Here is a 71,365-nt window from a genome sequence, read left to right on the forward strand (position 1 = left end):
ACAAAAAAATAACTAAGTGCCCGTTTTTAATCAAATCCACAGGGCATCACGGGCCTCCTCAGCCCTTCTAGTGGGCTGATGTGGCCCTGCCTTTATGTCAATAAAAACCTTTGGGAAACACCATTTGCAAACGATCTCCCTCACACTCCCTATTATCATGAAACATCCCAAATTAAAGCTTTATTTAACTGAGGAACACCAATTGTTGTCAAATCAGTGATTGTACCCAGCGCTGATTGGTCCATTGCCCACAAGTCCCGCCCACTTGATGCCAGAGCCAGCACCGCCCCTCTGCGGCTCTCAAACTGCACGTGAGGAAACAAGAACTTCACCTTGACTGAAGGAAAAGCCGAACATGTCCTTTATAGTGTGTGGAATGAAACTTGTCTTTTGAACAGGTGTCCGACGAGGCTCAGTCACCTTGTTCCCCCTGCCGCATGCGGTTCACTCGCGCGCCTCTCCGTGTGATGAAAACACTGCCGCACGCGCCTCACGGTCACGTCGCATTCACTCGCTGTCCATGAGCGGCGGCGATCGTTAAATGTCCTGTTCGGTGGTCGAGGTACGTAAACTGCGACTTTACGGCTGCACACCTGTTTATACACAAAGAGTTGTTCTGGAATAGGCCTGAGAAAACCGGAACACTGTGTTATATTCCTATAATGTTCCTAAAAGGACAAGTGTCTCTACTGTAGTGCTCCAAAGAGAGTTGATCGTGACCTGGTCGTCGTCTTCTTGCTGTGGCGCCATTGTGATATATGTTCTATGACCACGTCGTTATAGGGGGCTAAGCTTTGATTGGGGGTTTTGATTCTAGTTAGTGAGCTTCTAGTGTGACCTTGTGCTTTTATGACAGTAACATAGTTTTATTTGAAGCAGACTTCCTCGTATATCCTCTTGTGTCAGCTGCAGTGATTTATCACACGAGGCCCAATTGTGTTATTGCAATGTGGTAATTCAAAGTATTGACATATTTACAGCAGTCCACCTGCAGCCTGGACCCTGCAGACCACATGGGGGGGGGGGGGGGGGGATTGTGTTACATCATACGAGTTCGATGCAGATCTGAACACTTCATAAGATACCCTGATATGAACGATATGTACAGGAAGTAAATGAAATGTAAGTGAAGTGGGGGTGCATAACTTAGTTTCGTATAGTTATTGTTACAGTACAGTTAAAGTGCATGTAGGCTGGTTCTGCTATGTCAAACTAGATTGCATTGATTGTGAAAAGGATACTTTTTACACCAATTTTTTTTTCCCCCCACCTTTTAGCTTTCATACTGAGCATTCAAATGCAAAGTTACTTCTTAAACTTTGAAACGGTTCGACAAAAGGAATTCAACTCAAGGACCACTTGCTCTCTTTTTTTCCCTCCAGAGCTTTCGTGGTTCCCCTGAGCAGGTAGAGTTTTCTCAGAAGTCATGGGGATGGCTCAGTTGTCATCACTTGCATATTGAGTCACATATGCAGTGTTCACTTTCTGTCTCCTCTGTGATATTTTCAAGAAGCACTTGTTACTTGCTGATTGTTAGAGGGACAGTGGTCATCTTTTGCTTTGCAGCATTTTAGCTCTAAAAGAAAAGTATATGTACATTTTTAAAAATAGAAAACCTGAACATGCAGGAGACCGGGAACAGACCTGCCCAAAGTAAACAGTTTGACAGCAACAATTTGCAAAATGTAGGAGTTTGACGAGAGAGTGGTCCAGTTGAGGTGAACAATGACGCGAGTATAGAGCTAGAGATAGGCGTCACGTAAACACGCAATAACCACGTGGGCGGCACCGCCTCTGGTTTGCCTCCATCCTGTTTCCTGTTAGCGGTGTGCTCATTTAGACGCAAATCCTCCACACACACTTTTATGACTGTCTTCTTGCAGAGGGCTGACATGGAACACTATAAACAGTAACGAGAGATAACGGGCGACTTGTTATGTTTGAATCGGGGGAGTTGGTCGACATGGTTTCTATCGAATGTGTACATGACTTTTTGCCTTTTGTGTGTCTTTCAACCAACTCCACTGAGTGCACTCCACTTTCACTCGTGTCCGCTATGCACACACATGTTGAGCCTTTCTCACTATATTATAGCCATTACTACTTTTTTATAAATCGATGATCTAAATTGGGAAATGTATACGGAGCTGAGTCTGCCTGAAATGCAGTGCAGGCCTTTGGGCTGTACTTATGTTGAGGAACTGGCCTCAGATCAGAGTACAATGGCAGATTACCACACTGCTGATGTATTTGATCATTTCGAACTCATCAGAAAGGGATGCGCTTGGTATCATTGGTGTAAATCTAAAAACAAGGCAGGGATGTTGATGGACAACTTCTGAGTTAACACACAGTGCTTTGGTTGGAATGAAACAACACAAGTCTTAAATGAGGTGAAAGAATATCTGGATTAATCTGTTTTAAGTGGCAGATAAAAATGTTGCCGAGTAATTTTTCAAGTTAAAATGCCAATTATTTGTCTTTTTTAGCTGCTTAAATGTGATCATTTAATGCTGTTCTTTGTTATATTATGGTTAACTGATTTTTAAAAAATTAAGTATATTTAAGATGCATATTTAACGGTCTTTTGGCGTTCATCACTATTGTCTTAACATTATTGACATTTCACAAAAACGTTTTTATAGAAAAAATAAGTATAAAAAAATAAAGAAAAAAACAGAAAACAATATAACCTGAACAACAAACGTATGTTTGCGGAAAAAAAGAATCCTGACCATGACGACTGACCAAATGGTTTTGCTAGTCGACGCTGCTATACTGCTCAACTCTGCCTAAACAGACATCGCATGTGCACTTCTTACTCATCGTGATGAAGAGTCATCTTCATCCCGTTAAAACATTTGTAATCGAGAAACAAACAAGTGAAGGAGAGAAATTGATACCATATGGTCACCGGAGTAGCAACCAGCTGAGTGGACCGAAAAAAAAAACACAGCTACATTATAGTTTTTTGCTTTGATGTGAAAGAACAGAAAACAACACCATTACGTTTGATTTTTGAGAGCTGGTGTGAAAACGGTGCCGGCCGACAGCACGACACACGAGTGCGAAAGAGAGGTCCCTGTGTATTTCGCTAAGAGTGTCACCATGACTTTTCACACAGTTCCTATTTATTAGCTCGGTTCATTGATGCTCTCGGATAGCAGTGTGTATTTTGGGGGGTTGTAATATTAATCTCAGCCTCTTCTTCTCCCCCCTCTCTCTCTTTCTCTCTCTACCTCTTTCTCTCTGCCGCAGAGGTGTGGAGCAGTCGCATTTAAAAGGTCGGAGCAGAACGCCACACAAGTTTGCATGCTGGGTAAGAACCCTAACTGACCTGAATGCCACTGTGCAAAAGGTTGTTAATGTGCTGCATGGAGCCAACTCCAAACTGGTGTTGCACAAAATGTTTGTATACATTTGGGAACGGTGCTTCAGGCCGCCGCTAACCTTTAGCCCTGTGTAATCTGTGTCAAACACTGAGGCATGTTTCTGATATCTCCCCACTGTATATGCTCTCGGCAGGCCAGTTAGATGGCTTTTGTTGGGTTAAAAAACCAACATGTGGGTCTCAATACAGTAAGTTTTCCTCCAGGCCTTGTTTTTAAAGTAGTGTCTGGATTGGAGACCGTAAAATGGAGCTGTTTATCATAACAGTCTCGGACCTTGAAATGTAGCTTGAGTTTTTTTCTTCTTCCCGTATTAGGCTCAAGATTGTTTAAAGCTCCACTGAGTGCAAGTGTGAGGCAAATGTAAACATGTCACGAAAAAAATTACAGTGAGGCAGTGTCGGGAAAAGAATCACATTCTCACATACTTGCGCACACGAAAACCAGCAGAAAGGTCCAAAACTCCTCAAAACTCCCTCTGACCTTGATACCGTTCCCTCGTTCTGTGCCATTATCACTGTGTTTCTTACTTTTGTCACAGGATTTCATTTCGCACATTTTCCACAGTCGAGAATCATCGCTCCATTTGTCCGATAACGGCTTTGTTCACATGTTCTGATTTACTGAAGTCGCATATTGTCTTTTTTTTGTCCGATGAAACATGAAGTGGCACTCTTTCATACTGGTAAAGGCTGTTTCACACTCTTAATGATTGCGGGGATGATTTTAGAATTTAACATTTTGAGTTGGACCGAGTCCATTATAGTCGGCCAGTTGGTGCTGTCCACCTTGGATAAAAATCACCGGTTTGATTTTTTTTACAAGAGGCACAGTCAACCTCACGTAGCAGGAATATTTCCCTTTTCCACACAACAAGCCACCCAAACTCAGTGATGTCATCACAGCTAAACAATACCACGTTGAGTGCATAACAGTGGTGCATTTTCCCCGAATGGCCGCGCTGTACATCGTGTCCCGCTGCTTCTCACGGCCTGTGTCTTTTTATCTTCACGCTCTTTGTCTCGTGATTTCTCGCTATCGACTTCTTGCGTCTGAAATGGGATGTTCAAGGCTGTGTTGCTGTCTGCGCCTGTGTCTGTCATTACTTTGGTCTGCATGTGGCCGTTTCTCAAGGGAACATTTTCGTGGAAAAATAATAATTAAGGGCCATAGCGCCGCGTCCTTCATGATTGTGTGCATGCAAAGGCAGACGGTCTTATTTACTTGCATTTAACTAATTGGATTCATTTTAATTTATGTTTCTTCAGCCACAGGAATGCCTTTGGGGGGGTGTGACTTTTAGGGACAAGAGAGAGAGAGTTTTTAGTCCTAAATAAATGATCAGTTCGTCTAAGTTTAAACCGGTTCAAGGGAGACTGTGCAGAGCACAAACAGTGACGGATAAGTACGACTTTAAGGCGTCACTTGGACATCCTGTTTGGATGCGTTCTGTATATAGTTGGTGATCATACGGGGGGATGCTGGCTTTATTTGTCATGAACTTTCTTTTCTGTTTGCGTCTGACATTTTTTTCCAAAAACTTCCCAACAGCGAGTTCTTCGGACTCCATCAGAAAACCCAGTTGTGTTTAAGCCCAAATCTGATAGTCACCCAGACAGCAGAACAAATAAATCCAAACAAACCCGCTGAAGTTTTTATATGCCGGTTAAGCTTTTATGAAGGGTGGCTCACTGTATGTTTTTTTTCTTTCTTCTTTTCTTTTATTCCCTTTATTTGGTTTACCTGGCAACAAGATCTCACGGGAACACAATTATTATCTATGGAATCCTTTAAAATTCTAAAAAGTGCGTCACGTCCCTCAAAAGTGAGAATTTCTTGCTTTTTTCTGTTATCTTCACCGTTGAACTTTGAGCCCCTTTCAGGTTTTTAGATAAAACTGTCTGGAACATCTTAAATGGCGTCTTTTGCTACTTTTCATTATCGTCTGACATTTTATAGATCAAACAATTATTTAATAAAGTATTAAACATTTAGCTCTGCATACAATTTTGATGCGCCGCTCATCTTTTTCAATGCAAACTCTTTCCAGAGAGCTCGGTGTGGCGACGGTTTGACTAACTGTCCGCCACTGACCTGGTCATGAGATCGCGTCCGTGAACTCAAACCCCCGCAGTCGTTCACACACATTCTATTGGTCTGCCCTCGGTGAGGCGGCACATGTAGCGGAGCGAGCGAGCTCTGAGCGGGAGGAGGAGGGGCTTTAAGACTCCACAACAACACCGGCGCGAGTGAGACAGAAGAGCGGAGAGAGAATGCGGCAGAAGGAGGGCGCAGACCGTCAGTGGCCGGCTCTGGGAGAAAGGAGCTAGAGACGGACTCCCACTTCTTCTTCTTCTTCTTTTCTGGCTTTTCCCCTGCTTCCTTCTCTTGCACTTGCTTTGTCTTTTTTTAACACTCATTTGCTCTCAGTCTGTCTGTCCCGTCCTGTTCTTCGCATGCTGCCGATTCTGACTCTCTCCGGCTCCAGCTTTGACTCTTCTGTCCTACATTCGGACTTCTCGCTGCTCTCTTCTCTTTCTGTGCGTCCTCACCTCTACCGGACGACAGCGGGCTTCTCGCTACACCTCCGCTTCTTCCGATCTTTCATTTCTGGGGCACCTCCTCCTATCTGCTGTCTCTTGGCGTGAGGATGCCGGTCCTAGAGGGGCTCTGGGGTCCAGATCTCAGGATGCGGGACGCCGGTCTGGACGTCGCGGTCGAAGCCGGCGTCTGTCCGGATGAGGCTCCCCACTCGCCGGTCTGGGGTCCGCTCAGGACGCCTCCGGTTACCTGTGGAGGCTTGTCGCTGGCCCTGGAGCTTCCGGCGCTCATACGGCAGCTCAGGGCGGCGTGGAGGGCTCGCAAGGGAGGCCCCCGGGGGCCCGAGAGAAGTCAGGCGAGCACTTGGGTGGAATCGGACAAGGAAGAGGTAGAGGAGGCGAAGCATGACTTAGAGGACCGGAGCGCTCATCTGGAAGGTAACTTGCACATATTCAGGTTGCATGTTCAGTAAAACTCATGGGAGTCCGATTTCCTTCATCTGTCCATTAACTGTGTATGCACATGCAATGCACATGCAATGCACATGCACATGCACATGCAATGCACATGCAATGCACATGCAATGCAGAACACGGACAGTGTGTGAGACTTAATATTAGATATGTTGAGGAGGAGAGGGGAGGGGGCATCTTCCTTTACAATGTGTAATGACTTGTGTATAATTCATTAGTTTATAAGTGTTTTCAAAATAGTGGTCATGTTTTTTTTGCAGGTCACTTTAATGAATACGGGATTTTTGCTTTTTCCTATTTTTGCATTTGAATGTTCGACTTTTGATTCCATGCCTGGGTGCAAGGGTTAGGGTTAGTGGGGCAGGTTATGTTTGACTGGCGGGCGTCTGGCACTTTGTTTACTCTCGTGTATTTTTTTGTAAGTTCAGAGCAGTTCAGGCTCCCAGGCGGAGTAGACGGGGACATGGGGGATACGTGTCTGCGGAGTCGTACCGATGATGACACTGACGTGATGTAATCAATCAGGCCCGGTCCGTCTGTCTGGAGGGCAGCAGCGGGGACGCAAAATAATATCGTTTACAACAAGGAGAATTAATACTTTTAGCAGTTATCAGTTCACAACGACACATATTAATGTGCTTTTCATTTTGTTGATGAAGTGATGACTCATACTGGGGGGAATTACCCGACTCATAAGGTGGAAACCTGACGAATGCTCACTGTTGGCCGCCCGTGACTTTCCCTTCGCATCGCGACGACCTCGCTCACTCGATGACTCCTTCCAGAGGTGAGAGGCCATCGGCGCGGTGTTTGGGTTCGCCACATTCAACATGTGTGGGGACACTGTGCGATAACTTGTCAGCGGTGATAGTGAGTCAGTCTGCCATTTCCAAGGATGTAGAGGGCTGAAAAAGTCCAGTGTTTATAGGTGCGTTTAGGTAGAAAAAGTACAGAGTTCAACATTGCCTTCAGGAAACATTGAAGTCGAGGAGCTTGATTTGACATTTGATGAGGATAATTCACTTCCAGGCGATTCACTCTTAATTCTCTCAAGTTCTGGATTAACATTTTTTTCTGCCTCTTGTATTTAGATTGATAACAGTTTGAAATTCTGAAGCTATCAATATGGGATTAATCCGCAACTATTTAGCTGTCGTTAATCATACATTTGTTTAAAGTATGTTGCAAAATTTCACTCAAAATGATCATTTTAAGAAGGACATCTTTGGAGTTTCTCCTGCGGTTTTGTCAACAAGGGCTGTACAAATGTTGTTTTTTGTTGATATAGAAAGGTGTGTGATGAGCAAAAATAAATCCGTTAACAAGGCACGCATTGAAAACCTCGATTTATCTTTTGGGTGATATCATTGTACACATCTGGGTATTGTCACTGTCTGCTCCTAAGTTCAGTGTATCTGGAGATTCCAGCCAGCTGTGTGGATGTAACTATGCTCTCCAGATAAAGGAGCAGCAGCTGCAGGCAGCAGGAAGCATCACCTGCAACTGTGTGTTTTTAAAAGCGCTCGTGTTCCAATGCCTTTCGGCAGCGGCGCGTCCGTCTTTCTCTTTCTGTGAAGGGAAACAGCCCCAGAGCACCATTTGTGCCGTAAACACCCACAGATTGAGCGAAGCCAAGTAAACATATTCGTAACGGTGTCCCATATGTGAGCGTGTGGGCCGTGTGTGCAATCTTGTTTTTTCGCATTTGAAAGTGTGTGTGTGTGTGTCGAGTGTTTATGCACGGCGAGACACGTGCACTGCAAGAATGGGAAGGGGGGGGGGAGGAGGAAGGAGGAAGAGGAGGAGTGAGATCAAAGGATGGCTGCAGAGTGGGGATGTTGTTGTTCAACAAAAAGGAATGAAGGACGATGGGAAGGTTGATGGGGTTGTAGCTGAGAGAGAGAAAGGTGTGGAAACAGGAGCCAGGGGTAGAGGAGGACGGAAGGAAGGAAGGAAGGAGTGACACATAAAATGGAAGTATGGAGAAGGAGCTCGAGTGAAAGAGTGAGAGCCAGAGGGTGATTTGTTTGTGTGTGTGTGTGTCTTTGAGTCTTGAGTTTGTCTGTGTTGGAGAAGGGGGGGGGGGATTTCCCAGATGATGCATTTCCCCCCCCACTGACTCCTTGCCCACCAGCAGGCAGGATTGGAAGAAGAAGAAGAAAAAAAGAAAAGAGGCTTCCCCCTTTTCTTGCTCAAACCAGGCCAGCAGGACTCTCTTTCACAGGCTGACTCACTCTCCTTAAGCCGTTTCATTTTTGTTTGCAGAAATAGGGAATGATGCCACTTCTGCACCCTATATTTTATGCATCGCTGCCTAGCCTACAGTGCACACAGACACACACACACACACACACACACACACACACAGCACAGTAAAACCACACAACAACACCTTGCCTGCAAACTACCGGGACTGCAGCCCCAACGACAGCTAGTTCAGCTGCTCTCGTAAGTCTCGGAGGTGACGTGAAGCGACAGCCTCTGGGGGGACAGAATGCGCTCCAGTTCCTCACATCTGATCTGTAAATTATTCAGTCATTTGCATAGTTCTGGGTTTATTCAAGCTAAGTGTGCGCTGGGGCTTGGGACCTGTTTTTGGGACGGGCCTCAGGGTGTTTTGAACTGTGCTTTCAAAATGGAGGCAGCACATTCAAGTATTCACGGGACCCAAAGTGCTGCAACGATTAAAACCCCAAAGGTCACGCCTGTGACTGAAGACATTTCCCGTGGAAAAAAACCCATCTGACAATAAAACGCTCCATATCTGATCAGGATGACATGTGCTGAGGGCAGATCGGAAACACATGGGCACTTAAAACATCCGAGTTTCACACATTTCATCTTTTCTGATCGCGTGTCGCAATAAAACCCTTTGAATAAATAACCTTTTGTTTCTTCCCAGAAATAAGGACCGGTCCTTCTGTTTCGTCCTTTTGTTTTCTAATTCACAAAGGTTATGCGCGTGTAATCCACGTCGGCGTTAAACTCCAATAGAATCCAGAATAACTCGTGTGAACAGAATGTACTGAGTCAATGCGCCGCGTGACATCCCTTCTCCGTGGTCAAACCCGGACCAGATGCACGATGTCCTGATGATGCGCTGATGTCAAAGATCACTTTGTTTCAGAGAGGCTGGTTTTAAGAGCGAAATAAATCTGCTTTCATGAGGCTGCACATAAAAATCCACATCGGGGAACTCTTTGCTCCGTTGGCTTCTCGTCGCCTCTCTGGCCGTCGGACTTATCATTCGGCCATCGACCTTTTCGCTCGATTTCCTCCTCTACGCCCTCAGCGCTGGCCTCCGCACTCGACCTCCCTGCTCTCTTAAGTTTGATTCGTGGATTGCGTCCGCACACATGGCCAGCGCAGATCATCAGTGACGACACCAGATGTGTACGTACCTACATCCATCTTTCTCCTCTCCCATCCTCTGTCCTCAGCCGACGGCAGGCTGAACACCGGTCATGCTGGCGTGTTGCTGGTCGAGAGACGAGGCTCCTACCCGCTGATCGACCTGCGAATCCTCAGAAGTAAGTTTAAAATCCCCCATTGCGTTTATCGGCAATGGGGGATTGTCGATAAACACAACATCTATTTGTTTCCTTAGACGGACAATGTGCCAGTGTTGTGATTGTGTCTGCATTCAATGTATCGTCATTTACACGTGCGTCTGCTTACCTGATGGAGCACGTAGCTGCACTTAATTGCCGAGGACTCACGATCGTAATCCTGGGAAAGAGCCGCTCATAATTCAAGAAATCCTAAAATAGTTTTTCGGATGCCTATTGGTTCCTGTTTTTTTTATTTTCAATTATTTATCATTTCAGCCAGTGCCCAGCAGGGAGAGGTAGAGCCCGGCAGGAGGAAGGTGAAGCGCCAGCTGAGCTTTCAGAGGTACTGCCACGCCTCCAGGCTGCTCAGGGGATCGGTGCCCCGCACCCCCAGGTCACTACATCTACTGGACGACGATTACCTGGGACAAGCTGCAGTAAGAACACACACACACACACACACACACACAGATGCACAACCCAACAAATCGGACCCTCTTTCTCCCGCTCTCTGTGTTGTGCATTTATATCAGTTGTGAATTACTTTCTGAAAACCTCTGTTTTTCTCCGCAGCACATGCTATCAAAAGTAGGCACATGGAACTTTGACATGTTCCTCTTCGACCGTCTGACAAATGGTGAGATGCCTTTTAATTATTTATTTTTTTAAAGTTTGACAAATTTTAACGTTGTTTCTCTGTTTTTCTCTGTCACAATACAGCTATTCAACACATTGTGTACTGTGTACCGAGTAATTGCACTAAAAAAACTATTTTTTTCTTCATTTGTGTGCTGCAGGTCACAGCCTGGTGACTCTGATGTGCCATCTCTTCAATGTCTCCGGTCTTGTTCACCACTTCCAGCTGGACATGGTCAAACTGCACAGGTTTCTCGGTAAGCCTCCCAGATGACCCTCGTAAACGTGCATCCTAATATTTTGTCTATTCCTTAAATTTGTTCGACTAACAAATGATATTCACAACTACGGTACTGTATAGCTTGAGCCTGTAAGTGCAGCCCGCGGCCCTTTTCGCGGGGCAACATGCTTGGAAAGCTGAGACGGGTTTCATTTTTCAGGAAATTCCAGACTGACGTCAACTTCTTCTTTTGTCTGCCAGTCCGTCGATACAAAAGAGTCGCAGGGTTTGTATGAAGTGGCTTTGTTGTGAGGGAATATTACGCCAGTATCCATAGCACGCTCCATGCTGCCATCAGATACAGCAGAGCAGCAGTGAGCTGTTTGTTGTTATGGGAACAAAGTCTTCAATCAGTATTTCTTTCAGCATTTTCTTTTGTGTTTTTTTTCCACACACAAAATGCAATATAAGAAGACAACCCAAAGTATCTCCACTCGCCATTAGACAACGGAAAATGCCTTTTTCCTTTATGTTGGTCAAAAATGTTTACAGGTTTTAACTTGACATTTTGATTCACAGGGGCATGGAAACAAATGTTTACTTCTTTCACACCGTCTCTCCTCTGACAAATCAAATTTACGGAATTTTACGTGACGGTTTTCAAGAGTGTCTCCTAAATGGCTTTAAAATGTGATTTTTAAAATGTGAAAGAGGAGATAATGCAATGAGGTTTTAACCTTGTTCTGTCTTGCCAGGCATGGTGCAGGAGGACTACCACTCCCAGAATCCCTATCACAATGCTGTCCATGCTGCTGATGTCACTCAAGCCATGTACTGCTACCTGAAGGAGCCCAAGGTAATGAATAATACTGTATTCAGACACACACACACACACACACACACACGACCAGGCCCGAGCTTCTCCTTGACATATTCTATTTGCTTCTCCTTCTGCCGGATAATTCCTCCTCACTTAGGCTCGACAGCACATCCATCCTCAGCCTGGAGAAATCCCTGAAGCTCTCTGATCAGATTAAGAGTCTCTGCATCTTCCCCTTCGTACAGTAATTGCTTTAGTGTCCTTTGTTGCTCTGCAAAGCACTTTGTAATGCACCTATTTTGTTAAAAGCACTTAGAATAATAAATTGAATTCAGCGCCGCTCACACGACAGCGTGTTCGAGATAACAAGCGCACACACTCACAATGTGAGATGTCAGGCCTCCTCCGATCAATCGACCCCATTGTCTTTCACTGGCCATGAAGCATTTATCATCACACACTTATGTCCGTCATAAATCTATACGGTTCCAACTGTTTCACCTTTTGAGGTCAAATGTACTTATTGTATCTATTTATTTATTTTGTGTTTGTGTGTATGAAATAATTATACGACATAATATACGCTTTGCTTAAATACAAAAAAAAATACAGTTGTGCCAGTCATGTGGAAGAGTTTGGTTTCAGGAGAAGTATTTTATTTAGCTCAGCACAGCAGACCAAGATTTGAGGTCCTCATCTGGATACGTCGTTGCTCTTTTCTATCGAGTTTATCCTCACCGCTCACCAATATGGATGTGCCACAACAATATAAAGAACCCCTGTTCTAATATCTCTGGGCATCAACTCTATTTGAATCGATCATCATGGACAAACTGTTACAGTGACATTATTTCGGGAACCAGCTACTGCTGGGGGTAAACTTTATAAATGTAGCTCTCCGGTGGTGTCTTTGATAGACAGCTCAGCATTCAGGTTTCATTTTAAATCAAGTGTCCCTCCTACGTGAGGAACCCTAATTTCCCTGTCGGCCATTTGTGTTTTCTAGCTGGCAGAGCAGCTGAGTCCCCTGGACGTGTTTCTGGGTCTGATGGCCGCAGCCGCCCACGACGTGGACCATCCTGGAGTCAACCAGCCATTCCTCATTAAGACCAGACACCACCTGGCGTCGCTCTACCAGGTACCGTCGGTGTGTGTGGGTGGACATGTGCAGACGGTTGAGTGTCCGGCCTGTAACGGAGTCTGTATGAAACCCGCCGACAGAACACGTCTGTGCTGGAGAGTCACCACTGGAGATCCACCGTGGGCATGCTGCGAGAGTCGGGACTGCTGTCCCACCTGTCCGCCGACGTCTCGTAAGACCTTTTACAATATGAACCGATATTTTATAAGGACTCCGTATGTCGGCGCTCAATCTTTAACACATCTGCATGGCCGTGGAGGGCAGTTGTTGTTTTGAAGTCGTATTCCATCGCGTTAAAACAGTCCAGTTAGGGAAATCAGAGGTGTCCTGAATACAAGTGGGCTGGAAGTCTAACGACAGTTCCCACAGTGTGCAAAAAGACCGCGGCAATAATATCTAGTCTGATAGAATATATCGCTGCAAAGGGATCTGATCTTGGAATACAGAATCTGGAATTGGAGTATATGAGAAAAGGGCTTCAGGGTTCAGTTGGTTTCAATCTGCAACCTCACCGCCTAGATATGCCAAATGCAATAGACCAGACCCTTAAAACAGAAGGACATCAACACATGTCATCTGTACAAAAGGATCACGGTAAAACTGAAACCATTGCTGGCCCCCTTTATTTAACCAGGCCCGTCTCAGTGTTACAATTACAAATCAAGGTGCTTATAGTTGTCTACTAACTGTCCCTCGATGATCGCACTCTCGCCAACCACACACATCCACATGGGATGATCCTGGTGAAATAACCAGGATGCATTTGGCATTATAATCTCCTTTTGTCCATCGGCCTCCACTGCAAGCTCAGAGAGCAGGCGGAGGTCTAGAGCACCACCACAGGAGCTCTCCACCAATCACATGGCTGTAAAAAGAAGTAGAACGGTTACACCATACAGACGACAGCGAATGATGACTTACTAATTAATATGCAGTATGATCCACAACATATAGCTGTTGCTGCAGGTGCACTATTAGCACAGGCATTCGTGGCGTTGTGGTTTTGGCTCAGTAGTGCCCCCCCCTCTATTCTGCAGGCAGGACATGGAACAGCAGCTGGGCTCCCTCATCCTCGCTACGGACATCAGCAGGCAGAACGAGTTCCTGTCGACCTTCAGAGAACATCTGGATAACCAGAACCTGGACCTTCAGCTGGCCTCCCACAGGCACTTTATACTGCAGGTATACCGCTGCACACCCACCTGACCCCAGCACAGCCATGTTTCACACAAATAAATCTGTAAAAGCAGTGAAGCTGGAGCAGCTGCTCAGTGTTTGCGTGTCTCCGTCTCTCTTTGCCTTCAGATCGCTCTGAAGTGTGCCGACGTCTGTAATCCGTGTCGGGTTTGGGAGCTGAGCAGACAGTGGAGTGAGAGAGTGTGTGAGGAGTTCTACAGGCAGGGTGAGTAAAGTGGGATTTAATTCTGAAAACATACCGTGTGTCTTGTGAAAGGGTCGGCTGCACGTACTGCACTTTAATGCAGAACATCGTCAATGGTGATTCAAAGTCCTTGTTTCAGGTCAGCTTTATTATTTAAGAGCAAATGCCACTTCAAAGACTACATTTCCCACAAACCCTCTGGCTTCACATAGATACTTGAATGAGAGAAACTAACCGGACACAAGATTGTCTGATAGCAGAGTTTGTAACATGTACTGTCACTATCACAGTGCTATATCCTGCAATACAGCAATACACATTTCAATAATAAATGTACAATGACTTAAATCCCATCCTCAGATTTATTGAGGTTCACTCTGGTTTTCGTCCTCATGTTTCTCTCTTTTTTCATGTGTCCGTCTTCTCTCCACATCAACACTCACATGGTTCATGAGTGGGTGGGGGTCAGAGGAAATTATAACCATGAATAGACAACTAGAGGTTAGGATTATTGAGAAAATAATTAAATAAACATGTTATAAAAGTTAAATATATATGTAAAAAAAATGTAGCTTCCCAGTTGAGATTCAGACGTGATGCAGAGATTTAAATACACAGTAATTGTGTTAGTGCCTGAAGATTAGAGATGTACCGATCGATTAGAGATGCACCGATCGATTAGAGATGTTCCGATCGATTAGAGATGCACCGATCGATTAGAGATGCACCGATCGTCCGTCTCCGTCTCACACACTTTGTTGCCGGTCACATTTACGCACTCTGTGCCACGCGATGGTTTCATGTCTTGTACTCGGTGACCGTAACGTTACAGCCGCTCATGCTTCCTCCCTCTTCATCAAGGTGTTAAGATACTTCCCTACTGATTTGGTCTTCATCAACATCCTATCTTGTTTTATCTCCTTTTTCAATTAATTTTTGTTGGGCTGTTGCCCTGACAGGTGACCTGGAGAGAAAGTTTGACATGGAGATTAGTCCTCTGTGTAACCAGCAGGCTGATTCCGTCCCAGCTATTCAGATCGGTGAGTACACCCGAGACCTGTAAACTGCGTCGTCGTCATCATCATCAGCTCGTTGGGAGATGATCCGACCTTTTCGTTGCCCGTATCTCCTCAGGGTTCATCTCCTTCATCGTGGAGCCTCTGTTCGAGGAGTGGCAGCGCTTCACCGAGCCCAGCCCGCTGAGTCAGACCATGATGGCTCACCTGCACAAGAACAAGGCCCGCTGGAGCCGCCTGAGACACGCACACACAGCCTCAGACACGCACACACACCCACGCACCGAGGAGCCCGAGCCTGGAGGAGGAGGAGGAGGAGGAGGAGGAGAGGGGGGAGACATCCCTTAATCCGCCAATGGTTTCTTGATGCGTTTGATCTTCCTTTTGTCCTCCAGCGTATTTTCTCCCACTGCTGGTTGTTCATAGGCTCTGAATGTGGGAGCGCCGGATGGGAGTCTGGCTTCACTTCGTGAGAGACGGCGCCCCCTGCTGGAGTGGAGGACTGTAGCACCGCAGACGGGCGAGAGACGGATGTTTGGGCAGTGGATGGATAATCTTAGTAAACGCCAATTTGACAAAGTCACGCCTTGCTCCAGTGATATCTGCTTCAAAGTATCCGACAAAGGCAGGAATTGATAGTTTATACCCGATGAGGGATCAACGAAGAAGTGTTTGCACAGTGCCGCTTGAAAAATAAAGAAAGTACAAAAAGCCAAAATGATAAACAAGTCAGCTGGACTGGGCTGGAAGAGATGACAGAACAATATATGAAATAAAAAGAGGAATATATGAATATATCTACTATACTATGCTTTTTAAACGCTTCGACATTACACTCTATTATTAAGCCCTTTTCACGTTTCCTCTTTCGTACAGCTTATTGGACGTTCTTTGACTGACTAGTCGGACCGATACAATACGGGTCCCTGAGTTGCTTGATGTCGACCGTGGGCCGGATGCTTTTGGACAAACCGGAGCCCTTTTTCCCCCCAAAGTGTTGGTGTTGTCGGTGTCATGTTATTTACAGTGTCGTCTGTACACACTGTGATGTACAACCTCGGCACTTCTCACGCCAACATCTCAGCAATGTATTCCCCTTTTTACAGGGCATGGATTTTGGGGGAATGTAACTCTTACTCATGGTGTTTACCTTTTTCAATGGGTGCATTTATTTATCTGACAAACTCACTTTACAAGCTCATTTAGAACGAAGCCTTAACAGCACCGCGGTCTGTCTGTGAAGCACGTCGCGTCTTCTGGACACTTTTCTTACACTTGGAGTTGTTTTCCTTCCGCCACCAGCATACTGACATACTCTCTACTGTCGCCACTTGCTTCCTGTTTGATCCTTCTTCCAGTTTTAGGGTCCCATTGGGCATCACCCCAGGAGCCATTGTCCTGTCCTGACTCATCAACTCGCTGCTCGGTTTAGCGCTCTATGGCTTTTATATTCGCTTGTTCTTTTGTTCTTTTTTACATTTGCTGCAGGAAGTGTGTACTCTGCATCTTATGTCACGTACAGACTTGTGTCAAATAGTGAATGCAATCTATAATTAGAGTATTTCATTCAAAAGTATGAAGACAATGAAGAAAACCATATACCTTCATTCATTGGATGTATTTTCATATACAATTCATTCTTAAATGGTACTTATAATGGTACATATATTATCTCAATGGTGAGACTGAACTGAAACAAAGCAGATGCATCATTTGTAATTAGTAGGTCCAATTTTAAGATGCACTAAACAGCTTCAGAAAAAAGCATTACCACTGAAGTCTAAAGATGTATATTTAAGATATATTGTACACCCCGCTAAAAGAAGCCCCACATCTACCCCTAACTATAGAGGAGATAACTTGAAACAGCCCAGTCAACACACTGTATATTCTACGTACATTATAATAAAACTATATTATTATATTCAAAGTTATGGTCATAAAAAGTGTAAAAACATTGAATTTCTTTGTCATTTTTAAAGCCTTTTCTATGAGGGGCAGTGCAATAATGTTGGTTATTGCGAGTTGTAAGAAGGTGGTCATATCCGTAACGATCTATAGCTCTGCTAATAGATACTTTAAATAGATATAAGTCGTAATGTCTTCACTGGCTTTGCTGAATCTGCCTCTATATGTAGGACACTGCGGTGTGTACTGTGTCACGGCTCTTCACATCTGCGGTGGGCCTCGAGTACCAGCGGTTACTACCAATGACCTTGGTACTATCTCTGTGTACTATAAGTACTTCAGTATTCCTCGGTCACACTTTGCTGCCGCAGTGCAGACGGGACTCTTGTGTTTTAATATACCTCTCAGAAACTGATACAGGCTCACTGAGCCGTACAGGCTTCACAAAGATTATATAATATCCCAAATAATAATCAATTTACGGGACTAGATTGAACAACAAATTGTCAAAATTCAATAAATACCAGTATGTTTGCAAACTATAGATGATGTATTCATGTGTATTGAAGTGGGGGTATGTTTCCCTCTTTTACCCCCTTAAAGGGTCAAGTCTTCAAAACCACTCGGTTCAATCAACTAATTCTGCCCTGCAGTTCCTCCCCAGACTCCATAATCTAGATATGTACTCAGTCGCCTGATGGTCTAAACATTTTGTTTGTCCTTGTGCCCAATGCTCAGAAGAAAGTAGACAATCCTTTTCTTTTTCTGCCACAGTGGGGTTGAGTCAGTCGTGTTCTGAGAGACGTTTAAATGCAGTTTTTCTTCTGTATTCTCTTCACTTGTTTTACTAATTTATTCGCTGTTTTTGGAGCTTTCAATCCCATCACATGCTCTTCATCAGCAGCTGGGATTGTGTCCACTCGTCTTTGAATTGAACGCTCGTTACTTTAAGGACATCAGAGCTCTTATACTAATCTTCTCTTAAATAATTATCATAGCTGTTTTGAATGAAATCCCTTTTAATGGTGATTTCAAAAATGAATACTATAGCCTACTGGTGAGTTCTTAGAGATGTTTGCCATCTGACGTTTTGACAACATTTCTGTTCTAAATACCAAACTGAGCACTGTGAGCAATAAAATAAATGTTTTTCAATCAACATCCACCGCATTAGGTATCGTGTGTGTGTGTGTGTGTGTGTGTGTGTGTGGACTGCATTGAGACCGATGCAGGAGGCCAACAGCTTGATTTCCAAGTACAATGTTTCGCCACTAGGTGGCAGTAAGATCATTTCAGTGCACGAGAGAAGAGCTCATTGTGGTGAGGGGTGCTTTGTGGGGGCCTCTCCCTGCTGCTCTGTTTACAGTATACACACAATAGTCAACCTGTGAATAAACAGGAGCATTTGTGACATGGAGGAGTAGCTGGGGGCCAGGAGCTCCTGTGTAAACAGAGAACTAGCAGGAAAGAAGAAAGACTGGCTGAAAACAAACAGCGTAAGAGTTTCGCGTCGGTGAAGTTTGCAGCACAAACACAGAACTTCAAGTTGGAGGAGTCAAAGATGTGCTAACGAGAACACTGCTTTCTGGGATATCGCAGAGAGGTTTGTACGCAACCTGCTCGAAAGAAAACGGGATGTGAAGCGGGAAGTGTCAAAGTATAAGAAAAAAGAAAGTAAGATACAGGAAAACAAATGTCCTCGGGATTAATGGGGATTTAGTATAGAGAATAGAGACACGAGAAGCTAATGTAAATACACGGCTGAACAAAAGGGAAAGCACACAGAGCAAGACATACTGATAGTGTAGTGAGCACTGTGTGTGTGTGTATGTGTGGGCGTGTGTGTGCCTCCCCCTTCCCTAATTTCCATATGACTGATTTGCAATGCAAACGAGGCTCGTAGACTGTGACCTGTGACAGAGTCCGCTTGTGATTGGCCGACTATTAAATCACTTTACACTGTAGGCCTACTGGTGGATGTTTCCAAACGTTATTGTTGAGGACGCTACAACTCTTTTTACACTCTGGGAGTGTGTGAGCTCTACTTTCGGGAGACGAGAGTACACACACACACACACACGCACACACTGCAGAAGAAGTTATGTTAGGGTAGACTTCAATCTGCTCATCAGAGCATGACATCTGACATCCATTCATGCTGACAATTCTGTATTTTCATCTTACTGTCTCTAGCTCGCAACCCCCCCCCCCCCCTCCCACACACACACACACACACACACACACACACAATTCCCCTCAGTCAGTCAGGATTCATCCAGCATGTGTCCCTGTAAATATTGACAGTGCAAACAGAGCCCCCTCTTGTGCCCCTTAAATGACAGCCAGCCAGCCACTCCCTCTGTAATAACACGCACCCCGTCGGCCCGATAACGTCTACCTCCAAAAGCAAAACTGGAAAAGGCACTCTTTTTTTGGGGGGGGGGGGCTTTTTTTTCTTTCTTCCAGCATTGGCTGCATTGTGTGGAATACACCTTGTATTCTATTTGTTTTAAACCTAAAAGAAAGAGGAGGTAATCACATCCTAGTATACGGGTGTGACGGTATACACACTGTGTGTGTAGAAAGTGAAAAATGAAACCTGTGGTGTACATGGGCTATGTCTGTCTCACCTTTCCTGTCTGGCTACTGTGCTCTGCCCTGAAAGGGTTAACCTCTTGTCTGGTATAGTCAGTATCCCTGCTCTATTTACATGGTCTTTAAAAAAAAAATTTTTTTAAATAAGCACATCCTTATTTTTTTCTGTCTTTGAAGAATTTAAGTCAGTTGAATGCAATTAATTGCCAGTGGCACTGCAATGACTTCCCGCTTTTCTGGAGCGTGTGTTTCTGTTATTCTGTCCACCCCCAAGTATGTGAGACGCATGTCACCCTTTCCCTCGCTTAACACCATTGTCACTTACATGCTGTACATACTGCTTTGCTGCTCCTGTCCCTTTGAGAGTGTGCGCCTCCTTCTCCCTCAAAAGTGTCACAGATCTGTCCCCATGTTACATGCACAAGCAACACCTAAATAAAACGTTTTTAATATGATATCCCACTCAAAATCCCAATTAATATTAAAGATGCTCCCACCGCACTGCGTTAGTCTTTCTCACTAATTGCACATGTTGTACGGATAGTCGACTTGGCGCGAGGCAATAACTCACGTCAAGATATTATCTTCAAAGCTCGACTTTTACAGCGTTCCAATTACAGTACACACACTTCCATTCAGGTGAGATGCAGCTCCAACTCCCTCCAGCTTATTGTGCGTTTGTTCGATGATTAATGTTTCATGTTTTCAGGTCATTCTTGAAAATAATGAGATTACACGATCAAATGGAGTTAGTGATTACAATTAAATGGTGCTGGAACAGCCATAACATGTACAACATGTATAACAAGTGGAACAAGTACAAACATATGATGTACATTTAACCACACTCTGAAGCTGTCTAGGGGAAATTCAAGGCGAATATAAAGAAACCACAAACAATCAATATTTTTTACATTTCACATGGCACATTTTTAAATGTATAAATATATATAACATCTATATTTTCATCTGTACGGACTAAAATTCATTGCAAACGGGACGTCGGCAGGTTCACGCTGCCCTCCATCCCGCGCAGCAGGTGGTTTCCGAGCAGCTCAGTGTGGTGGAGTGACTAAACACTTGGGGGAAGTAAAGGGTTAATTTGTCATGCAGCATTGAGGTCGCTGACATGCAAACCACGCCCACACGGTCACAAACCCTCTGCTGATAATTATGTGCACCGTGATCAATATCCAGCAGCAAAAACCTGTTTGCGCCTCTGACTGCGCATAGAGATCATATCTTCCTTCCATAAGCTCTATATCTCCGTGAGACGCAACGCTCAGGTACTTCAGAAGCACACCTGCTACATTTCACCTGCTCCAATTCTCTGTGTCTCTGTGTGTGTACGTGTGTGTGTGTGTGTGTGGGTGTGTGTGTGTGTGTGTGTTTACATTTCAGCACAGTCATTCATGTTCATATTTGCCCTGAGTGGTGGTGGTGGGGGGGGGGGGGGTAATGTGTGCGCATGGGCGAGCAGGTTTGTTGGCTTCTTTTGATAATTGACATCGTGCCGCTATGCATCACAATGATGAGCGAGCTTTTAGCATACGAGGAGCTCACCGTGTGCACGGGATGTATTTTGGGCTCAACCACAGATTTCACAAGGGCCCGGTTAGGGGTCCAAAGAACCGGTGCAGCAACGCGCAGGGACTTGCTCATTTGGCCATCAGATAATTTACTGTTCTTTTCCCTATATATATATATATATATATATATATTGGGAAAAGATATATCCCAAATATATACTGTATATATATATATATATATACAGTATATATTTGGGAGTTCTTTTCCCCATATTTGTGTTATACATATGTTCAGATTGAGGCAAATGTGTAACACAAAACAAATTGAATTGAATTGATTCCCCTGGTAGTGACCTTTGACCTTTACGGTACAACCACACACATCTACATGGGGGGGCTTAAGAACATTTCTTGAACGGATGAACTGTACACGTACTTGAAAGGACTACTTCAGTGATTTATTATCCAATAAAATCAAAGCAGTTATTCTGACATTTAGGTTCCTGGTATCAAGCTCCAAAGACTTGTCGGATCCCACAGTTCCCATGACACAACAGAATAGTGAATTCCATTATGAGGCCATCTTAAAGGTTATTATTTAGGGGTTTGTCTTTGGATTGCTTCCTCTAAGATATTATTCATCTGTATTGACACGCTGAGTAGTACTACGCTTGTTATTGCATGTACAACCCGACCTGTTTGGCCTGTTCCTTTGGCCCGGCATCATTAGTCAAATCACTTTGCTATTATAGACACAATGGCTCAGTGATATTGTTGCTGCTGTAAACAAGCCATCAAGCGTTGGAATAAACCATCCGGGCCAGTGTTTGTTTTAGTCCATATTTTGTGTGATCTGTTTTGCGCGGCTACATTTTAGGAGTCAGGGTTGCGATGGTATTCTTAAACAGAGAAACTTTCCTTCTGGAGAAACTTGAGACTTGTGTTCCTTCGTTCTGCAGAAGGTTGTGTTCACCTGAGCCTCATAGATAAGAATATTCACGTCCGGGATGTGGCCTCCACAACAGCAGCAGGAGCAAAGTCTAATGTCTTTAGTGCTTTTATCATCTTGGAACTGAAAGCAGACGCAGACAGAGCCTGTATAGGAAGATCCTCTTGGATTATTACCCCAAAACGAGTCAAATTAGCTTCAGTGGCATTCTACGCTTGGTTCAAAGAGGCGTTAACTTCGGTTTGGGTTCAACTCGGCTCCGCAGATTTCATTACCTTCGCATTGAAAATGCCGGAAGGTTATGTTTTGATCGCCGTGTATTTATTTATTTATTACCTTCGCATTGAAAATGCCGGAAGGTTATGTTTTGATCGCCGTGTATTTATTTATTTATTTGTATGCGTGTTATTCGCAAATCTCAAAAAGTATTGAACCGAATCGCATGAAATTTGGTGGGATGATTGTTTATTATCCGGGGACCAGTTGATTAGATTTTGGGATCGATCGGGTCAAAGGTCAAAGGTCATGATCAGGTCAAAATCTTTCGCAGAACTCAAAAAGTATTGAACCGAATCGCATGAAATTTGGTGGGATGATTGTTTATTATCCGGGGACCAGTTGATTAGATTTTGGGATCGATCGGGTCAAAGGTCAAAGGTCATGAACAGGTCAAAATCTTTCGCAGAACTCAAAAGTATTGAACCGAATCGCATGAAATTTGGTGGGATGATTGTTTATTATCCGGGGACCAGTTGACTAGATTTTGGGATCGATCGGGTCAAAGGTCAAGGTCAAAGGTCATGAACAGGTCAAAATGTTCTTGAATCGCATGAAATTTGGTGGGATGATTGGTTATTATCCGGGACCATTTGATTAGATTTTGGGATCAATCGGGTCAAAGGTCAAGGTCAAGGTCATGGAAAGGTCAAACTCTTTTTTTACCATAGCACGATACATTTTTGTCCAATTGGCATGCAACTAATGCCAAAATGTTCATAATTCAATGCCCAATCTTGTGATATGCGAAGGTATGCGCTCTACCGAGTGCCCATTCTAGTTTATTTATTTATTTATTTGTATGCGTGTTATTCGCAAAACTCAAAAAGTATTGAACCGAATCGCATGAAATTTGGTGGGATGATTGTTTATTATCCGGGGACCAGTTGATTAGATTTTGGGATCGATCGGGTCAAAGGTCAAAGGTCATGAACAGGTCAAAATCTTTCGCAGAACTCAAAAAGTATTGAACCGAATCGCATGAAATTTGGTGGGATGATTGTTTATTATCCGGGGACCAGTTGATTAGATTTTGGGATCGATCGGGTCAAAGGTCAAAGGTCATGAACAGGTCAAAATCTTCCGCTGCACTCAAAAAGTATTGAACCGAATCGCATGAAATTTGGTGGGATGATTGTTTATTATCCGGGACCAGTTGATTAGATTTTGGGATCGATCGGGTCAAAGGTCAAAGGTCATGAACAGGTCAAAATCTTTCGCAGAACTGAAAAGTATTGAACCGAATCGCATGAAATTTGGTGGGATGATTGTTTATTATCCGGGGACCAATTGACTAGATTTTGGGATCGATCGGGTCAAAGGTCAAGGTCAAAGGTCATGAACAGGTCAAAATGTTCTTGAATCGCATGAAATTTGGTGGGATGATTGTTTATTATCCGGGGACCATTTGATTAGATTTTGGGATCAATCGGGTCAAAGGTCAAGGTCAAGGTCATGGAAAGGTCAAACTCTTTTTTTACCATAGCACGATACATTTTTGTCCAATTGGCATGCAACTAATGCCAAAATGTTCATAATTCAATGCCCAATCTTGTGATATGCGAAGGTATGCGCTCTACCGAGTGCCCATTCTAGTTTAATATGTCTTCCTGTAAATCCTCTTTTTTAAATCAAAAGTGACTGTATTCTTACATATATTTGATGGTAGGCATTGTTTCACCTCTGTGTGTGTGTGTGGGTGGGTGCCATTGTGGCAAATACAATATCATAAAAATGAAAGAAATATTTAATCATTAATCATTCATAATAACGGTTTATTTCAGGTAATCTACAAATAGTGTAAATCAAAAGCTAAAAAACTGGCCAAATAGTTTTTCTTAGACTACGGATTATACTGATTGCACTGATTATAGTTCCTGATAAACAATTACCAATGGTTAGTTAAAAGGAATATTAATACATTAATATTAATTTAACAAAACAAATAAGAGACCGTTAGCTCGAAGCAATAAATAATGAGTTTAAATAGGCTTCTAAAAATAGACACAAAATATTTTGCATTTATATGGTAACTTGATCAAAACAACATAAATCAACAGTTTGAATCAAACACCAACAATAAGCACTTTACATAGTTAAATAACATCTGCGTTAAAAAAAGGAAAAAAAACATAATGATGGTGAGGGATACTTGAGAAATGCTGGAATATAATTAATTAAACCTCTGGTATATATTGTAATTCAATACACCTCTTGGTCCGCTTATGAGCACCAGCACCTTGCAACATGGAGACCTTGAAACAGAGAACTGCTCACGCCCCGACCTTAAAACGTGGATTTTGACCTTGTTTCTGGAATCAAACCTTGACCCTCGATCATTAATTAGCAGAAAGCAAAGAAAACATGTATGTCCCCATCCCACAATGCATCTGCACGCAAAACAAATGCCTTCTGGAATCTGCCCCAAGGCAGATTTGGATGATATACATCAAAATAAATTTCAATACAGCTCTTTTGCATGACGTGTGCATGAGAAGCGTGAGGTTTGTGTGTCTTTTGCAACGCGTCCATTTAACCACTCCCAGAAAATCCATTTTCCCCACTGTTGTCCGCCAATTTCAAACTGTCCGAGAGATCCTTTAATCCCACCTGACCTTTCTTCTTGGAAGCGATCTGGGAGTCTCCCAGAAGAGGGGAATTCTGACTGAGTTCTCCAAAGTCACACCCCTACATCTCATTTGACTGGCAAATACCCCCATGCAAATCTGCTGTGCCAGTGAGTTAAAGAGAGTACCTGCATACTTCATCTTCTTGCATGCTCCATCTTGTCCCCCCCCCAGGCCCCTCGCTGACCCGAGGGCTAACAAGAGTGTTTTTTTCTTTTCTTTGGTCAAATATACCCAAGCGATAAATGATATACTTTGCATACAAGATTGGATAAGAGACGGGGATAACGTGAGCCTCTGTGTGTGTGAGTGTGTGTGTTCATTGAGTGGTCCGTGTTGCGTCACAAGACAATGAGTGACACATGCACCTTCCTCTTTCTAGTTGCAAAACAACTCTCTTCTCGTTCTCTCTCCTCTCCTGCATCTGTGGCTGTGGTTGTGTGTGTGTGTGTGTGTGTGTGTGCATCTTTCTTCATTCATCTGCAGCCTCTGGTAGTAACTTGGTAGTGAAAACGGAGAGGAAGTTGTCACAAAGAGGGGAAGTGTGTAGTAAAAAAGATGTCCGGATATGTCAAGTATTGTTCACCTCATTGAAACAGAATTTCCCCTTTTCTCCTCGGTGCATGTTCTCTCTCTGTGTGTGTGTGTGTTTATTGCAGACAGATGGATACACCCAGTGCTCCACTTCTGATGTGATAGACATATTTTCATAACTGGATATTTTATTTTGGTTCCTCCTGCATCAAACTTCCTCCAATGAAGTTCTCCACGAGGTGATCGTACCATGAAATGTGTTGTTTCCACCACACTGAATCTTCCTCAAACCTAAATTAATATTATAACGTTTTACTTCCCAACCACACACACCCTCGACATCTTAATCTGACCTTTGCTGACCTATACAAGTAGATCTTGTGGTTCACAAGAAAGCAAGAACACAGGCTGTGGTATGAGAAAATGTTTAAAATGTGAAAATTCTATTCAATTCAGTTTATTTTGTAGAGCCCTAAATCACAAATTACACATTTGCCTGATAGGGCTTTACAATCGGTACACATACGACATCTCTGACCCAGGAGGCCGGCCCACCAGAGCAAGACGCATCGCGAAAGAGGCCGGTCCAATGAGGAGGCAGGAGGCACAAAAAAGGAGGCAGGGCTCAGGCCAGGGGCTGGACACAGGGAGCAGGGGCAAGAGGTCAGGACCAAGGACCCAGGACCAGCTTCAGACACAGCCAGGTCCAATGGACCCGATGAGGCGAGAAGGCACACCGACTCCGGGGAAGAAGTGGAGTTAGTAATGTGCAATGAAGAGACGTAAATGTGTCCATAAGGAGAGAGTGAAGAGGAGACAGGAGTGTGTGTGAAGTGACTGTGTCGGCCCCCCGGACAAAGTGGAAGTTGGTTCCATAGAAGAGGAGCTTGATCACTGACAGCTGGTACATCAATCGCCTCCTCACATGTGGGAGTGAGATGTGTAAATGTGTAATGTCAACCGGTTTGTCGCTTGCATCACCATGAGTGCTACTCTTTAAATGCCTATGTATGTGTGTGTGTGTGTGTGTGTGTGTATGTGTATGTGTGTCTGAGGAAGCTTCTCTCTCATACTCTTCCCACAGCTGATATCACTCACTTCCTGCTGCCTTCTCCTGTCCACTCGCTCTGCGTCCGTCCACTCGGACTCAATTCGGTTACCTGGTTCTCAGGACATCAGCCCTCCGTCAGGACATCAAGCCTCCGTCAGGACATCAAGCCTCCGTCAGGACATCAGCCCTCCGTCAGGACATCAGCCTCCTTTTCTACGCTTCATTCTTCCTGCACCTCCTCATCTTCTCATCTTGCAGGTCCAGGAGTTTGGACCCGCGGCGTCTCGCTCCTCTGTGGTTGGTTCTCCTGCGTGTGGTTTGCCTGTAAATGGGTTTAATTGGGTTCAACACTGACTCTTTATATGAGTCGAGTTTAAATCGCCTGGAGTTTTTTCTCACAGCTTGTGGGGTCGACTCAGAGATCTGAGCTTCAAAAAGGAAGTTCACACCAGAGTTCTTCCTTGTTTTCAAGCTAATCCTGTTTCCCTATCTCTTACTGGGAAATGGTGCGAGGAGAAGAGGAATGAGGAAGTTAAGAGGAGAGACTGTGTCTCCTTTTTTAAAATGTGCATTTCTTTTTTTTTGGATGATCCATATCCATGTCATAGATATTTAGATGCTTTCAAATACTGAAATGAAGTTTGCATTTGAACAATGTTGCCTCTATGACAGCAGGCCTTATGCCCCCACCTTCAAACGTGGCATATAGTGCACATTGTTTTTGCTTTAACTTATCATTATAAAGTCACGATAATATAATATAAAAATGACCTTGAAAGATATGGTTAATTAGATTGTTATTCAATTTCTCTTCAATTTCAGCCATTTCTCCATTATTCTGAATTAGTCTGAAAATATGTTCTATATGCTATGATATTATATGCTATATATATAATTAAAAAACTTTGACTTTGTGGATGTCTGGTTTCCCTCCTTGAAGACGCTTTGGTTTCCTGAAAGTCATGTGACTTCATCAGAAGTCCTCGACTTGTTTGATGAGTTTGACAAGTGAGGTCAGGCAACGTTATTCTATCGCTGCTTTAAGAATGTCAAAGGTCATTGTAAGATGCCCCTCTATCGATCAAAGAAAGGTGTTATCGTAAACACACTGCACTCTGATAGCATTACACGGTACTTTATTATGAAGGAAAATAGATCGTTAGAATGCTTCAATTCAAATGTGTGGCTTGCACGGAAATAAAATAATAGTTAAATGGGAATCAAACTCTCCCGTGAGAGGGAATGAATGAAAATCGATAAATTATGGAAAGATGATGAGAACCACAGTGATGCAAGAAAAAAGAGCCGAAACGAAAGGTGAGGTTGAAGTAGTGCAAAGGTGCTGTGTACAACCAAAACCCCATAATCCGGCTGAGCGAGAACAGACGAGAGTTTCCCAACACCTCTGCGAGTCCTGACACGACGCCTGATTGTGACACTGAGCCCGGGATGGGATCGCCCAACAGGGAGTGAGACCAGACCCGGAAAAACTAGATTCCTCCCTCACTCCCTGCTCACGGGGTAGCATACCTCTCCCAAGAGTTTCCCACGAGAAAAACCTCCGGCGTTTTTTGGTCCAGGGAGAACGAAACAAGAGGGGAAAACAAGGACGGGAGAGACAGGGCGATATATTGATAGATACTACATGGAGCACCATGAGAAGACTAGGGGCATGTTTCTGTGTACGGGGTGGGGGTGAGAGGTTGGAGGGGGTTCTGACAGTAGACAGACACTCCGAGTAATTAAGTGTGAGCTGCATGAGAAAATACACCAGATAGGCATCAGCTGGCCATCTCTGGTCCACGAGGTTTCCACAAGTGTCTCGTAAGTCGCGTTCAGCTCAGAGACGTAATGCCCGGCGGCGTATTCAAGGTGTCGGGGTGAGACGACACTGAGTCAACGTGGTTAAATACACCCCCGTAGCTGTTTACCATGTGTACAAACGCACACAGACACATTTGTTTGTTCAAGATGCCCGGGTGTGGTTCAATCTCCTGGCAATGGCATCTCACGTGACACATTAAATTACCTGGAATTGCCGGTGATGTGACTATTTTTCTTTTTTAATTCCTGCCCTTCTTCTTCCCAACGCCTCCATCCATCCTTTGCTGTCTTTGTTGGGAGGATGAAGTCATATCTGCCAAACCTGTTCTTTGTCTTCCTTTAGCAGCTGGATCTGGAGAGATCTCTCTTTCTTTTGACACCTCTTCCTGCTCTTCTAAGGAATATGAAAGCAGAGTATTAATGGTGAGAACCATAAGTAGTTCATTAGGCCTAACGTCCCTGTATTTACTGTGTCGTCAAAGCTGTTAAAGTATACCTGCTCAGCCCAAAAGCCCTCAAACCAGGTTACTAACTGTGCTTGACCTCGACCTTTTACCTCCCTGTGGGAGCAACTGAAACGAGATCAACCGAAAGAGGATTTGCTCTTATGTATTTAACTTGTTTAGCTGCAGGTGTCAAAGTTTGCAATTCCATTTCCCTGGATGGGTTTTATTAAAACAAATCATGAAAGGAACATTGTTGCCGTGATAGAACAAAGTACTCAGATCCTTTGCTCCAGCAAAAGTGTAATTCCGATAATCTAAAAGTGATCCATTAAAAATCAAATGTGAGTAAAAGTACAGAAGTATAATGAGCAAACTCCACTTAAAGTATTACAAGTAAGTGATGGAAGGAGTGTTGCAATCTTTTACGAAAGTATTACTAATACTACACAATTAAAAGAAGTCAGAAACAAGTAAAGGTCTCAAATCAAGGTTTTTCGAGTATAAGTATATAATTATTAGGAGCACAATGTGTAAGAAAAAGTACTTGAGTAATGAATATGTATATTATATTGATCATATTTATTTTGATTTAAATAGTATTAATGATTAATTTTTGTAAATGCAGCATTTTAAAATAGTCAAAATAGAGTGTTTTAACTAATTAATTTACCTGCCAGTACTTTTTATCTGGAACAATGCATCATTATTTAGAAGCTGCTCATATATTTGGGATGAAACTAGTAACTAAAGCAGTCAAATAAATGTAAAAAGTACCATATAACTCCTCTTAAATGTAGTGGAACAGAGTACCACTTACTTGTATGCCACTGTAGGTTCACTCGGTAAATGTACTTAATGACTGTCACCACTGGATTGTTGTATAATCCTGAATAGTCCTGATACATTTTCCATCATAGCGCTAACTCACTCTTTGCATCTGATTTGCATAGTTTTGCATCCTACTGTGTTGCTTGCCAAGTTACCCATCCAGCTGTATAGTTTTAAAATATCTTGCATTTTTTTCTCCTGCCTGTGCCTGAAGGTCCACACGGTGATACCAAGTCAATCTCAAACTGAGATGAGTATGTGGGACCCTCTCCTCTCTCAGACCGAGTCCCCCCACGCCGCGGGCTCACTGCGGACCGGAGGCTCAGCGGACCGGATCCGGGACTTTGTCTTTTTTTTTTTTTGCTCCTTCATGTCTTGTGCAAGCAAGAGAAGCTTTTAGGCGTTTGCACAGCTACATCCTGTTCCAGAGAACCCCCCTCCTCCTCCTCCTCCTCCTCATCCTAACCCCCCCCCTCCCACACACATACACACACACACATCTACCCTTACCACAGCATGTAACTCCACATGATGGTGAAGACAGAACCTCTGCACGGTGTTTTCTGATTGGCTATCGAGGGCCAGATCTTCACTTTACCCTTCGAGTAACTACAAAACAAGCTTCGTGCTGTAGTTAATTAATAGTTTTTTTAAATACATTCTCTTTATATTTGAAGCAGCCTGCGCTCTGTGTGGCTGTAGGAGGAACACAAATATCGCGAGCAGTCTGTTGGTCAATGTCAATTTTTTGCAAAAACTCCCTCATGGTTCCCCCGTCTACTGTTTCACGTCTCCCTGAGATTCTCAGAAGCTCAGGATGTATCGTCATATAAAAACAATCTGCTTCATGAAAATGCTCCAAACACTGCCGTCTCATTCCTCACATGTAACTCTTTGGAGTGTGTACACTGTACAGTAATACTCATCTAGCTGACGGCTCTCTCCATAACTGTATATAACTGTAATACTTATTTACATACAGTATGAAACAGACGAAGAATCACGCCTGCTGGATGGAAGGAAGCAGAATTATCTTCCAAATGGTGAATCTAATGAGAAAATAAATGTTGTGTATTCACTGTGAGAAGTGTTGGCGAGCACATTTGTAATTGTGATGATCATCATTTAGTTTTTTTAAATGCTGCAAATTAGAAATAATCAAGATTAATATATTTCAAAAAAGCACAACGATGTCTGACTTATCCTCTTGATTACATAATGTTGTAGTGCTCTTCTTCTGCATTGGTTTAGTCGCAACCGACCGGAGAATTAGCCCCACCAGCTGTTTATATTAATGTACCAAACCCCCTCATATTTGCATAATAGTGGGTGTAAATACACATTACAGTAGTTTGACATTTTTTCGCCAGAACGTTTTTCAGGAAACTTGGTTGAAACCTGCACTAAATTTAAATGGAAAATATATGTAGTGATATTACTGCTTTTGAACTCACCACTGTCTGTATTTGTCGGAATTATCTCACAGATATATGAAGCCAACAAAGTAACTTTGTTAAATTGATAAAAGCAATAAATAAAAAGAAGAACGCAGCATTGTATTTTCAAAGTAAAAGCTCAAAGCGCTTAATGCAGTTTGAAGACGACAAAGGTGCGAAACACTTACTTCGAAAGTATTTTAAAGGAAACAAGCGGACAAGGAAATATAGTGAGCGGTAACCATATTGCGAGCACCGTTTAAGGATGAAGGCTATCTTGTCACAATTATATCTACAACAATAATTCCCTCGTGACACAACCCTATCATGTTTCTGATGAGGCGCTGCACTCCGCTAAGTGCCGGTTCAACATGTGTGTGTTGTGTGTGTTTTTGTCATCACAGGGCCTGTTCAAACTTGTCCAGCACTCACAGCAGATACAACAAGGTTGAATGTGTTTGTGTGTATCACAGAGAAACAGATATAGAGTGTACTTACTCATCCATCTTAATGAGCACCTACTAGTGTTAACTGTTTCTTTAGTTTGATTCATTGTGTTTTGCCTTTATGTTTTTGTGTTATGTCCACCGAGGCCTCCCCACTTTGGTACCTGTTAGGCCTGCAGAGCCACTGATGGCCAACAAGCTAACAGTCCCATCAATCACGCAGTGTGATTATTTTGACAAATACTGTAAGCCCTATACCCGTGTTCAGCTTTACAATTTACACACACAAACACACACACACACACATCCTGTACTTAGTGAGGTGTGTAGAGAAGAGCATCACATGGGGCCCTTTTGCTGTGAAACATGCACACACTCTTTTTTTACAAAACACATCTCCAAGTGCCCGACGCAACATGCCCACACACTTTTTGTGCCCTGTGTCTGTGTGTGTGTGTGTGTGTGTGTGTGTGTTTGTGTTTGTGTGAGTTATCAAGGCCTGTGTTTCCTGTTTTGCAATCCTCCCATAAAAAAAGTCTGACTCGGGCTGAATCAGGAACAGCCGGTTTTCTCTGCCCACCTCAGAGAGGGCATTCAAACCCATGTGCAGCCGCTTCGAGCTGCTCCGCAATAATATATTTATTTCAGTTTTGGCGTTTTCTTCTTTATCAAAAAGTTTTCATTGAATGGTTTGTTGGGAGTGTGCCTAACTTCTGGCGAGAAACAGTGATTAAGATCCAGATCTTGTGATCGTAGAAGTGGATTTTAAACTTCTATGAATATCGACGTAGAAGAGGCTTATAGGACGAGGACTAGACATCTATCTAGATTAAAGTAAGAGCGAGACAGCTGACGATTGTTCCAACAGCCCATTATTACAAAACCTCCAAAATGTCCCATCTGACGAGAGAACATTTGTCCGACGAGCCGTTATCCCGAAAACAACCGAAAGCCCATTCAAATACAATAAAGTAAAGAATATGGCTAATTATCATGCAAAATGATGTCACGTTTTGTTTTCTACTGGCAAAGGCATGACCCACACACTTTGGGTAAAAATATAAAGATAAGCCAACGAGAGACCGAATGGTGTTCTTCGGCATGGAACGTAAAACATATGACCAGGAAAGTGTGCTTGCCCGAAAATGTTTCTCATGTTTAGCTATATTAAGTTATATTTTGCCATATTTTGCCATTTTTACCAAGTTCTTCCGTAGAAGAGTTTGTAGTTTTGGAGCAATGGACCTTAGGAACAATGGGAGTTTGGTCAAGTTTGTGCGATTCATGAGAGATATTAGTTTTCTTTGTGCATGTATTTAGTATTATTCCTTTATCTATTTGTATGTTGTAAAAAAATTGCAAAAACATTTCAAGAGTGTGTGTGATTTGTTATACTGCGGGTGAGAGATCCCCCTTAAAATAAATTGTGACGTCATCCTGGGTGATACATCCGTGCATGTTTGTGTGAATTTGTATTTGTGTGAGTGAGTGTGTGTGTGTGTGTGTGTGTGTGTGTGTGTGTGTGTTTGTTTCTCACTGAAAGCTCCTCCTCTCCAGGCAACTGTCTGTCCACAGGGCTGTGCACCTGCCCGAAGTCAAGTGCAAACACTACTGAGTCAGGCCAAATACCTCTACGTGCTGCTACTGTTATATATGAATCACTTCCATTTTGTGTATTTTAATGAAGAACAGATGTATCTCAGGCCATACCCAATGGGGTGGTTTCCCCTGTGGCAGGTGTTTGCATGTTTGCATATGTGTGAGCGTGTGAGAGTGACTTTGCTACCGGGATTTCCCCAAAGATATGTAATTCACAACTTTCGCTGAGCAGTACCGCACATCGACAGATGACTATGTGATTATGTAAGATGCTTCTTTGTCATGCAGACTGGATTTTGGATTCCAGTGTAAAAAAACAACAATAAAGTATATTTTAAGTGGGTCAGGCAATAAAGGTGTCTAAAGAGTGAAGCCTAAGCACAAGTGCCTTAAACTTGCATTATTTCTAATGGCCAGCAGGGGCGAATCTACAAAAATAAGTCAGATTGTATAGAAGTCTATGAGAAAATTACTCTACTTCTCACTTGATTTATTACCACAGCAAACATGGTAACATGAGTTTATGGTCTCAATCTCTAATTTCAAGTCTTCTTCAAAATGGCATGATGTTTATTTAGTCAATTATGGTCCTATTGAGAGAGAAAGGAACGCTGAACTTCAGAGTACCAGGAAGACAAGAAGAGAACATTTGTTCTGCCAGCAGCTCAGCCTTTGTCAAAAGAGATGAAACACACCCTTTAATCATGTGGTGCCGACTGTCTTTAAAGATACACACATGCACAGTAATGTTGACAGAAGGTATTCCCTGCATGACTATTAAACCCACAAATAATTTTGTATTGATGTTATGTAACATAAAGCAGAGGTATGGAGCTGTTAACAAATCATAGGCCGATGCCTGATGGCACTCATAGACCACGTACAACCTTAAAGTATGGGATACTTTAACTGTTGGTGTCCAGTTCCCATTTGAAAAGCACAAACAACCCAACCAGCTGTAGAGACATGACGTCATTGTGGTGAGCCCCACTTCCCCGCAGCCTGGTGTGTGTTCAGCCAACATCGGGTCATCCGTGGGCTAGCCCCGAAGACTGTCTTGAGTTTAAGGCTTTTTAAACTCACAATTTAGTTGTCACATCGCCAACAATTATGTTCTGTTTCTGCTGTCAGACAACTGATTGAACATAATCTAGTGATTTTATTGAGGCTCATAAAAACTACACTTTAACTAGACAAACAGCTGGGGGACAAAAAGTTTTATCCCATTATTCTTCCAGTTAACTGAATCGGCCTTCAATCGTGGAAAAAAAAACCCGATGCGATACGACAGTTTTCGAGTTGGGTGAAAAACAGATGTTACAGTTTTTAATCTGGTAGATTATTATTACACTAAACAAGCTGCACGCTAGTATAACAACATCTCAATTTCAAACACAGTACGTGAGTGTTTCTATTGGCCGACCACAGTCGAATAAAGAACTCCGGAGTTGGCTGGAGATCGCATCAATACAGGAAATATGTATTTGAGTTGAATGGGAGAAATATTCACCTTAAGTGCCGATGCACTCTCGGCTTTTCTTCGGACGACTCCCATCTTCAGCTCGGCCCTCTGTGACCTCCAAACGGCCACGTTCCATGTGAGGGTCACCGGGGTCAAAACTGCTCATTTTAAAATACAAAAAAGGTGGAGGTGTCCCCTTCATGTTTACGGCCCATCAGGTGTGTCCATTCGTCTCTCTGTGAGCGTGGCGGCAGCCGTGTTGGTGTGTGTTGTTGTGGTCCAGAGGTGATCCCTCATGTCTCTCACTGAGCAGCTGTCACTCCCTGCACCTCTGCTGTTGTTGTTGTCTTGATGAGGTGCTTTCCCTCTCTCACACTTCCTCCCACAGGACCCCATGTTTATGGCAGAATGTGTGTGCATGTGTGTGTGTGTGTGTTTGTGTTTGTGTGTGTGTCTAAGACATATGGCACACGCATCTCATGTGGCCCCGCGGGTTCTCGGATCACGATTTAAACCGAATGTGCCATCACGACTGGCGCCACGGACACAGAAACGGGCGCCATGACACATTCACACCGTTTTTTTTTCCTCTCGCACAAACGCACGACTGTGGAAATCTTCCCAACCGACAGATATCAAGTCAAACTATTCATCAGGCAGCGTCGCTTCTCTTCTTTTTTTCAATTGTACTTCATCCACTTCGTGACCTCCCAGCGATTGAGTGACGAAGTCGCGTCGTGTGATTGTTTTTGCATAACTCCTGCTTCTCTTTTCCTCACACACACACACACACACACACACTCGTCTCGCTTGCCTCAGCTCCCGCTGCCCTAATGTCCACTGTGCAAGCGCGTGGATGTTCGTCAGTGGTAAATTCAAGCTTTTTCTGAGGAAGACACAAAATAGCAGGTGCTGTGTGTGTGTGTGTGTGTGTGTGTGTGTGTGTGTGTTCAGAGGTGTGATCAACCCGGGAGAGGACGAATAGAAAGCTGGTTTCAACAACACAGCGATAATTTGCTTACCTCAGCTAATCCGTGCGTGTGGTGAGAACACGCTCCGAGAGAAATGTGTGTGTGAACGCACTGTCACAGTTTTGTGTGTGTTTTTGCTGCATTGTTCCTCGCCATCACTGCATAACGGAGATGAAAAGCAGGCGCGAGACACACGGCGTGGCCGGTAGCCGCGGCGCTCGCCTCGTGAGCTTCCGCGCGTATTTGTAGCAACAACAGCGACCGCGCATGTGCCGACCGGACACTAATCCTCGCTGCTCATTTCGGGTACCAGTGTGTCGCGGTCAGGCTCCCTGCAGCGACGTCTCACAATGTCTCTTCTTGTAGGAATATTATCCAAGGACGACTGTTCACCTTGAAACCTGCTTTGACACGGACTTCTCATCCACACACGGCGGGAAGAAATAAGACGGCGGGAGGAATCGGGAATCCCCCCGCTTAACGGCTTCTTTGATAAAAGAGAAAGTGTGAGAGCTGCAGCCGGCAGATGGTACGTGGTTCCTGGATAAGGGCTGAGCGTGACAGATGTACATTTATTAACTTACGCCGTGCGGAATAAAGGATGTTTGTTCGAGTATCGGGAATTCTCGGTAAAACTGCTTGAACATCGTGTATGATGATGCCGTGTCAATCTGTTTGGTTACAGGCGTGCACTCGATGTGACTGGGCAATAAACATGTTGAATGGGAAGGAATGAGTTGGTTATTATTCAGAAGAAAATGTGACCTCTAATACTGCCGTGAAGTTGTGGTACACACACACACAAACACACACACACACTCAAACCCACACATAAAGAGTCTCTGTTCTCTCAGCTTTTTTTTCTCCTTCTCGACTGCAATCCCACAACTTCTTATCTTTCTGCACGGCTGTGCTCCGACCACCCTGATCCCCCCCCCCTTTTCTCACACTCTCCACATCCTCACACACACACACACACACACACCTCAACCCCTCTCTTATTTGACTGATGAGCTAAGGCGCCTTTGCTTGGTCACATAACCCTAATGTTGCATCCAGATAACACACATACATTGTGAAGCCTGCGGTTTAGTGTGTGTGTGTGTGTGTGTGTGTGTATAGGTGAACCCATTTTCACTGTGTCTCTAGATTTTAATTCGAAAACTTTGCTCGTATTTTTTTTATGCTTTGTCTTTAATTCTTGAAAAATGCATCATGTTTTCATGCTTATTGTACAAGTATATACTCATACAGTTTTTCCATATACGTAAGCAAAATAAAACTTCACAATGGGGTAAATGTTTTTAATTTGTATATTTAAATTAGTAGATTATTTGTGAAGCTCATTTCTATGGAGCTATTCAAAACGCGAAAGCTGGACCTCATTTAAAATCTTCTCTAATCCTACTTATTAAAAAATGTCTCCTCAATGTTACACAAAAGGAAAATGCATCAATGGAAATTTCGTCTATTGTTAGTTATTAGTTAGTTATATGACGATAACGTAGTATTAGAGATTAGTTGCCAATGTTAACTAAACCATGGATATAGAAACATTGTTTTTTCATCAGAGGAGAAAAACAGATGACATCCCAAATAAAAGTTTTATGCTTCTCTTTCCATCTACTGGTTCATCAGTTTTAATGCTGACAATGAATAAGATATATGGAGGGATGATGGATGGATAGATGGATGATAGATATATAGATATACAGATAGACATATAGATAGATAGATATACAATTAGATACATAGATCGATAGATAGATACATAGATAGATAGATACACACACACACACACACACACACATATATATATATATATTTGTGTGTGTGTGTGTGTGTGTATAGTCCCATTTTTTATGATGTTATGCTGTGTGTGTGTACATCTGTGTGTGTCAGCACGATGTTGCCATGCCATCAGACTTTGAAGATACATCAGCTATGATAAGAACTTTTGAAACACACCTTGCAGCTCTTTGGTATCTCCCGCTCTTATCTTTAGGGAGACAGGTGTCTCAAAACCTGCCGTCATCATCCCCCAGTACATGTATCACACCCACGCTCACACACAGAGCTGTTTGCTCACGTTTCCCATCATTGATAACATCATATCTCTGCAGCCACCTGACAACTTTTGATAATCCACTTGCCATACAACAATTTCAGGCAATGTTTTAAAATGAAAATATCATGTATTTGTATATTAAAGTGGCCTATGTGACAATAGAGTTGTTCTCTTACCATCCAAGGCGTCCCAGCTTTTTTGAGAAGTCCCTCTCATCCTTTTTATTCGTTTGTTTGCATGTGTGCCTCTTCTATCAGTGACTGTTGAGCCCACAGGGCTTTTACAACTCTTGCTACAACTAAATGCCAAAGAAGAGTATTGATGGCACGTAATATTTGTACACTGACGCGTACTCACACACAAGCACACACACAGTTTGTGTCTACTTTGATCTTCTTTCTGTCAACTTCCACACAAATGAGGGGAAAGAGAGTGAATTTCAACAAGCTAAGCGCACTGCAACAAAGTTGTCAATATAAAAAAAAGAAATATCGGGAGTTGTAGGGATGGACGATTTTGAAAATAAAAATCTAATAAAAAACATCTCAACTCAAGGTCCACCTGCTAGAAATAGAAATGTAAAAACAGGTGACGGAATATAAAGAGCGATAACATTTGTGTAGGGGGATGGTCAGAATAGTGTGTGAATGTGTGTGTTGTATATATATGTATATGTTTCCTGAATGTGTATATACTGTCATACTGTATATTATAATGTGTATATACTGTATATCATATGTTCAATTAATCATCTGTCATGTAACTAAAGCAATGCCTCTTCCATCATCATTTTAAGTCAAACCAATATTACTAATTTCTGCCAGTCAGCATAATTGGATCTGCAGTTTGATACATGACATAATATAGCCTCCTGCAGAGTGTGTATTGTGATTGTTGTGTGTTTCTGTGTTGCAATGCGTGTTTCACAAAGTGTAGGTCCACAGCAGCTTGCCCCTCATCATGACCTGTTCCCTGAACACTGCAATACTGTCCCGTGAAGCTGCATTCACTGCCAGCTGTTGTGGTGTTTTTGTCTCCCTCATCATGCACTTATCCTCCCATATGTCCTCTCCAACAATCTCTCTCTCACACACTCACACACACACACACACACACACACACACACTCACACAGAAAATGTACAGCCGTCTGACTTAGAACTAATGATGTCAGTTTATTTCACAACAGGTGTCATGCATACAAAGAGAAAGTGTGCGCCTCTCCATTTGTGTGTGTGTGTGTGTGTGTGTGTGTGTGTGTGTGTGTGTGTGTGCGTATGTGTTTGTGGGCCTTTGCCTTTTCAGCCTGGGTGTTTTGGACTGCAGACCACAAACAAGCTTGAGGTCTGAGTATTGTTATCTCATTGGTGCAATTATGCCCACTCCTGCTTGCTGACATGCACAAACACAGTTAACACACACACACACACACACACACACACACACACACACAACTTTCACCCCATTGCCTCCAACCACACCCACCCTCCAAAATGAGTTCAAGGCCAGTAGGGGGTGTATCTGAAGGGTGTGTGTGAGAGTGTGTTTTGAAGAGGGTGGGGTTGAGAGCAGATTCATCGACAGCTGGGGGGACCCCGGTGACGAGTGTCCTAAATCGGAGTGGTCAGGCGTGGTCGTGCCATATGAATCGACTTGTCACGATCACTTAGAGATAACAATGGAGTGGACAGACAGAGGAGAGGAGAGGAGGAGAAAGGAGAAGAGAAAGGAGAGGAGAGGAGAGGAGAAACAGATGTATGTGTATGTGTTAGTGGATGTACAAATGAGGAAGAATTGAAACAGGAGTGTTTGTGTGCAGTTGAAGTGATAGCGGTGCAGGGTGGGGTTATGAGTGTGTGTGTGTGTGTGTGCACATGTGTGTGTGTGTGTGTCTGTTTGTCTGTCTGAGTGTGTGTGAGAGTGTGTGTGTGTTTGTGTGTGTGTGTGTGTGGTGGGCTCCATTGAAAGGCCCTTCCTTCTGCTCTATTTACCCAGGTGAATAGGGAAGCTGGACCAAGCCTGAGCGGGAAAACATGTCATTCTCTGTTGTGTAAATGTGAGTGTGTGTGTGTGCGTGTATGTGTGTGGGTGTGTGTGTGTCTGTGTGAGGAGGGGAGGGGGGTCATGTGGCTAACTTTTTTGTCTTGAAAACTTTGTGCTTACATACAGTCCCCCGCCCCACCACCCCCCACCCCCCTCACACACACACACACACACAACCACTGAGACCCATATGAGCCCATACACACACATTAGACACACATAAATCCCCAGGCTTGTTTTGGGTTCACTGTTGAACTACTTTTAGTTATGCTTTGGGAAGAAAACGCTTTACCAGTGTTTTTGTTGTCGTGCGACTGAGCCAATCTGAAAGTAGACAACGTGAGGATGTTTCTGGTCTGGAGTGTGTGTGTGTGTGTGTGTGTGTGTGTGTGCGTTAAGAAGTGTTGATGGGAAAAGGCCTTGGCCTCACCTAGTCAGGAAACTGGGTGACAAATGTGACCACACATTCTGCACCAGAAGGCTGCGGTGATGTCTCCGTGTGGTTACTTGTCAAACCTGCTTCAACGAGGCTTCTGCAATGTCGAGACATCTTTTATTTATTTATTATTCCTGGGTGTCTTCAATTTACAATTCGGGAAAGAGTTTTTTCTGATGTCGTGGGTTGTCTCTTGTCTGCCTGTCATACATATATGAAAAGTGTCATTTGACCCCTATTATTTATACATATGAGCACTTTATTCTGGAGCGATTGGACTTTAAATGTGCCGGAGAACACTGTCCTGTGAGGGGGTCAGAAGGTTCTTCTCCAGTTCAGAATATGAACAATTGTGTGAATAAAATATTATATTTTTGCATTCTAATTTGGCAAATTAGACGAATCGAACGAGGCCAGTGGCTCCAGCTGGATTGTCAAGACAATCACAGAAGGATGTGCATTTTATATTACATTACATTTATTTTATAAACCAAACCATGAGATTATGAATAAAAAAAGAGCTATTATACTATCTAACATGATATCAATCAACCAAGAATTGCTGCTCCAGTTTTTAGACTGTATGTAGCTTGTCCTTATTTTAAATTAGCTTGGTTTAAAACTTATTTAAGGAGAGATTGTTTTTTTATTTTAGATTATTGTCTTGATATTCACAAAATGTGTAAATATTGGAAGACCTTTGCAATAGCATTTATTTCCGCGATTCATCCAAAATCAAAGCAATAAGATCTTTTGGAAATACGATAAGGAGCCCATGATGTAAGTAATGTCCGGTTTGTACTTCATAAACATGTCATCCCCCTGGACCAAGTCTATTATTTTATGTTTAAGTAAACAATCAACCCAAACTATATCATTAATGCTTTCTTCTCGGCCGATCTCCTCCCTTAATGTGCTGTTCATCCCACTCTTTGTCACTCTTTTATCGAATGGCCGAGCGTCTGTTTTCTGCTCTTTGACACTGTCCTGACCCACTTTTGGAAATGTTTACAGTTATTGTTATGAGATATCTGGCACAGGCACATTGCTCTATACATTTGTTGGTCCTGAAAAAGAACAAACAAACGGCCAACGAGTGGCAGCCAAATCTGGGAAGACAGTAACTGTTGTTGCAGACGAGTCTAATCACCTCAGCAGCAGCTCCAACAGACGCTCTCTCTCTCTCTCTCTCTCTCTCTGCTCACCTCTCTCACCCTCCTCTCACTCCCCCCTCAGTCTCTCTTTCCACATGTCCACATGTCTATCTGCTAAATCTGTGTGTTCTGCTTGTGTGTGAGCATATGCGTGCCTGTACATTGTGTGATTGTGGGACAGCAGGTGCACGTGTGTTGTGTGTTGTGTGTTGTGTGTTGTGTGTATTGTGTTGTGGTCCTCCACCTCCATCTGCACACACAGACAGGTCTAAACAGAAACACTGTTCGAACCCCATCTCTACTTACTCTGGAGCCCAGCTGAGCAACACACACACACACAGACAAACACACACATACGCACACACACTTTCCTACGAACATACACACAATGCGCAGTTATGAATTGTGTTTACCTGTAACACGAAATAAATCTGGCCTTGTGGGCAGGCCCGTCCCATTGTTGTGTTCCTTTGTAACAGATTTGTTTATTCACAGCACTTTTTGGATTAAAGTTACAATATTGCATGGAGTCTATGATATTGCTCATGCTACTTGACCTTTTAACCTCTTCAGTCAGGATGGTGGCTGTACCACCACTTTCCCTTGAAATAAAGTGAACAATAAAGTGAACAACAAAGTGAACAACAAAGTGAACAATAAAGTGAACAATAAAGTGAATACAGTTTTTCTGTGTTGAAGTTTGCTCTTCTTTTTTTTCCCGTCCTCAAACCATAACAAGTTCAGTTTTCTCTGTTTTGAATCCTACGTTTCTTCTCACTCGTGTGAAAATCCTGATTAACTGAAAGCTATACTGTAAATAATAGAATTGAAAATCGTTTTTTTTTTTTTTAAATCAACAATTTCCCCGTTCTACGTGTGTCCCCTGAAGCCATGGCGGTGTGAACGTGAGCAGGCGTGCACAGAACCCGGACACAAAACTGAAGCAGTTACAAGGAATTCAGCCAAAAATAATTGTATTATTTAAATCCATTATTCTCCCGGCAAAACGTCCCGTCCATCCGGTACGTATGTGCGGCGTTGGGCAACATCAAGGTGAGAATCCCGTTTGTTCTAACAATCAAACCAACGAGATTAAACGTGGTGAGTCTATCTCCAAGCGATGAGCTAACCACCGTCTGGCTTTCACTCAAATGTGGATTTGGGAAAAGAGGGAGAGGGAAATTATTTGTTTATTTGTTAAAATAATAATCTTATTTTACACTGAATCTTCCCCAAAAAGAATTCAAATGACTTTTAGTGCGAACCTTCTTCTGCATAGAAAGGGGCCCTAATGTCACCAACTTAAATACAGGACTGTCTCAGAAAATTAGAATATTGTGATAAAGTTCTTTATTTTCTGTAATGCAATTTAAAAAACAAAAATGTCATGCATTCTGGATTCATTACAAATCAACTGAAATATTGCAAGCCTTTTATTCTTTTAATATTGCTGATTATGGCTTACAGCTTAAGAAAACTCTAAAATCCTATCTCATAAAATTTTAATATTTCCTCAGACCAAGTAAAAAAAAAGATTTATAACAGCTGAGTGTTTGTCAAGGCTCAGGAAACCCTTGCAGGTGTTTCGAGTTAATTAGACAATTCAAGTGATTTGTTTAATACCCTACTAGTATACTTTTTCATGATATTCTAATATTTAGAGATAGGATATTTGAGTTTTCTTAAGCTGTAAGCCATAATCAGCAATAAATCAGAATAAAAGGCTTGCAATATTTCAGTTGATTTGTAATGAATCCAGAATGCATGACATTTTTGTTTTTTTAATTGCATTACAGAAAATAAAGAACTTCATCACAATATTCTAATTTTCTGAGACAGTCCTGTATGTGCAAATAGCACATTGCTTTTTGTTGTTGTTTCATTTGTGTAGCGGTAGCTCTGTAAAAGTCGTCCAATCCTTTCGTGCATCGCCCCAGAGACTGGTACTTATGTTCTCATCTGATGCTCCGCAAGTATTTACCAAAGTGTCAACTTGCATTATTTTCAGTGATGAGTGTAACATTAAAGGCCTTTTTTTTGGACACAAGCAAAATCTAATATATTCCACTCTTCCATAAAAACTGTGCTGCTGTTTCACGTCTTGAAAACACAAAAAGGAAGCGGGCAAACTTTAGCTTCACCAAAGTGAAAACCCTCTCACAACCTCACTTAACCCCCCCCCCCCCCGTGTATGACTCTCTCTCTCTGCCAGTCTCTTCATCACTCGTCTTCTTCTCTTGGCCCTCCACTCCTCTCCTCTCCTCCACTCCATGGATGGGTAGGGTAGTTATCAGGCCCGGCCAGCCCAGCCCAGCCCTCATACCTGACCGCCGCCAGCAGGGAGCGGCTGCCCTTGCCTATCTCCGACCACAACAGCAGTCAGGGAATGAGGAAATCAGGCTCGAGTAATCTATGCGGGCCCAGAGCACACTGGCCAGCTTTCGAGCTCACCGAGTGTGTGTGTTTTGCAAGTCTAGATGCGCGTGTTCAGGAGCCCGCCACTCCTGCAACATCCTGCTATAAATCTATTGTGACAAGACAAACTGAATTTATGAGCCAATCTGCTTGCGACAGACATTTGAGATTTGAAAAGGGAAAGGAGGGCGCAATAAATTCAAAAAAAGATGTAGTAGTGAGAGTACACTTCTGCTTTCGGGGGTTGAAAGATGTCAACCTTTCGATGTTGTGTTAAGATATTAACATTTACCAATTAAGTCTGAATGTGAAAAGGCTCCTGTTTGCACTCAAGGAAAATACAAGCTATACATACAGAAGCTTTTAGCCAGTAGTCATATTCATTAGTTACAGAACTGTATAGTACAGTGTGAATAATTCTTATATAGTCTTATATGTGTTTAAGTTAGCAGTGACACAGGTCACATGACCTCTTAATTAATAAGATTTCGACAACACGAACAAGAATACATGTCCTGTCTACACCCGTATACTCTTCAGACTTGTTCCATGTATCCATCCACTCAGGATATTAAACTCACAATCAGGATGCTTTGGAAATTTGTCAGACTGCAACTTTATTCCAATAATCTCCCTCAAAAGTAAGCTGGACTATCCTGGTTTTTATTTGTACTTGACTACTTAGGAGCAACTTTATCCTTCACAATCACCAACATGAGTTATTGACCCACTGCAGCACTCACTGCTCTTTACAACAACAAAAACACTCTTCTGAACCAAAATGAACCAAAATATTGACAAACTTCAATATCAGTGTGCGTGAACTGTAATGCAATGCTTGGCTAATATTGTGCATTCTCAAATGTGCTGCGCTAGTGATGATAACACATTCCTCATATACTGTGTCACTATTCCCATCATCATTAAAGGAGCCCACACTGAGGAGCTGGGACCCGTAGCCACTGTCCAGCCAACGAGGTCTCCTTCTCCGCAGTCACAATATCTACAGTATATTGTTTTTGTTAATAAACGATTCACACACACACACACATACACACACATGCAGCTGCCTTCTCACTCAGTGGAAGCAGGTGTCTGTAAATCGCGTGGGGTTTGAGGCTTTTTCTCACTCTTTTTTTCTTTCTTTTGGGTGAAGTAGAAGATGGTGAAATTCCCAATGTGAAAGTCTGCTTCTTGCTCTGGCCTCTTTCCACAAGACACACACAACCACACACACACACACACACACACACACACACACACACAAACCACACACACTACAATTGCTGACAAGAGAATCTTCTGAATTCAAGTGACCCTGATCCACCCCTCACAACCATCTCTTTGCTGTCTATTTACAACATTATTGTTTCATCAGTTAAATGATCTGTTTACTTTTTTAAATACATATAAATATGAGGAAAACTACTTCAGTTCGGTGTTGTCTGTAATATCCCAGTTAGCCGCGTGTCCGTCAACATGAATGTCATTTTCTGGTCATGTATCCCCCTGAGGCTAATACTTGAGATGGGTAATCTATATTCGAGGACACTGTGGGGGATCAGGGGGAGGAGGTGCAGGTGACTCGAAGGTGAGGAGAGGAGGGGGGGGGGGGGGTGTTAATATAGCTCCTGGTCTGGATCTGGGCCCCCTTGGTTTTCGTGGCCTCACAGGAAAACAAGTCTTCTCAAGAGACTCAACGTGGAGCTCACGCGCGTGTGGCACGGCGAGGTGTTTCACACGCTACTCGTATACACGTGGCTATTTAGTGTGGAAAGGAGTCGGGGGGCCATTTTCTTTCGCCAGAGTAAACTTTCCTTTTTGTGTTGATCTGGAAGCGTGCACGTGCGTTGTCCCGATTATCCACAGAGAAAGAGGCAACGGTTGGGTTCATTTGCTTATTGCCTTCAGTGGCTGATAAACCATGCACTCACTCCATAATTGGCAGATGGAGGGAACGTTTTATTATCTGCTCGGCACAACTTTATGGCAGAAAACCTTTTGTGTGTGTGTGTGTGTGTGTGTGTCAATGGGAGATTAGGTCGGAGTATTTGATTACAAAAGCCCTCACACATGTTTGCATAAACACCAGAGCACAAATTGGTGATTCACTTTACAGAACTCCTCTGGACAACAGTGTGCCTTCACAGGCCTGTTTACAACTACTTTGGGTTGATTGTACTAAAGTATTGGCTGGTAAAAGCATATTTACACTTTAAATAAAGAGACAGGTTCATTGTTAACTATTATTGTGTTATTGTTTTCAAAATAATATCCCCAAAATGACACTGAATGCAAGGCTGTAATAAAAACAACACACTTTATTTACTAGGCAGTATAGAAAAGTATAAAAACATGAAAACTTGGCATGTATAAATGCTTTTATAAAATCATTTTTGCTCAAAAGCTAGTATAAAAACAAGGCTTATAAAAAGATTGTGTTTGACATGGGCTACTGCAGTCTTAGTAAGAAAACAAAATGCTGATTGAACAGACGTGATACAAAAATACCAAAATGATTCAAAGAAATGTTTGAATACAAAAACCATACAAAAGTTTTGATTGGGATTTGTGTGTAGCATTATATAAAATATCAGTGTTTTGTACTCTCGCTTTTTTTTTCTTTTATGGAGAATATACGATTCAAGTGCAGCTTGGTCATACTCTTACTGGGTGAAGCTCATGATTTCAAACATATAAGCTCATTTAAGATTATTGTTTTAAATGTAGAAATATATATATACACACATATATATATATATTTAAAATGTTAACAAATAAATCATTTGTTCATTAAATATTTCCCCATACAGGATACTGTGAGGGCCAGAAATAAATCAAAAGTTGAAATGAAAACTCAATTTATACGAAATAAAGGTGCCAATGTGGTAGTCAGGTAATACTAATAAGGCTGGCCCCTTCTGTTATGTAACGCATCATCATTCATTGTTGAATAAAGACGTAAGAACAGACGCAGCAGTTCTAGTTCAGTAGTTAAGTGTTTACATGAGGTGGCACAGACCAAAGCCTTGAAATAAACAGTAGACACATTGTAGCCTGATAAAAATAAAATAAAATAATAATAATAATAAAGAAACAAAGAAAAGTTTCATGACTGAAATAAAAAGGTCAGTTTAAATTCATTAATATGCCTTTGGATTTATGATAATGCTAATAGGGCTTAAATACTTAACTTACAACACTGATCCATTGGCCAATTGAAAAAAAATAACATTATCATGATGAAAAAGAAAAGGAATAAATTAATCAACTTGTTCTTTATATTAATATCAAAATTCGGAATTAGCAATACAGCCCAATGCAAATTATATATCCACCGTTTCCCATTTATAATACAACAATAACATAATGACGAGACCAAACGTAAGAGGACGTACACTGGAACCCGTCGCAAATTCTATGCGGAAGATTTCCACGAATAAAAAATAATAACAATACGTGCGTTTAGTCTTTGGTTGGTTGAAATCCAACAAGTGTGAGTGTAAAAACACCAATGGCATAGAGCCTCTCCCAACTGTTGTACCACAACAAATATGTAACCCGCCGCGCTGCGTCCAGCGCAGGGATTGTTGATCTCTCCAGTTCAACGTGTGTCTCTGGCTACACGACCAGTGTCCTCGTAGGATAAGTGTTGATGTACTTGTGGCTCTGCTCGGAGGCCAAGGCGTGCTCCTCTGTCTTCCCACAAGTCACCTGCTCCCAGGAACTCAGCTGCTGTTGGCGAGAGAACGAGGAGGATGAGTTTCGATGGCTCCCACGCGGTCACCACATATTTTAAAGACGTCCCTTGAATGACTACCGACAAGCTTTTACACACCTGTAGCGGGCTGCCCATGCCTCTGCGGGGAAGGTGGTAGTTTTTGTGTCCATCTTCACGCAATAATGAACTCGTGAGAAGGTCCTGGATGAAAAGATGGAAAGAAGAAGAAGAAGAAAAAAACACACATCTTAACAAAAGAAGTTCAACAATTAAGTTTTGAGGATGTTTGACATCAGCGTCACTTTACAAGAACTGTTCTGTCACAAGTGGACTTACAGGTACTTCCTGCGCGGGGCCGCTTGGGGAGAAGAGCTGTGTGTGGAGCTCTTGTCCGTCCCACTGCATGCACGGACTCCTCTCGCATGGCGACTCCACCTAGCACCCAGAACAACGTGACACGGTTAACATCAAGAGTCGTGCAAACTTAAACAGTAGCCTCAAACAATACGGCCGATCTCGTGACCTCCAATTATTAAAGTTGACTAAGAGTGAGTTGCTCCACCGCAGACTGGAATGACATTCCACTTTTCACCTTTGCCTTCTCAACATAAACATATATATATATTATATGGAGGTTGGAAGTTAAAAAAATAAACATATCACGGTCTGAATTTATGAATTTGGATGCACAAGATATAATTAGTTGACACAGTACAATTGTGACCACATCTTTAATTAACTCCTGGGCACAAATGAAATAATTAAGTCATTTTGGCAACGCACAAGGCCAAGTCATTCATCGCAACCGCCACTTGCTGAAGGCACACCTCGGTTGTAGATAGTTCTTTACATAAGCTTTACAGTGGTTTGGGGATAAGTTATCAAGGGATTACTGTTCGTAAAAGGCACTTCCCTTCATGCTTCGTGAAGAAAGGCTGGTCTGCTGTGCCCTGCTCTCGGTATATAGACTTATTTTGTGCACACAAATTACTAAATTGTGGCTTCAATTGATTCCTTCTGACTCTACCTCGACACGTCCTGCTTCTGTACATACGTGTGCTTGCTTGTGTTCAGTCATAAAGTACCTCTTGTTTTATCTTCTTCAGAGGAGGCTGCTCAATGGCACACTCCATCGGCTCCTGTTTGATGACTTTCGACATCTGCTGCTCCAATGGGGAGTTCTGGAAAAGGCATAAATCCCAAAGTGAGCCATAAGGACACTGAAGCGAGCCCCACAGGAGGTAATGAGACCGGTTCAAGACTTCTCTTTAGAAAGTCTCTTTCTCACCAGTAGTTTGACGGGTCCATATTTGGCCTCCTGCATGGCCAGAGCTGACCGGAAAGGGGTGGGTGTACAAGGCGATGACTCCATGATCGAACGACGAATGTTTGGAGTTCTGAACCTGAGAGAGAGAAATAGACTTTGTTATATTGTCTTCTTCCACAGTTCGGCATAGTTGAATAACTAGGAACATTCCAGATAGCCGCTTACATTTCCTCCTCTTTCTGGTGCCTGATAGTGTGGTTGATCAGAGGCTTCGAGTCCACGGGCGAGCTCATCGGTACACTGTCGTTGTCGGAGTCTTCAGGGCTCATTGACTGTATGAGAAACTGTGAAACAAAAGGGAAGGAAACCAATCAACTAAAGCAGCTCGGGAGGTTGCTTTTAACGCGGTAACATTTTGGTCAGATTGCGAAGCAAACTTGGTCTGAACTACAGAAATGGAGATGAAAAGTGAAAAAGGATGAAAAGAGAAGTTTAAATGATTGAAATATGATAACAAAGATGGAAAACAACTGTTGGTGATGGGATCTGATCACTACTTGTGAAAGACTGAAGGTTTGGGAGTTGGGCAGATAAAAACCAGCCCGTGCCTCGTGAGCAGGTCTTGAACCCTGATTGGGCAAGACCTGTCTGTTCCGAGAACATATGGGTCGAAGCCCACTGATTGGTGAAGTCTATGTTGCTACTTGCTAAGCTACTCTGTTTCATCTGGACCCGGTCGATCGTGAACTTAATGATGTCTGAACGTGTAGCCCAGGGATGAACTGAATGCAGACACTTACTGAATCGATGACACAGTTCATGAACTCCGGGATGGTATTTGAGAACGTCGGACCGCTTGGATGGCTGATGCTGTTGTTGTTGTTGTTGTTGTTGTTGTGATTGTTGCTGCTGTTGTTGCTGTGGGCCCGTGCCGCAGAGGCGCTCTCCTCAGGTAGGCAGCTCTGGTCCAGAGGCAGGGCAGGGGCGCCGGCCTGGTGATGAGGTAAAAACATGACACCCTCGGAGCTGTTGGTCAAAGAGCTCTGGCTGGCCCAGCTCGGATAGGACAGATTCATCTGCGGGACAACAAAAGATATAAAGAGTGAGTGCTATTATTAAGAATAATCAAAGTATAACCATCTGAAAGTGTGAGCACTGTTGGGTGAGGGTCAAATAAACATGTCCAAACTGAAGTTAGAAAATGCAAGCGTGACAACAAGGGGAAGAGGTGTGGAGAAGAAGAAAGGGAACTTTTATGTAAAGAAGTGTTGGGTAGAGGGTTGCACAGGCACTAAAATGGCGACAAGGTCCTATTTCATCACAGCCCCCCCCCCCCCTCACCCAGATGTTTCCTCCACACACAAACACACATCTCACCACCTTCCTTAAAACCAGGGTCAAATGCACATGCACATAAATTGTGCCGTCACACTTTAAAAGCTCGCGGACTCGTGCAGACGCAGACGCAGACGCAACCTACCGGTAGTGACGGCTGGCCTCTCAGCTCATCCTCTGTTGACATGAGCAGCCGTTCGATCTCTTTCACCCTCTGCTCCTTCTCAGGGTCCTCCTCGCTATAGTGTCTCTGAGAAGGAAAAAAGAGAGCAGGAGGCCGGATTTAGCGGCAGCTCATCTTCTCGTCCCACAATCCCTCCCGTTGCCTCATTATACTGATCGTTTATACTGCATTCACGTGCTGTTTTTTAAATTGTTTTACCTGTATTGCAGCAGTTCCATGCTGGGGAATGTGAAGGATGTTCAAATGCAAGGCCCTGGGTATCGGTACCTGATAAGCCAATAAGAAACGTAGAATAAATGAATCAGCTGCAGCGACATTATCTGAATGCTTTGTTTTTTCCCGCCAGAAATCCCAAGTCCTCGTTGAAAGCCCACTCACCCTGTGTGAGTCGATGTAGGCGTAGTTGAATTGCGACAAGGGCGGCAGCTGCGCGTGGCTGGGCGAGTGGTGGGGGTACCCCATGATGTGATTGCCGGTCTTGATGTAGCCGTGGCCGACGGAGAGCGAGGAGTTGCCGTTCTTCGCCGCGCACTGCAGGTAGCCCTCCTGCTCCACCTTTCTCCTCATGGTGGAGTTCCAGTGGTTCTTGATGGCGTTGTCAGTCCTGAATGTCGCGAAGAAGCACGTATTAACTCGCAGGTTAGTCATAACGAAACACATCCGCACGCTCAAAAGCAAAAAAGAAAAAATGCGGGGACATCCTGGACCTCTAGTTTGACTGGATAGCGTTATCAACACAGGCACACACACACACAGGCTGCCACAGATAGACACTTACACATACACACACTTACACGTACACACACGTGCACGCACAAGCACAACACAGATAAGGTTATCAGGACGGGGCAATTGCAATCTTGTAAAAAAGAAAAATAACTACATTATCTTTTTTGCACTCATTCCCTTTGTCATTTGATTCTCGGCCTTTCTCTAGAAAAGTCTTTAAACCTTTTTTCCTCCCAGTCCTTCTCTATTCGTGTCTCTTCAGAACAAAAGGACACTTTCTGTATTCACACCTTCATCTTCTTTCCTCTTTTGTTTCTTCTCTTTTCATTCCTCTTTCGGTGTTCTCCCCTTCATGTCACCCTCTCGACCACAACATTGCACAGTCAACCCCCCCCCCCCCCTCTTCTCTCTTCCACATAGTCGGTCTCACCTGCCAGGAAGCAGCTTAGCGATTTCGGCCCAGCGGTTGCCCAGCTTCTCGTGTGCCTGGTAGATAATCCGGTCCTCTTCCTCAGTCCACGACGTCTTCTTCACCTCTGGGTTCAGGTGGTTGTGCCAGCGTTCGCGGCACTGCTTGCCGATACGCCCCTTCAGGTGCTTGGCGATCACCGACCAGCGCTTGGCTCCGTACTTCTGCACCAGCTCAATCACCTGGGAGTGGGTGAGTGTTTGTGTGTGTGGGGTGGGGCGGGGAAGAGAAAGAGGAAAGACAAGAGGCGAGGAGGAACAGCGTTGAAAAGGAAGAGAAGTAAATGGTGGGGAAGGGGCATGACAAAAGAGGAAGGAGCATTGCCAGGGACGAGAGGGAGAAGTAAAAGGGATACGGAGTCAGAAATGATCGAGGTGTAGAATAGATAGGGGAGAAAAGCACAATAAAACAACTTGTTAGTTACACAGAACAATCTCAGAAACTTGAACATGGTGTCAGCGAACTCTTCACTTCCCTCCTTCCCTCTTTCTTTATCTTTCAAGATGTGGAGGTGATTGAGAACACCTGCTGGTGAGCAGAGAGGGAGTTTCCAGAGGAGCGTTAGCCACTCTGCTAATCATTACAGTGGCATCTGGGTGGAAATATAACTCCTGTGGACGACTTCAACAAATACTTCACAGGCTTTTTGAGTAACTGGAACTTTTTGGGGAAATAAAAACTGTGCAACAGCAGCCAAGACGTTGCTCCAGATTCTTATTATTTTTTAAATTCTGGATGCTGATTGATTGCCTGTCTCCTGTGAGTGGGTTTCCGACTACGTTGTTCTGCAATATAGTGCAGAATTTCTAGTGCGCAACAATAAATGTGGTTTCATTGTTGATGTTGAATATTGTGTGTGGACCCCACAAAGTTTTCTAAAAAGTGTTTTTCTTACCCTCTGGTCCTCCTCTTTGGTCCACGGCCCTTTGATGAGCTCTGGGTTAAGAACCTTCTGCCACCTGTGCTGGCACTGCACATCTGTACGATTCTGGTAGGTCAGAGAGAAGAGGATTAGTAATCATACTCTGCGAGGTTATTTTCCACATGTGTGCACGTCTGCGTGTACGCACAGGCCACCCTACTTACAGTTAGTAAGCTCGCAATGAGTTTCCAGTCTTCTGATCCATGCAGCTCAACAAGTTTCTTTAACTTCTCATCCTGAAGAAAAGAGAAAACATATTGCAGTTTGTTAGACGTGTGTCTCTGCTATGAACATCCCCCCCAGCAACCAAACATAAGAGTCAGTGAATGTGGTTAGACCAGACATCTATATGTCTCCCGAAGCAATTTTTATCCGCCATGAGCTCAGCTGTGTTGCTTGTATTGCACAGTGTGGTTTTGAATCCTCGTTCGTGTGTGTGTGTACCTCTTCTCGTGTCCAGCGGGTCTTGCCAAGGTGCCGTTTCCCTGCCTTGACCAGTGACCCATCGTAATCGTGGTCATACATGTCGGTCTCCTCCTCATCCTCCTCGCTACTGTAAACACTGCAGACACACAGAGAGATACATGTAAGAGAGAGGTGGAGGTTGTGTGAAAAATAATAAGATAATGTAATGTGTAAGATAATAGAAAGGTAAACACTCGCACAATATGTACCTGTCCATTTCAAAACTACTCCCTAATCATCTCTTTACAGAGTGCATAAAGGACTCAGCGCCACTCTTTAACTCATCAGGTGTCAACACAGACAGAACCAGTCATTCTAGAAGGTTTGGGTGCAGGCTTTTAGCCAAGACACCCACAAGGGGAGAGAGAACGAGCGCGAGGAACAGCAAGTGGGAGGAGGAGGGGGGGGGGGGGGATGGATGAACAGGTTCTAATGTTTTTGGTTTCCACAGATACTGGGATTGGCTATGCGATCATAATTTTGTGACCCTGGCGTGTTCAGGCCTGCAGTGGCATTGTACAGCACAGTCATAAATACACACACTCACACACACATGCACACACATGCGCGCACACACATACTGAATTGGTTAACCAATCAGAATGTAGAGCATGGACAACGTGGAAGCTAAGGTAAGGTACTACCGAGCAACAGGTGAACAGGAACCCCACTGAGGTGTGTCTGTGTGTGTGTGTGTGTGTGTTTGTACAAGAGAATATTTACAGTGCATTATCTTCCTTATTTTCTGTCCTTTTACCAAAATGCGTGACTACCCGACTAACAGCAATGACCAAACGTTTTATGTTTTACTCTTATCCACATAAAATGCTAATTTGTCAGAATGAAATTAACTATTTTTTGTCTTTCAACAATCAGACCATACTTTTTTTACACAATAGAAGAAGAAATAAAAAGGCAGAGAACTAGCAAACACCAGACAGTGAACACAGCAGACTCCTTTAGATAATGATGAAGCAAGAGAAAACTGCGCCATGAAACGGTGTAATGGTAATCATTGCTCTTATAATCATTGCTCTTATATTACTCAGCGCGGTGGCTTTGTGTGAAGTCAACTCTCACTTGCATTCCGTGTCTCTGAGTTAAACCATGGGAAAAAACCGATTGCCCGCACTTGACACGCAAGACCAATTAAAGTCACCGCAGCTACTTCACGGTGGTAAATGGTGCCGATACATAAAACGTAAAAGCGGGTGAGTGATTTAAAGATAATATTTGTGGCGACTGTATACAAAAAAAAGGGGGCATGCGAACTAAATGCAGCCAGTCCTTGAGACAGGTGCACATAGCGGACGCAGCGAAAGCGCAGTTTCCAGAATACCCCCCCCCCCCCCCTCCCCTTAAGAGATGCTGCGTTTGGGGGTCTATGTAAGTTTCATCACGCCGGGGTTTAAAATGACATATACTAATTCCAGCTTTAATGGTGTACTTATTAGAGCCAATATGCAAGTACAACAACCACCACCTGAACACATCTCTGTCTAAGTGGCTGACTGGGGTGATGGTCACCGGAACCAGAGACAGCTCAGAATATGGGGTATCTTTGGGGGAGCCAAGTGCAAATAAATAAAACAGTATTTTCAAAACGTTCCCAAATTCAATTCCGGACGTGTTGCAATACATTAAATTATCTTGGCATGTTTTTAGACAGAGTTGTATAGACGCCATGCTGCATTTTGTTTCGTATTTAGTATAAGCTCTTATTAAAAACAATGTCTTGCACACAGCTTCAGTGTTATTAATCCGCGCGTGTAAGAGGGGGAAAGAGAGAGAGAGAGACCCCTTTCTCTCTCTCTCTCTATCTCTCGCTCTCTCTCTCTCTCTCCACTGACAGCAGCGCGAGGAGCGCACATGCCAGATGACCACCACCTGTCATAAGCGCGCGAGCGAGACACCCACACCACCACCACACTGCTAAAACTGCCAATAAAACAAAAAATCGATTCGCAGACACAACACGAGTTTAAACCAGAAAAAAGAAAAGACATAGTCTGTCAATAAGATGCAACATTAACACATCACTCCGTATCCAAACATAAATTATCATGCAGAGAAAGACAGCAACTACGTAAGTTATAACATGCGCATGTTAAATGCGTTGCAAATAACAGTAATGGCTGTGTTTGAGCTCACCTGTTTCTCGGCCGTCGAGTCATGTTAATATATGTAGAGTGACTCGCAGGTTGCGCTGAGCACGTACTTTCGCTATCCGCGCTGGACTTGTTCTCCCGGCGCAGAGGCAGGTTGACATTAATTTAAACTACAGCAGCCTTTACTACAGCTCCTCCCCCTTCTTCGCATCCCGGTCAATTTGGCGCTCCTGAGCGCGCGTCCGACTGCGCATGTCCAAAAGTATGGTGTACTTGACGCGCCGTCCAACGTTTTGCGATCGCTGTTTGAACAAACCCAGGAAAAGTCAGAAAGATATTAGATATCTAAGGAAATAATTGGAGTTATAAGAATATATTTCGAAAACACATATCGACTTGTGTCTTTTTATTCTGGAAAAAAACAACAACATTTTCGCCAAACTAATACGCCTGTGCTATTGCATTGTAGTTCATGATACGAATGTTATGATCGAAGTGTGGTTGGATAATATACCACAAATACAAATAATGGGTCAGTTGAGTGTTGGTGGCATAATAATTATCTACATATCATACCACAAGTATTGCATTAGGACCGTAAAAGTGGCATTGCTACATCGAAATGTACGAAGTGTTCTTGAACGCATCACAGCTCTTCACAGTGGACTTGTCAAAGGCGCGTTTCGCCTGGCCGTCCGCGCTAAACGCTTTTTGTGAACAATATTCGTGAGTTACTTCTCTTCTGTTGAAAAGGAGAAGGAAACTAATACATCTGGACGGCGTAAACAATTGCGGAATGGGTTTTTGGCATGCGTGGAAAGTGAAGTTGCAATGTTTTCTGTGCTTGTTGCAAATACAGATGTTTCTCAGTGATAAAACAAACAAAAAACTAAACTTACAATGCAACACCCTGGTCTTGTCTTCCGGCGATAAAATTAGCTTTTATGTTTGCTCAGACCAAGAAAGTTAAAATAGTGTAGTGGCACTTCAACTTTTTGCGCAGATTTACTGCACATAAAGAACAAATGGCCTTTAAAGTCCACATGATTGATTGATTCGTGTTATCCCAGTTGTTCCTTAAGTTGCCTCTTAAGTTTTCCAAAAGTCAGCTTGCTAGTTTTGTCTTTGCATTTATTCAAAAACAATCCCAATGTAAATTAGGAACCAATTGAGCCTGCTTTTATAAGTAATCTCATCTGGTCCTTTCTTAGCTCCATTGTGTAAATGATTCTGTGTCAATGCCGGCCACTTTTATGATTATCTTGTTTTGGTTAAGTTCATCCTCCCTGAGCCTGCACTGTCCCTGCTCCTGCCATTCATTGCTGGGAGGAGAAGGGGAGGAGGAGGAGGAGGAGGAGGGGGGGGGGGCATGATGCTTTATTTGTATAAATGTGTCTTCTCATTGTATTAGTTCCTCCATATTTGACCGTATTGTCCTGGTCACTTATAATTACCATCACCCCAGACTTGCCCATTGTCCCAGGGCGGTCATCATAATAGTCGCCTGATAAAGGGCTACACACATTCATACACACACGGCCATGGCCATGGACTGCAACTTTTACTATTTGGTGCAACAGGGTGGACAGTGCTCAGTGAAGTGAATCACTTAGGCTGTTGACAGAGGGAAAGATTAAGATTGACTGGACTAGACATGGGTTAAATTAAGTTTATAGTACACAGCATAAATGATATTTCTTAGATTGTATTGTGTTTATTAGTATTCATACAATGTATTGATGAACTGTATTGGTTCAGAAGCAACATGCAACATTAAGTTGCATGGTTGCCTGGGTGCAATCGGCAATATACTTGAAATACACACAGCTGTGTATGGAAGCATTGTTCAGTCATTTTGACTTGAGGAGGTGGTGTACTACTAATCTATTCAATTCATATTTTAATTATATAGCAGCTATCGTGCAAGATCGCAAGACAAGATGCCCCACATAGAAAGAAAAGTGGGTCAGGAAAAGAGATACATGCAGCACAAAAGATAACTTAAACATCAGTAATAACCAGTGTCCGAGTCCAACCTTATAAAAACATATATAAATGGAATAATGTCTCCACTTGGTTTATCTGTGTGTCTTTTGCTTTCTTGTGCACATGTCTTTTCCCTTGAGGGTAATTTTACAAACTTCATCTTGTCATCTGAAACCAAATTAAAGGAAGGGATCTAGGGTATGCAAATCCACCTATAGTAGTTTGAAGGAAGCCTTAGACCCATTGACTCCATGCTCAGGACATTTGCATGGGCGCGATTGGACAGGTTAAGAGCAGGTATTGTGATGGTCGCCCCCTCTTGCAAAGCATTGTGTGCACAGGTTGGCTCATTTGAATACTTTTTAATGATGGCCCCTGGGCATGAGATATCACCCCACCAGGCTTTCAGCTCCAGTGTTGGGAAGGCCACACATAGGTATTGTTAATTGTGTATGTGTGTCTATGTGTATGTAAAGGCCTGCATTGGTGAAGGGTTGATCCCTAGTCAAATAGTGCATGTGGTCTTGAATGGTTACGTAGTTAAATAAACCTACATGTTGTCTATTTGCTAATGGATGCATATAAACATGCATCAGATTTCATGTTTCTCATTATTCAGGAAATTGTTTAACAAATATGTTATTGTTTAATGAATACTTACTGAAATAGTCAATCAAATATAAACGTTTTCTCCTTTTTTAAATGATTTTTTAAAATATTGTTTCGGAACCAGCGTCATATATTTTCACAATTTGCAGCTTAAAGGACCTCACATGTGTTTCCTTCTTGACTTCAGCTGTTTGGACCACCTGTCAAAGAATGCCAAAGGTGTAGGTTTTGCATTTTCCCCGGAGGTGAGTTCCTGTGAAAGACTCTTCCCATGATACCTTGTGCCATTGGCAAATTATGTAAAGCATTACCTCATGCCCATTGCCAACTTTTAGGATGGACTGCACCCCTCACCCCTTTGCACATACGCTTTGTCTTCTACAATTACACAAGCTTTAATATGTTTTCAGATTTGCATGCTGTTGTTGATAGATTTGCAATCCTTGCTTTCACTTGATTCCATAGATACCATTGCAATCCACTTGCTGACAACCATCTTCTTCTTTTCTTATCATTGAACTCCAGAGAAAATATGATGGACGCAAACCATAAAATGTATTGGTCATTAAACAATATAATTTCTAAATCTTTCAAACAAAGCACCCATCCACTGATCCGCTCATTCTTCTAACAATCTGTCCATCCATCTGTTTAATCCATCTAATCAGGCCCAACACTCGCACGCCGCTGGTTCATCGATTAGGTTTTCTGTGAGCTCTGTGGCCACATCGGCAGCACAGATTTGACCAAAGTGCTTAAAAGACATTCAAAGGAAACACATGTTCAGATCCTGTGTAGAGGTGTGAAAATCACACCCCGGTCTTGTTGCTGCGCAAACAATATTTAATTTATCTCTAAATCTGACTCTGTAAACAAAGCAGAAAGACTTAATAAAACAAAAAAATATATATATTTCTTATATATCAGTATTTTTCATGTTACTACAAAATGTTATACTAAACAAAGACAATGGAGGAGAAAATTCTGCAAACATTATTACAATTTTATATTATTTTTAACTTGTGCAATATGTTCCATTTCCATTACGTATTATGCGCTCTTCGCTGCATTTGGTTTGAGAGTGTCCTAGAAACATTTCAGTGATGTCACCTGTGCAAGTGAGCATGTTTGTGTCTGCATTTGTTATGTGTGTGCGTGTGTGTGTGTCTGCGTCTGTGTGTGTGTGTGTGCGGTTGTTTATTTTGACATGTAGATGTTCAACCAAGACATCAAAATGCAGGAAGTGGAATTTTAGAGGTGAAACCACCACCCACTTAGAGGCACCCACGTACGCGCATACCCATATGCACACTGTTAAGCAAATGTGAAACGCAGATAATAAACTACTCCTTTCAATTAAAGCCGCTCTTTGTCAACCTGCCAGCAGCAATATGAGCTAATAATTGTGGAAAGGTGTGTACTTCACCTGCATCACTGGTATTAGATTGGTGACTGACATTTTCATCCTGGCACACAGGCCACTGTAGATGAGATCAGGAGGACAACATGTATCAATAACCACACATGCATACACCCTGCACACATGTGAGTGTAACCACACAATTGTTGCTCTCCCGAAGGTTTCGACCCTTCCCTTTTCCCCCCGTGGAGGGTTGTTTGGGAGTTTTTCCTGATCCGATGTGAGATTCTGGAACAGGGATGTCTATATGTACAGATTGTAAAGCAAACTGAGACAAATTTGTAATTTGCGAAAATGGGCTATACAAATAAACTGAAATTAATTGAATTGAATTGAATTGAAATTGAATTGAACAATACATGCAGATATGCAAAGACCAATTCACAGATTCAAATGTGCATAAACACAAGCACACACATCTGATTTCTTTCCCTTTGTTGGTTGACAGGCTATACATTTATTGTGGTACAAAGATAGCAGGAACACATTATGTCACCCATTGGGTGTGTGTGTTTCTGTGAGGTGTAAAGTGTCGGCTCAGATGGGTTTGTCTCTAACCATATAGGGCATAACATTTGACATAACCTTTAGACATTCACACCTCAAGATCACAGGTGGGATTGAGAGTTGGTTATGTATTTTGTGCAGGCAGACTCTCTCATGTTCTTTCAGTGCACTTCTTTTGACCTCTTGAAGTGATATTCTCAAGGTTGTTTTGTGCAGAGAGGAAAATGCTTCTAACCACGTTTTCATTGTTTATGTGAAAGCCATTGTGCTTCCTCTTTCACATGAATAATACACAAGTATTATTATGAATGTAAGTGTTTCCTTATTCATGAAACAAAACTGTTTTTTTCCTTCTGCAGGTGCCATGCACACATATAGACTACCTTTATCATCTCCACTCATTAGAATCACTGGGTTTTATAAGAAAATATTTAGAAATTAAACCTGCTACTGCTCCTTCAGTTCAGACAATAAGACCCTAATCACTATATCTAAATTCGGTTATGTAGGGCATGCTGGTTTAAATTAATAAGTATTTCCCTCATTCGTATACGATATTCAAACGCTAATAATAAGTACCGCAAACATCAATCTTCTGGAAGTCTGTCACACAGCTTGTATGATATGGAGGACTTAAAATGACTTAAGTATAAATAAATAAATAAATAAATAAATGCATGAATAAATACAAGAATAAATGAATATTTATTCATGCATTTATTTATTTATTTATGTATACTTAAGTCATTTTGAGTTCTCCATAGTATGAGAGATCTGATCCCAGGTCGCGTTGGAGAAACTATAACAGGAAGCTACGTCAGCCAGAAAAGAAACTTGTCTGAAAGAAAGTTTTTTTTACATTTTATATTTAACCTCTAAATTGTTTAGCATCCCAACAAAGACACAATTATATCAATTAAAAAATCCCAGATTTAATTGATCTACAACCGAGGCTGGAAAATTACGCCTGATCTGCCTCACGCTGCTGGCAGTGAAGTCTCATCGCAGCAGCGGCGGCAATGGCAGCCGGGCAGTGAGACACATGCACAACAGTCTGTGAGCCGATACAACAATTACGCTGGAGTCGAGAGAAGACACTTGAAGCAACATGTCTCGGCACCGGAATGTGCGAGGTTACAACTACGATGAAGGTAGATGAGCCTGAACAAGGCGTCCATGAAGGTTTACGCTTCTAAGCAAGGCCTCAAACCGACCCACTCGTTCACGTTAGCTGCTATGCTAAAATACATAGTGTTGTTGACTGTAGCTTTAGCAGCGAAGGCTAGCTGATGATAATAAAGATAACGTTGCTGTCGTGTCACAATATGAATTGCGCTGTTAACTACCGATGCGCTAAAGCGTTCAGGGCACTATTATTACTTTGAGACTTTAGTTATTATGTCGATAACTAACGTTAATAACGTGTTTGTTAACCTAAGCTAACGCCAGCTTCTTAGCTAGCTTGCTAACTTCCCAGTAGTTTTCATAAAAAATGTTACGAGCTTCTAATACATAGTAAACAGACACCCACTGACCTTATTAACTTAGTTTATATCCCGGTTTCTAAAACTTTCAAGGAAGAAATTTCATAACATCACCAGTATCTTAATATACTGTTTGATATGCATTTTGTACAATTGGCTGACGAGGCAAAGTGATTGACAGCTGTTCCTAAGCACTTCTCTTTTTAAACTCCATTAGCTGTTCCATGTGTAGGTTTATGTGAAGTAGACAAATGGAAACATTATTTAACCTTAATTGTATGTATTTCTCTTTAGACTTTGACGACGATGACGTGTATGGACAGTCTGTGGATGATGATTACTGCATATCACCGGCAACAGGTTGGTACGAGTGAATGCAATCATTGTTGATTAACAAGAACATATATATGTTAACGACTAGACAATGTTAATCCGTAAGAACTTTGTTTCGTATATGAATTATATTTATATTTCGCCACGAATAACAATAGCCTCTTACAGCTATTATATATTCAATCGAGCATTGATTTAAATCATAGTTGAATAAACCTGATATCACATCTCCTAGTTTGAAATAAGTAACGGTGTTTGTGTTTTATACAGCAAATCAGTTCATCTACTCTCGTCAAGAGAGGCAAGCACCAAAAGAGGAGCCTTTAGAAGAGGAAGAAGATGATGTACCCATGTCCCCTATCATCAGCCACAACCTTGACCCTCTCGACCAAGGTAATATTATAGATTCCACACATTGGTATGCAAGTGATACATGATGGAGATCTTTAGACCTTTTACTTTTGATCTTTGTGTTTGAAAATGAATGTGCTCATTTAAGATCCTGTTGAAAAGTAGTTTAACTTACATTTTAATGTTCTTTGTTAAATTTGTAATTATTTTCTGAAACACAAAAATAATTTCTGTGTACAACTTATGTGTTGTACTTTATAGCCAAGCTGTATTCCTGTTTGGATCATATGCGGACTGTGCTGGGAGATGCAGTGCAGGACTCAGTCCTGACCCAGGCCGCCGTAAACTGTGGATTCGACCCACAGAAGGCACTGGATGCCGTCCTGTCTGAAGATACCAAGACGGTCCAACTTACCAAAAGTACCAGTGAAGAGACGGCTTCGGTAGCCAGAGTTAGCCTGGAGAAAGCGCCGCTTCCACAAAGAATCAAACCAGAGGCCGTGGATGAAAAAGGTACGCCTTGAGTGGATCAAATTCTGATAATTTTATTGGTTGTGGGAAAAAATGAATGCAACATTTTTGTTCTGAACAGATCTGCTTTAGTTATATATTTGAAAATGGTTATTTGTGGCATTTTAACATTGTCTCCAGTTATTTTCCAAGCAAATCACATAATCTTAAAATGGTTTGATATTGATTGAGATATTATAACATAAGACGTGTTTTTCTTGTCATGTAGCAAGTGATAGATCTAGTTATTCTTAAAGAGACAGTAATCAATTACCAGATAGAGCAAATACTGCCTGGTGCCAGTGCTCAAAATAAGGCCGAGTCTATTTGTATCATCTGATCCATAATTAGAAGTAGTTTGTTCAGTACGTACACACTGCCAGTCAACATATTTTAAGGTGCCACATTTTAGCATTTGTGATCTTAAATAAAATTCTTACATTAATATAACTAAGATTTACAATAAAAGTAGAGTAATGAGTAGTAATGAGCAATCAATATGGTTGTTTTTAAGAGTTATACCGATTCCAGTCCTGGAAATGCCTCCCATACCACCTTAAATGCTAGATTGGATGTTGAGGAGTTTGAAAGTCTAGGCCTCCCTACAAATATATACAGCGAATATGGCTACTGTTGGTACTCAAAGCTGTTAAACTAGCAATGTGAAAGTCTCCAGTGACTCGCGATGACCACACAGGCAGGCAGGTTGATCGACGGGCAGGTCGCCCGTCCATTCATTACATGAATGAAATGATTGGACAGTCTTGCAATAGCCACATTATCCAGATGTTTTCCTTTATTTTTCAGAGCATTTGATTAATTAATTGCTTTCCGGATGTAATGATTTCAACCAAAATAAAAATACAAAATTCAGAGAAGATTAATAAACCTTCCTTTTTAAAGCATTACTATTAAACATGCTTAAGAGTTTAGTCTCGGTTAAGAATTAGAATAAATAAAAAGTACATACTGTTGAATGGTCTGATGGATGTTCGTGATATTTTTGGATTTTTCTGAAGATATTTGATAAAAAGACCATTTTGAATAATGTTCATTAGTATTGTGGACATGAACGTTCACGTGTATGACGATGTAACATTTTAGCCATGCAAGTGTTTAACAAAGTGCCTTCTTTCTGTTCTTTTCCTTCTTTTTTTTAATGGTACGATTCATCCGATCCTGTTCTGTGGTCCTCGTGTCTCTACTCTTTGGCAACTGCAATTGGCTTTCGTAAGGTAAGGCGCCTGCTTGTCTGCTTCTCACAAAGACATTACATCCAATGCACATGAACACCAGACTGATTTGTGCAAACACACACAACCGCGTGGGCAAACAAGTGCACCAAACTTGAGTGACTTCTTATTGCAACACGCGGCTGCCCCGGTGGTTGGCAGCTCTGAAAATCAAATATGCATCAATCAAAACAGTGGCCCTGGTGTTAGTTGCGGTGCCAATCTTGCACAGCTCATGTCTGCGCATGAGCAGAAGAGTAAAGGGACAGGAGCACTTGGTTTGGGTGTTCACTCTTTAAGTGCCCTCACCATGGGGCTGAGTTCCCCACTGTCCATTATGCCGAGCCAGAATAGTCTTTCATTGGGAACATTGGCGTCTTTAAGCATTTCACCAGCATCTCACAACTCGGCTCCCCCCCTCCTCCCAGTTTCACTCGGTAGTCTGTCTCTGCACAACCCCAAGATAACGGCAAGCTCTCCTCTCGCTGTTCCTCCTGGGTTTGGAAGTCTCGGTTCGGTCCTATTCAGCAATCAGCACTCATTGGGAGTTGGGAATGGCAGCAGAGCCACCATGGCTGATCCAAAGGGAAGCCCGTCATTGGCTGATTTAATGCAGGAGCATTCAAACCGCAGCCCAACCTTCAGTAGCTCCCCTCACACGCCCCAAAGCAGCATCACTGCCGTGACGTATCGGGGGATGGCTGCACCGGCACAAACGCTCTCGCTGTCGGGGCTCGCTTCACAGCACCAAAGCGGGAATACGCACATCCAATCGGATTCACAAAGCACCGAGCGACCAGCGAACACGCTGACCTTTTCTAAGCCAACCAACAATACCTCTACATGCCTCGCTGGAACTTTCTCATTGTCTCAGCTGGCCTTGCAGCATCAACCCAGCAGTTCCTTAACTTTCCCTCAACCGTTAAGTGTTGAATCTCCAGCAAATGCACTGAAACAACCACCTGGCATCTCTGGGCTGCTTTCTTTGTCACAATTGGCGTCTAAACACAAAAGCAAAACCTCAACCACCTCAAATGGGTCACAGTACTCGCTCCTCTTACCAGCAAAACCCGAGAGGGCTGCTGTCTTAACAGAAAGTACGAAAGAAGGCGGGACCAAGTGTAAGCTCGACCTCAAACCATACCCCCAAAACATCAGGTCACCTAAACTGAAGCAGACTATTGATTTGAGTGCACTCATGGCCCAGTCGGATGGGGCAGGCCCTTGTCATTTCGACGACAACCTCCTCTCACCGTCTTCTCCAAATTCGGTTGACGTGGGGCTGGATTCTTCCATTTTTGCACAACCATCGATATTTGCAGTCACTTTGTCAATTGGGAGCCACAGACGACAGAAAAGGATGAGGATGGCATTGAAGGGAGCAATAAGAGGTCAGGAGACGGGAAGCGGTTACAAGACTTTCCTGCGTGAATCACAAGATAAATCACAAGAGCAGCAGACGGCGCTCTCGCCTATTGTCGCGTTCCGCTTCGACGCCCCTTCACCTGACGACATTGTCCACGCTAATCAGAGAAAAGCGTTCACCAGGTAGACGAGTGGAAACAATAATAACCATAAACTACATTCAGCTGCGTGCAGGTTGGGGCGAAATGAACTCTTCTTGGTGGCCTTTCCTCCACCAACTGAAGAGACCCAAAGAGATGCAGCAGTCATCATACATTTATTTTTTTGAACTTTGTCCCAAAATCACGCATGTAAAGTGTAAAGACACTTTTGGGACCAACATAATGACATCATGAGACTCACTGCTGAGAACTCTGCTAGAAACCGTAACCGTATTACTAAAGTATTTCTGCATTTATTTTTTTATACCGGCATGCACGTCTTAAGTTACGACTACAAACACATTAATTATGTTTTAGCTCAAACTAAATAAACTCCCTGGCAGCTTGAAAACAATCACAGCTAAGTTTCAAAGGAAGAATGGTATTTTAAGAACTTTTAAAAAATATTTTTATTTTTCTCATTTACTGTAGTTATTTTTCTACTTTTTTTAAAAATGGTAGTCTTATTTTTCTATGCTTAGATGGCCATTGGCTTTTTTATTGTCATGGTTGCGTAAGGTGTAAAGTATCTTAACCCAAGCCACGGAACATTTAAAGTGTTTCTCTTTCTCCATGGCCTCTTTTCTGCTTTAGATCGGCATGAACCCTCAAAATAAAAAAAAAGAAGGTTGATTTTGTTTGCAGGTGTGCTGCAGCTATTGGAATATGGATCAGTTAACCATTGTTCTGGTTTATTGCTGCCTGTGTTAAAGATCATGGGGTATACATTTTGGTTTTGACTGAGGACACCTGGATACTTTCCCATGAAAGAGCGAGAACAAGCGCGTGCAATACACACACACACACACACACACACACACACAAACACAAACTGACAGACAGACAAGTGAACAATTTTAATGTTTGATTTTGAATAAATGAGGTTACTATGAATGCAGGCACTGTAAATAAAGATGGCACTGAATGATTAAAAAATAAATGCCTTCAGACTTGAGGTATAAGAGGGTTTTCTTATTTAACTTATGATGTACAAATGAGTCTGATTCCCAGTGGGTGTCATGACACGCTGCCTGAGCTTATTTTGTACATATTGAAATAAAAATGACTTGATGTACGCTCTCTGAATGCACCTGTGTCCGGGCTTGTCTCTCTGGTAGTGTGGGTGTAAAAAATATATCTTTTTAGGGTCTCTAGAATATGAGTAGAGCATGACGGTATGTACAGGAGCAAGTCGATAATGACGGAGAAACGAGTGGCATCAAGGTAATAATATGAATGAGTCAATTAGAGGGTAAAAAGAAATTAATTATTTAGAAATAAATTGTGTATCTGTTTTAGTGAACTTTTTTTGTTTTTTGTAGGTTAGCCCAGAGTTTGTTCAGGCACGTGTCATGTCTATTTTGAGTCATTAGTATTGGTTTGAATGGAGAAACTTGCTCTTAAAGAACTGTCTCAATGGTTGGTACATAACAGCACTGTCAAGGAGATGATCAGGGCAAACTTTCCATACTTTTGAGTCCTTTCCCTGCTCTGCCTCGTTTCTGTCCTACATGTGAGAATGGTATTCGAGTGAAGTAGAAGGGTTTCGGCTAGATTTGTGTAAACTTGACACAGGTGCAGAGCGCTGAGTGAAGGGAACCCCTCAGGGTGGCAAACAGACTGGTGAGCCTGAGGGGAAAAGATAGTCAATGAGGAGCAGATAGTGCTGATAATGGCAAGTCAAATATTAGAGGTTAAACGGGTTTCTTGGTGCACTGGGAGCATTGCGGTGTCTGGAAATGTGTGTTTGGTGTGTTTTGTGAATGAAAATGTGTCCCGTGGTACAGCGTGTTCTGGATGGGAACATTATGAAATGAATGAAGTCTCATTAACTCGTGGGTTTGTCCGGCAGCTGTTTGGTCCTTCTTCTCTCGAGGCGGGCCGGTGTGTGGGTTTGAGCAGGAAGCTGCACTCTTGGAGAAGATGTCACCGAGTCGGCTTCTCAGCCGAGCCGATCGTCTCAACTCGCCGTGCGTTTCGCTCGCCGCCTACGTCGGAAAATCTGATCGCGTCTCTTGACTTTCACAGCTTTGTCAAAGGCTTTGACGGATCAAATAATGTTGCGTCTTCACAGGCGCTGCAGATCTGCAAAAGGCGCACGTACATGTTGCACAAACGTAGCGTTTTGCGATGCGGTGCCAGGATTGGTAAATGCCATTTTACGAGCAACGAGTGGTCAAAAGAATGGGGGCTGCATTTGGAATGAAGTGCCATTAATACCACGGCTTTGTTGTGGTGTGATTTGTTTACAGGGAGGGAAAAAAACAGGGCGAAGAAAGAAATAGGATTCCTTATTCAAATGGAAAGTTGCGTTCTTGTTGAATTCTGGAGAGGCTGAAGGCCCAAACGCAATAATGTATTTGTGCAGATGTTTTTAATGGCATCTTCTTCTCGGGGTGTCCGGTCCGTGGATGTTGTTGGATCAGTACTACTATTTTAAAACCTGTCTGTAAAGAAGGTGAGAGTTCTCAGGCGGTTTGTATGAATCAAACATGATGGGCTCCTCGTAGGTTTGTGTAGTGGACGAGGAGACTTCTTTATAGCTGTAATTCTATGAAACGTTGAGCAGTCATACCCACATTGTGTTTGTGTGAGGGAGTCATTTTGAAAGTGCTCTTGATGGGTCCTCATTTCCTTCCTATCCCTTTTCATTCATATCTTCAGCATATCTTCATCTCCATCCATTAAGAGCAGCAGTGGGTTAGGTCGACGGGTGTTCACTTTTGAGTTCCTTTGTCCCCTGAAGATTCAGTCGGAGCCAGGCGAAACTAATCTGAGATCACACACCTCTACAGACGTATTGATCCAGACGCAGATACAATAGTCAAATCGGTGTAAATGTGTCCAAACCCCCCCCCCCCCCCCACACACACTACTCCTGTGAAGATGTGAAATCAAACATAATCATTTACAGGCTTTAGCGGCCTCAAGTGGCGAGGAGTCACGGTATCAATATTTTATACAAAGAATTGTCTTTGTTTTAATTGCGATTACCATCAATGGCAGTTCATTTGTTTATCAAATATTTTCGGGAGTGTTTCAAAGGGATAGCGTCTGACTACACTTCTCTTTTTGACCTCTTACTATCACTCGAAGAAGCACCTTGCCCAGCGGGCCTGTCTGTCTCCCCATTACCTGTTCTTTCAACCCTTGTCATTTAACTTTTTCTATTTCACTTTTGCTTGCATGCTTGTGTGTTTGGACTGGTGGGGGTGCGGGGGATGGAGGGGGTTGATATTTGCATATCCTGGTCAGACTCCTCTTATCCTGTGCTCGGTTGGGCCCTCGGGCCAAGGTGTAGAGATGACTCACTCTTCGTCGCTGCGTAGGTCCCCTATTCCAGATGAATCCTGGATGGGAGGACACCAACTGTTTACCTGCCACTCCAAAGAGTGTAAAGAGATCCTGCTCTAAGCCTCAGAGCCTGATTGCTCTGTACTGCTGCCCAAAAAGAGTGCTCTGGCAAGTCGGTTGTTTGCAAAGGTATTCCAGTGTTTAGAGCAACATGTCCGGTAGTTAGAAACTGTGTTGTCTTATAATGCAAGACCTTTGGCAAGTTGCGAAGGGTGTGTCTGTCTGTTTCACCCCAGGTTAAGATAAAGGTAAAGATCCCAACAAAAGAAAACCATACATACAACCTTCATGTTGGATTTGAAGTGATCTAGTTAGATATTTTGTTTTACAGTTCCATATCAGTATATTTCAGGCTGGCTGGTGCTCTTTCTGACACAATAATAATGTAATTAGGACGTGAAAAGCCCCGCACGGAGAACCAAACATCAAACATCCCCTCAGAGTTCTTTTGCTCATCTCATGTTGCCACTAACTGAAAACACACCATGATGCAGATTTCAGAGATGACAGTGGTGTTGCATATCTATCTCTCTATCTATCTCTCTCTCTATCTATCTATCGATCTATCTATCTGTATATCGTCCATCTTTCTTATTCATTGTCAGCATTAAGACTGAAGAACCAGTAGACAGAAAGAAAAGCAAAAACAAATTTATTTGGGATGTCATCTGGATATTCTATCTATCTGTCTATTTCTTTTAGGTGGCTTTTCTGCTGCAATCTTTTGACTTTTTAATGGATACGGATCAGTGTGTGGGAATAAACGCCGTATAAATGTCATTATTACAAAAATAATTAAATAACGCCCCTTCAGGTTGCAGTGAGCTGCCTCACTTTGTGAATCGGTGTTTCGGAATGAGAGGGACTTTTTCTCCAATGCAGAGCGAGTCATTCAGAGAATGCTTTGTGAGAGAGTTCATTGATAATTCAGTTCAATCGCACCTCCTTTCCTCTCATTTTTTCCACAGGGTATTTTTTATGATGAATAAACCTCATGAGAATACAGGAGCACACAATTAGTATTAGTATGCTTTCTAAATCGCATACTTAAACAAAGGTGTAAGATAAAGAACAAACATTTATGAACCGTAAAAAAAAATCCCTAACTAGTGTTAAAAGACCAATCAAAAGGAAACACACTGGTGAACTAGCACCTCAATGTTTCATTGTTAGGACTGTGTGTGTATCTCTTTGTGCGTCTGTGTGTGTGCCATAACACACATCCACCTCCAGCCCTGCACTTTGCTGAAGTGACACCTTTTCAGCTCCGTCACACTGCTCTATTTACGTGGAGATGGGAGGCAACGGCCACTTCTGATATTAACCCTCTCGCAACCAGGATGTCACTTCCCCACACATGCTCACACACGCACACAGGGTGCAGCGGGCTCGGCTGTGCAGCCCCGTCTAAATGAATCGGTGGCGGGCTGAGATGACTGGGACCGGTGGCCATTTGGGACTGGGATGAGCAAGCAGTGACCTCAACAACTGATTGCATCACATGCTCACACTTCTGAATATATAGTTTCTATGCCAGTAAGAGTAGAGTCTATGACCATGATAATAGTCATAAACTACCGCGATTTCACCGCCTCTGGATGTCTCAATCAACACCACAATGCCATACATTGCTGATTAAGGCGATCTGACTGTTATGGAATATTACCATGTACTTTATGTTACTATTTTGCAGACGCAGGTGGGCAAGAAACCCGTCAGTCTTATCATGGTTCCGAAAGATAGTAGTGACTCACCGATTCGTGTAAATCGTTCATCATGTGTTGAAGGTCACATCTATGCCCTTTTTAAATAGGGACACACATGACATGTGTTCCTCATTTCTTAGGTATTGTCTGCAGTGCTTCATCATGATGGCCCTGTTTTGTGAAAAGGTGTACAGTTGTGTTCCTCTCTTGCCCGTAGCTAAAAGCAGAGACGCGTCTGACGATAAACTGGACTCTGAAGTGGTCCCCAAAGTGGCCCGCATGACCATCTCTGGCAAGAAGCAGACCATGGGCTTTGATGTTCCCAGGTACCTGACACGCCTTCGGCCATTTCCATTGTAAATCATGTCATCTTTGCCAAATACTACTTTTAATTGTGTGTGATCGGCCGAGTCCCGATATGCAAATTTCTTGTGATCTCGGCACGAAAGATTTTGGAAGACGCGTACTGGCACGAGTGTCATCTGTGCAGAGAGGGGTTGTGTTCCGCCGTGATAAAACTCATCCGGGTTCTCTCCTCAGCACTGGGGAGAACGGCGTCGCCGCCGCTTCGGGACGCCGCGGCCGCAGCCCCGAGGGCGCCACCACAACCCCGTCCACAACCCCGTCCGTAACCCCGTCCAAGCGTCCCGAGACTGCGTCCAGAGGGTCAAATGGAGAAGAGGCCTTCTCGGTCCCCACACCGAGCCGCTCCTTCGGAAAGGCCCGGCAGTCGATCGATATCAAAGCTGAGCTGGAGAAGAGGCAGGGGGGAAAACCTCTGTTAAATTTGGTGGTTATAGGTAGGAAAACAAATACATAAAACCACTTATGAATTCAAATTTGACTTCAGTCAATAGCAAATAAAGGCATCTATAACCAGGGATAGAAAAGGCCATTATGCAATATATATGAAATGATGCTCTCTTTAATCATATATAGATGTCCTTCTTAACCTCCATTATTGATCTACTATCACATACACAGAGGAAGTATTCTTGATTGAACAGTATACAGTACAGTAACATTTTAAGAATAGACTGATGCATTAAAAACTATAGCGAGAGAATAATGTGGAGGAACTACATATTTACAAATGATAACATTTTTGGAGTAAATTATTTTCATGATTTATCATTCTTTTAGGAAAAAAATTTCAACTTTCTGCAGTAAATTCATATACAAGTCTCCAATATTTGTTAAAAGAAAAGTCCCAGTTGTTCCACCACGTCCATGAATTTGTAAATGTACATGGTTTGTTCTCAGAAAGTTTCACGGCCTGTCTCTTTAACACTTTAATCTGCCAGTTTTGTCTAAATTTAAAACTAGTGAGTGTTTTAAGCTGCA

General features: G+C 42.8%; 3 protein-coding genes and 1 long non-coding RNA gene across 11 annotated transcripts in view; 2 read left to right on the forward strand and 2 right to left on the reverse strand.

Moving 5' to 3' along the window:
- Positions 1-302: 302 nt before the first annotated feature.
- LOC130202403 (cAMP-specific 3',5'-cyclic phosphodiesterase 7B-like) lies at positions 303-18,237 on the forward strand. Of its 5 annotated transcripts, XM_056427923.1 has the most exons (14): positions 303-562; positions 3,259-3,319; positions 9,844-9,933; positions 10,231-10,391; positions 10,528-10,591; positions 10,752-10,847; positions 11,031-11,096; positions 11,566-11,666; positions 12,637-12,768; positions 12,852-12,943; positions 13,809-13,953; positions 14,077-14,173; positions 15,112-15,192; positions 15,287-18,237. In XM_056427923.1, the coding sequence occupies exons 1-14, from the start codon at positions 542-544 to the stop codon at positions 15,514-15,516; spliced, it is 1,437 nt and encodes a 478-aa protein (XP_056283898.1). In that variant the 5' UTR covers positions 303-541; the 3' UTR covers positions 15,517-18,237. The 5 variants fall into 5 exon arrangements, with proteins under 5 accessions (XP_056283898.1, XP_056283899.1, XP_056283895.1 ...); XM_056427924.1 differs by lacking the exon at positions 11,031-11,096 and having other exon boundaries at positions 307-562; XM_056427920.1 differs by lacking the exons at positions 303-562; positions 3,259-3,319 and adding an exon at positions 5,660-6,367.
- A 6,107-nt stretch (positions 18,238-24,344) lies between these two features.
- LOC130202406 (uncharacterized) lies at positions 24,345-35,822 on the reverse strand. Of its 2 annotated transcripts, XR_008833362.1 has the most exons (4): positions 35,701-35,822; positions 34,727-34,836; positions 28,667-28,855; positions 24,345-26,959 (listed from the first exon to the last, which is right to left on the reverse strand). It is a non-coding gene; the product is annotated as an uncharacterized LOC130202406 (long non-coding RNA). The 2 variants fall into 2 exon arrangements; XR_008833363.1 differs by lacking the exon at positions 34,727-34,836.
- A 10,243-nt stretch (positions 35,823-46,065) lies between these two features.
- Positions 46,066-55,073, reverse strand: myb (v-myb avian myeloblastosis viral oncogene homolog). 2 transcript variants are annotated; one of them, XM_056428216.1, is made up of 15 exons: positions 55,008-55,073; positions 52,836-52,953; positions 52,556-52,627; positions 52,365-52,457; positions 51,431-51,651; positions 50,650-50,875; positions 50,470-50,538; positions 50,233-50,337; positions 49,553-49,828; positions 48,978-49,096; positions 48,774-48,888; positions 48,571-48,666; positions 47,822-47,920; positions 47,603-47,686; positions 46,066-47,496 (listed from the first exon to the last, which is right to left on the reverse strand). In XM_056428216.1, the coding sequence occupies exons 1-15, from the start codon at positions 55,028-55,030 to the stop codon at positions 47,386-47,388; spliced, it is 1,827 nt and encodes a 608-aa protein (XP_056284191.1). In that variant the 5' UTR covers positions 55,031-55,073; the 3' UTR covers positions 46,066-47,385. The 2 variants fall into 2 exon arrangements, with proteins under 2 accessions (XP_056284191.1, XP_056284190.1); XM_056428215.1 differs by having other exon boundaries at positions 46,066-47,499.
- Positions 55,074-60,378: 5,305 nt separating this feature from the next.
- The window catches only part of hbs1l (HBS1-like translational GTPase), a 17,665-nt gene continuing 6,678 nt past the window's right edge, over positions 60,379-71,365 (forward strand). The window contains exons 1-6 of one of the 2 annotated variants that reach the window (XM_056427991.1): positions 60,490-60,637; positions 61,265-61,330; positions 61,574-61,696; positions 61,916-62,167; positions 70,239-70,347; positions 70,562-70,821. In XM_056427991.1, coding sequence (XP_056283966.1) covers positions 60,595-60,637; positions 61,265-61,330; positions 61,574-61,696; positions 61,916-62,167; positions 70,239-70,347; positions 70,562-70,821 — 853 coding nt within the window. In that variant the 5' untranslated portion in view covers positions 60,490-60,594. Of the gene's footprint in view, positions 60,638-61,264; positions 61,331-61,573; positions 61,697-61,915; positions 62,168-63,404; positions 66,048-70,238; positions 70,348-70,561; positions 70,822-71,365 lie in introns of those variants that run through there. The other variant, XM_056427992.1, reaches the window with a different exon arrangement.

The sequence above is a fragment of the Pseudoliparis swirei genome, chromosome 12 (genome assembly GCF_029220125.1).
Source record: "Pseudoliparis swirei isolate HS2019 ecotype Mariana Trench chromosome 12, NWPU_hadal_v1, whole genome shotgun sequence".
Taxonomy (NCBI): domain Eukaryota; kingdom Metazoa; phylum Chordata; class Actinopteri; order Perciformes; family Liparidae; genus Pseudoliparis; species Pseudoliparis swirei.

What these genes read in the sequence shown, in the direction of transcription:
- LOC130202403 (XM_056427920.1), top strand. Translation starts at nt 6,040, where the DNA reads ATGCCGGTCCTAGAGGGGCTCTGGGGTCCAGATCTCAGGATGCGGGAC. An exon ending in GCTACCTGAAGGAGCCCAAG is followed by an intron (nt 11,667 to 12,636) that starts GTAATGAATAAT and finishes TGTGTTTTCTAG; the next exon opens with CTGGCAGAGCAGCTGAGTCC. An exon ending in ACAGGCACTTTATACTGCAG is followed by an intron (nt 13,954 to 14,076) that starts GTATACCGCTGC and finishes CTTTGCCTTCAG; the next exon opens with ATCGCTCTGAAGTGTGCCGA.
- myb (XM_056428215.1), bottom strand. Translation starts at nt 55,030, where the DNA reads ATGACTCGACGGCCGAGAAACAG. An exon ending in TGAACTGTGTCATCGATTCA is followed by an intron (nt 49,097 to 49,552) that starts GTAAGTGTCTGC and finishes TTTGTTTCACAG; the next exon opens with TTTCTCATACAGTCAATGAG. An exon ending in TGAAGAAGATAAAACAAGAG is followed by an intron (nt 47,921 to 48,570) that starts GTACTTTATGAC and finishes TCTGGGTGCTAG; the next exon opens with GTGGAGTCGCCATGCGAGAG.